Source organism: Trachurus japonicus, chromosome 16 (assembly GCF_045865225.1).
Source record: "Trachurus japonicus isolate A0001 chromosome 16, Traja_1.0".
NCBI classification, from domain to species: domain Eukaryota; kingdom Metazoa; phylum Chordata; class Actinopteri; order Carangiformes; family Carangidae; genus Trachurus; species Trachurus japonicus.
Genome location: NC_140922.1, coordinates 8,575,410 through 8,647,498, shown reverse-complemented (window position 1 = coordinate 8,647,498; position 72,089 = coordinate 8,575,410). Strand labels below are relative to the sequence as shown.

The following is a 72,089-nucleotide window of genomic DNA, read 5'->3' as shown; positions in this document are numbered from 1 at the left end:
CGGGTCTAGCTGGACAATTAGGCTCATTGAGACAATTCTGTAAGTCTGTCTGCTGTTTTGAGCACATCAGATGAGACACGACAAGTGTGGCTACAAACCGGTGAGGAAATCATGTGTCTAGAGTTTAATTTGTGGCCGTGCTGGCAATTTATCCAGAAAAAATCCAGGATGTTTTTTCGATCCCTCTCACTCTAACGATGATGTCACTCACTCTAAGCCCTGCTCGTTAAGCGCAATACACAACCATTATAAAGTTGGATTTTGTCGAAAATTTTAATGATTTTAAAACGGCCACATATCAGAAACTGTTGAAGATATTAATAAGCTGAGTAATATGTGAATAGATTAAAAGTTTGTCTACAATTTAAAAGACAAATGGAGTCTGTGGGAGAAAGTATGCTGAAGTTTTAGAGGTTCAAAGTAGTAAGAAGATTTTAAAAGTTTGAAGACATTTTCAATGCATTCCTATGGGAAAAAATTTGCAGAAAAAGTTAAATATTTTAAAAAGTATAAATAGTTAAAAAGAGAAAAGTAATGCCGATAAAGTTCAAAAAAAGCTGCACGTTTTGATATATGAATTGTTGAAATCGCACAAAGTATGAAGGACTAGTTAAAGACCGTAAAAAGGAGGAAAGTAGTAAGAATAAAAAAAGAGAATAAAGATTTGAATAACAATAAAGAAAATGGCCGAACAGAATAACAATAGTGTGAATGCTTCCAGCATTCACACTAACTAGAAAAAACATTTCCAAGAATGGAAATGGTGTGAATGCTGAAAGCAATGCTGAATGAGCTGAAGAAATTGTTGAAAGAAAGAAAGAAAGATTGAAACAAGAGAGAAAAAAAGAAAAGGACAGAAAGAAAGAAAGAGAGAAAGAAAGAAAGAAAGAATCAAACAAACAAAGAAGTAAAAAGACAGAAATGGAGTGAAAGAAAGAAAGAAAGAAAGAAAGAAAGAAAGAAAGAAATGGAGTAAAAACAAAGGAAAAGAAAAGGAGTAGAAAGAAAGAAAGAATCAAACAAAGAAGTAAAAAGACAGAAATGGAGTGAAAGAAAGAAAGAAAGAAAGAAAGAAAGAAAGAAAGAAAGAAAGAAATTGAGTAAAAACAAAGGAAGAGAAAAGGAATAGAAAGAAAGAAACAAACAAACAAACAAACAAAGAAGTAAAAAGACAGAAATGGAGTGAAAGAAAGAAAGAAAGAAAGAAAGAAAGAAAGAAAGAAAGAAAGAAAGAAAGAAGAAAAAGAGAGAGGGGGATGATAGATAGAAAGAGGTAGATGGATGGATGGATGGATGGATGGATGGATAGAGAGGGAAGGATAGAAAAAGTTACGTAAAATACAAATGAAGGAGTAGAAGAAAGAAAGAAAGAAAGAAAGAAAGAAAGAAAGAAAGAAAGAAAGAAAGGAGACAGAGGTTAAAAAATAGGGAGGCGTATAGAAAGAAAGAAAGAAAGAAAGAAAGAAAGAAAGAAAGAAAGAAAGAAAGAAAGAAAGAAAGAAAGAAAGAAAGGAGACAGAGGGGTTAAAAAATAGGGAGGGGGATAGATAGATAGATAGATAGATAGATAGATAGATAGATAGATAGATAGATAGATAGATAGATAGATAGATAGATAGATAGATAGATATCAATCAATCAATCAATCAATCAATCAATCAATTTATTATTTAAAGTGCAAAATCACCATGGTACATGGTCTCAATACACAACAGATAAATAAAAAACCATTCGAAAAAACACCAGAGGAAATAGTTAAAAGTTTGTTTACAATAATGACAGTCAATAAAACAATTGTAAAACCAGAGAAAAATGCTAAAATAAGTTAGTTAATCAAAGTATTGGGTAAAAAGGTACGTTTTAAGACGAGATTTAAAAATTGCGATTGGATGTGGCGTTTCTAATATCTTGTGGGAGGCCGTTCCATAAAAAAGGAGCGCTGTAGGAGAAGGCCCTGCCACCAGCTGTTTTTTTATTGATGGATGGAATGACCAGGAGGTTTGAACCAAGGGAACGAAGAGGACGTGACGGAGTGTAGGGAGTGAGCAGTTGAGACAGGTACAGAGGTGCAAGACCATTCAAGGCTTTATAAGTTAAAAGAAGAACTTTAAAATCCGCTCTAGCCTGAATGGGCAGCCAATGTAGTGATGCTAAAACCGGTGTTATGTGATAAAATTTACTTGTTTTCATAGATAGATAGATAGATTTGACACATGTTAAAAGCTGCGTCCTATATCCTAGGCTCCACCTGTAATTACACTACTATTTATAGAGGTGGAAAGGTTAAATGTCTGAACTGAAATTCATGAGAAAAAAATAAATTGTTGGAAATGTTTACATCAAAAGTATAAAATCATTGAGAGGCTGATGAATTTGAGCTGAAAACCTATGTGTGAGTGTGTGTGTGTCTGGGTGTGTGAGTCTGACGGTCTCTCTGTCTGTGTGTACATGTGCAGAAAGTAAAACTGTTGATAAGTGCCACAGAACTCCTCCCTCCCTAATGATCTGATTGATTACACCTGCGTGGCAGCCTGCCCTCAGAAGTTACCATGGTGACTACCATGCTTACATTTTACTGTGTGGAACAGTGTTGTGTTTGTGTGTTGTGTCTGTTTGTGTATGTGTGCATGTGTGACTGTGTGTGAGTGTCTGTGTGTGTCTGTCTGTGTGAGTGTGATGCCTGTGTTTGTGCGTGGACATCCTCTGTCAGTCTGGTTTATCATGTGTGTGTGTGGGGCTGTGTTTAAAAACATCTTAACGAGCGGCCAGGCTGCACCTGCACTGTTCTAGACTTTGATAACGAGCTGGCCACTACAGCTGGCCACTGCACTACACAGAGCAGAGCAGAGCAGAGCAGAGAGATTTGAGGTCTGTGCAGCTTCCTAAAACAGCCCAGTAAAAGAGAGAACCGTACCTCTTATCAGAATGTGGCCATGACTACTGGGGCAAGGAGACCTTCCTGAGCACATTGATGTGCATTAAATGTTTGTAGGGCAAAAACTTTTCTTGCCGTCGCAGGGTAGAAAAGGGGGGCATTTCTGTTTTTCTAAAAAAACAGCTCCTACTTTTATATTGAAGTGGATGAGCCACTGGAGCGGGTCTAGCTGCACAATTAGGCTCATTGAGACAATTCTGTAAGTCTGTCTGCTGTTTTGAGCACATTAAACGAGACACGACAAGTGTGGCTACAAACCGGTGAGGAAATCATGTGTCTAGAGTTTAATTTGTGGCCGTGCTGGCAATTTATCCAGAAAAAATCCAGGATGTTTTTTCGATACCTCTCACTCTAACGATGATGTCACTCACTCTAAGCCCTGCTCGTTAAGCGCAATACACAACCATTATAAAGTTGGATTTTGTCGAAAATTTTAATGATTTTAAAACGGCCACATATCAGAAACTGTTGAAGATATTAATAAGCTGAGTAATATGTGAATAGATTAAAAGTTTGTCTACAGTTTAAAAGACAAATGGAGTCTGTGGGAGAAAGTATGCTGAAGTTTTAGAGGTTCAAAGTAGTAAGAAGATTTTAAAAGTTTGAAGACGTTTTCAATGCATTCCTATGGGAAAAAATTTGCAGAAAAAGTTAAATATTTTAAAAAGTATAAATGGTTAAAAAGAGAAAAGTAATGCCGATAAAGTTCAAAAAAAGCTGCACGTTTTGATATATGAATTGTTGAAATCGCACAAAGTATGAAGGACTAGTTTAAAACCGTAGAAAGGCGGAAAGTAGTAAGAACTAGAAAAAGCATTTCCAAGAATGGAAATGGTGTGACTGCTGATAGCAACTGAACGCTGTTGCAGAATTAGCAAATAGTGCAAGCTGTGATCACCATACAAATGTTTGACCAAGGTCAGAATCGAACCCACATCCTCATGGTCATTAGACTTCCACTCTGCCTCTAGGCCACAGTGCACACACAGTTGCAGAGACTGTTGTCTGTTAATGATCTGCACACTGTCAACATCAAGAAAGCTTGAGAGTCAAGCTTGAATGACTTAGAATGAAAATGTCTGTGAATTTCAGGCTGAGCACTAACCATATGGCCACAGAGAACCTGAGTTACAATGAGCTTTATACTATGAGGAATCAAAGACTGTCCAATGACAGCTGAATAATTGGAATCAAAAGTCAAGCAATGAAGTGAAAAGACTGAGGCAGGAATCGAACCCATGACCATATGATCACTAAACCTTTACTCTGCCACTCGGCTACAGAGGGCACACTGCTTTCAAAACTGTTGTCATTCATTGTAATGTGATGATGTGCTGCAAACTGGTATGAGTAATCAAGGAGATAACAAACACCTGTAACCAATTGAAGGCGGGGGAGGAGAGCAGAATTCAACATAACATAACAAGAGTTCTTCCCTTGGATTCGAACCAGTGACCTTAGGGTTGGCAAACATCCACCCTAACCCCTACACTACAGTGGAGTTGTGAAGAAGAGAGGTTGAGACTTTGATGAATGTGAGATTTTTTGTGAAAAAGTTAAATATTTGAAAAAGTATAAATAGTTAAAAAGAGAAAAGTAATGCCGATAAAGTTCAAAAAAAGCTGCACGTTTTGATATATGAATTGTTGAAATAGCACAAAGTATGAAGGACTAGAAGAAGACCGTAAAAAGGCGGAAGAAAATGGCCAAACAGAAGAACAATAGTGTGACTGCTTCAGCAGTCACACTAACTAGAAGAAGACCGTAAAAAGGCGGAAGAAAATGGCCGAACAGAAGAACAATAAAGTCACACTAATTAGATTAAACTTATCATAGTCTCAATAATACACTAGAAAAAGCATTTCCAAGAATGGAAATGGTGTGACTGCTGAAAGCAGCTGAACGCTGTTGCAGAATTAGCAAATAGTGCAAGCAGTGATCACCATACAAATGTTTGACCAAGGTCGGAATCGAACTCACAACCTCATGGTCAGTAGATTTCCACTCTGCCTCTAGGCCACAGTGCACACACAGTTGCAGAGACTGTTGTCTGTTAATGATCTGCACACTGTCAACATCAAGAAAGCTTGAGAGTCAAGCTTGAATGACTTAGAATGAAAATTTCTGTGAATTTCAGGCTGAGAGCAGCAGTTTCAACATGAAGCAAGTTATCAGAAGTCAACAGAGGACGACTGGGAAAATAATTCACTATAATTGTTGTTGAGGCAAGATTTGAACCAGCAACCTTCAGGTCTCCAGACCAGCAAGCTAACCACTAGGCTACAGACAGAGACAGTATTTGAAGGGCAAAGAAAACCTTTGATAAGAGGATCACTGGCTTCTGCTTAAAAAAAAAAGTAAGGAAAGTGCAGAAATTAACCACAACAAGTAAGTAGAGGACAATTTTGTGAAAATATTGCAAGCAGTGATGACCATACAAATGGTTGACCAAGGTAGGAATTGAACCGACAATCTCATGGTCAGAAGACTTTGACTTTGCCTCTAGGCCACAGTGTACACACTGTTGCAAAGACTGTTGTGTGTTGATGAGCTGCACTCTGTCTCACTCTGAAGTTAACGAGCTGCACCTATTTGAAACACACTGTGTCAACACTAAGAAAGCTTGAGAGTCAAGCTTGAATGACTTAGAATGAAAATGTCTGTGAATTTCAGGCTGAGAGCAGCAGTTTCAACATGAAGCAAGTTATCAGAAGTCAACAGAGGACGACTGGGAAAATAATTCACTATAATTGTTATTGAGGCAAGATTTGAACCAGTAACCTTCAGGTCTCCAGCTCAGCAAGCTAACCACTAGGCTACAGGCGGAGACAGTATGTGAGGGGCAAAGAAAACCTTTAATAAGAGGATCACTGGCTCCTGCTTAAAAAAAAGGTAAGGAAAGTGCAGAAATTAGCCACACCAAGAAAGAAGAGGACTTTTTTGTGACCTGTGACTATTTTTTGGTGAATTAAAATGATTTAAAAAGCACTTAACAGCAAGTTACAAACTGTGGCACTAGCAATTAATGCGTCTCTTAACGACCACCTGTAACCAATTGAGGGTGATGGAGGGGAGCAGAATTCATAACAAGAGTGCTCAACCTGGATTTGAACCAGTGACCTTGGGGTTGGCAAGCAGCAACCCTAACCACTACACTAGAGTCGAGTTGGGGAGATGAGAGGTTGAGACTTTGATGAATGTGAGATTTTTCAATGATGCTTAAAATAAAAAGAAATTAGTATAAATTAGCCACACCAAGTAAGAAGAGGACTTTTTTGTGACCTGTGACTATTTTTTGGTGAATTCAAATGAATTAAAAAGCACTTAACAGCAAGTTACAAAGTTGAGCTCCTTCTCCTGCTGCTGTATAAAAATGCATTGGGCTGAATGAGAGCAGAGAGCTCCCTGGCTGCATTTAAAAAATATTTTAAATTATTATCTAAGTCTCTTTGCATTTTTGACCAGAATTTTAGCCAGAAGACAAGTGTGGCTACAAAACTGGAGAAAATAATTTGTCTAGAGTTTAATTTGTGGCCGTGCTGACAGTTTAGCCAGAAAAACTCTAGAATGTTTTTTTGCCTCTATCCACTCTAGCACCACTCTAGCTCTGCTCGTTAGACGCAATACACACCCATTATAAAGCTGAAAAAAAATCAGAAAAAGTTAAATATTTGAAAAAGTATAAATAGTTAAAAAGAGAAAAGTAATGCCGATAAAGTTCAAAAAAAGCTGCACGTTTTGATATATGAATTGTTGAAATAGCACAAAGTATGAAGGACTAGAAGAAGACCGTAAAAAGGCGGAAGAAAATGGCCAAACAGAAGAACAATAGTGTGAGTCACACTAACTAGAAAAGGCATTTCCAAGAATGGAAATGGTGTGACTGCTGACAGCAGCTGAACGCTGTTGCAGAATTAGCAAATAGTGATCACCATACAAATGTTTGACCAAGGTAGGAATCGAACCCATAACCTCATGGTCAGTAGACTTCCACTCTGCCTCTAGGCCACAGTGCGCATACAGTTGCAGAGACTGTTGTCTGTTGATGAGCTGCACTCTGTCTCACTCTGACATCAAGAAAGCTTGAGAGTCAAGCTTGAATGACTTAGAATGAAAATTTCTGTGAATAATTGTTATTGAGGCAAGATTTGAACCAGTAACCTTCAGGTCTCCAGCTCAGCAAGCTAACCACTAGGCTACAGGTAGAGACAGTATGTGAGTGGCAAAGAAAACCTTTAATAAGAGGATCACTGGCTCCTGCTTAAAAAAAAGGTAAGGAAAGTGCAGAAATTAGCCACACCAAGTAAGACTTAGAATGAAAATTTCTGTGAATTTCAGGCTGAGAGCAGCAGTTTCAACATGAAGCAAGTTATCAGAAGTCAACAGAGGACGACTGGGAAAATAATTCACTATAATTGTTATTGAGGCAAGATTTGAACCAGTAACCTTCAGGTCTCCAGCTCAGCAAGCTAACCACTAGGCTACAGGCAGAGACAGTATGTGAATGGCAAAGAAAACCTTTAATAAGAGGATCACCGGCTCCTGCTTAAAAAAAAAAGGTAAGGAAAGTGCAGAAATTAGCCACACTAAGTAAGACTTAGAATGAAAATGTCTGTGAATTTCAGGCTGAGAGCAGCAGTTTCAACATGAAGCAAGTTATCAGAAGTCAACAGAGGACGACTGGGAAAATAATTCACTATAATTGTTGATGAGGCAAAATTTGAACCAGTAATCGAACCCACAACCTCATGATCACTAAACCTTTACTCTGCCACTTCGCCACAGAGAGCACAGACATACGCACGTTGCCATTGTAATGTGATGATGTGCAGAGAGCTCCCTGGCTGCATTTAAAAAATATTTAAAATTATTATCTAAGTCTCTTTGCATTTTTGACCAGAATTTTAGCCAGAAGACAAGTGTGGCTACAAAACTGGAGAAAATAATTTGTCTAGAGTTTAATTTGCAGAAAAAGTTAAATATTTTAAAAAGTATAAATAGTTAAAAAGAGAAAAGTAATGCCGATAAAGTTCAAAAAAAGCTGCACGTTTTGATATATGAATTGTTGAAATAGCACAACACCTAACACACTAACCATATGGCCACAGAGAACCTGAGTTACAATGAGCTTTATACTATGAGGAATCAAAGACTGTCCAACGACAGCTGAATAATTGGAATCAAAAGTCAAGCAATGATGTGAAATGACTGAGGCAGGAATCGAACCCATGACCATATGATCACTAAACCTTTACTCTGCCACTCGGCTACAGAGAGCACACTGCTTTCAAGACTGTTGTCATTCATTGTAATGTGATGATGTGCTGCAAACTGGTATGAGTAATCAAGGAGATAACAAACACCTGTAACCAATTGAAGGCGGTGGAGGAGAGCAGAATTCAACATAACATAACAAGAGTTCTTCCCTTGGATTCGAACCAGTGACCTTAGGGTTGGCAAGCAGCCACCCTAACCCCTACACTTCAGTGGAGTTGTGAAGAAGAGAGGTTGAGACTTCGATGAATGTGAGATTTTTCAATGATGCTTAAAATAAAAAGAAATGAGTATAGATTAGACAGAGACAGTATGTGAGGGGCAGAGAAAACCTTTAATAAGAGGATCACTGGCTTCTGCTTTAAAAAAAAAAGTAAGGAAAGTTACTACAGAGAGCACACACATAAGCATGTTGTCATTGATTGTAATGTGATGATGTGCTGCAAACTGTGGCACTAGCAATTAATGCGTCTCTTAACGACCACCTGTAACCAATTGAGGGTGATGTAGGGGAGCAGAATTCAACATCACATAACAAGAGTGCTCAACCTGGATTTGAACCAGTGACCTTGGGGTTGGCAAGCAGGTACCTTAACCTCCACACTAGAGTAGAGTTGTGGAAAAAAGAGGTTGAGACTTTCATGAATGTGAGATTTTTCAATGATGCTTAAAATAAAAAGAAATTAGTATAAATTAGCCACACCAAGTAAGAAGAGGACTTTTCTGTGACCTGTGACTATTTTTTGGTGAATTAAAATGAATTAAAAAGCACTTAACAGCAAGTTACAAAGTTGAGCTCCTTCTCCTGCTGCTCCAAAAAAAATGCATTGGGCTGAATGAGAGCAAAGAGCTCCCTGGCTGTTAATGATCTGCTGATTTTAAAAAGTATAAATAGTTAAAAAGAGAAAAGTAATGCCGATAAAGTTAAAAAAAAGCTGCACGTTTTGATATATGAATTGTTGAAATAGCACAACACCTAACACACTAACCATATGGATTTTTCAATGATGCTTAACATAAAAAGAAATGAGTATAGATTAGCCACACCAAGTAAGGAGAGGACTTTTTTGTGACCTGTGACTATTTTTTGGTGAATTAAAATGAATTAAAAAGCACTTAACAGCAAGTTACAAAGTTGAGCTCCTTCTCCTGCTGATGTGAAAAAAATGCATTGGGCTGAATGAGAGCAGAGAGCTCCCTGGCTGCATTTAAAAAATATTTTAAATTATTATCTAAGTCTCTTTGCATTTTTGACCAGAATTTTAGCCAGAAGACAAGTGTGGCTACAAAACTGGAGAAAATAATTTGTCTAGAGTTTAATTTGTGGCCGTGCTGACAGTTTAGCCAGAAAAACTCTAGAATGTTTTTTTGCCTCTATCCACTCTGACACCACTCTAGCTCTGCTCGTTAGACGCAATACACACCCATTATAAAGCTGAAAAAAATCAGAAAAAGTTAAATATTTGAAAAAGTATAAATAGTTAAAAAGAGAAAAGTAATGCCGATAAAGTTCAAAAAAAGCTGCACGTTTTGATATATGAATTGTTGAAATAGCACAAAGTATGAAGGACTAGAAGAAGACCGTAAAAAGGCGGAAGAAAATGGCCAAACAGAAGAACAATAGAACAATAGAACTAACTAGAAAAAGCATTTCCAAAAATGGAAATGGTGTGAATGCTGAAAGCCATTGCTGAACCATGCTGAATTAGCTGAATAAATTGACAAAGACATGCGGAATGGCATACAAGAAACATGTCCAAGGAAGGAAATGAACCCACAACCTTCAGTACATCAGCCCACTGATCTAACCACTTCACCATAGTTACATTCAAGAGAAGAGTAAAAGAAATCCCTGTATAAGAGGCTCACTGACTTCTGAAGAGAGGTTGAGACTTTGATGACTGTGAGATTTTTCAATGATGCTTTAAAAAAAGAAAGAAAAGACTATAAATGAGCCATTAGAAGTTTGTCTACAGATCAGAATTTGAATGAAGTCTCTAGCAGAAAGTATGACACGCTGAGTTTTTCTGCCTTCAAATTGCTGTGAACCAATGGCAGACGCAAACTGGCAGTTTCAGGGAGACTGGAGCTGGACTGGAGGAAGGAATCGAACCCATGACCTCATGATCAATAAACCTTTACTCTGCCACTTCGCCACAGAGAGCACACACATAAGCATGTTGTCATTGATCGTAATGTGATGATGTGCTGCAAACACTAGGAATGAATGAGTCTCTTAACGAACACCTCACACCCCGGTTGCTGACAGCGACCTTGTGGTTGGATGTCAGGAACCTTATCCACTGGGCTATTCCAATACTCACGGTGAAGTAGAGGTTGAGACTTTGATGAATGTGAGATTTTTCAATGATGCTTTAAAAAAAGAGAAATGAGCCACAACAAGTAAGTAGAGGACTTTTTTGTGAAAATAGCGCAAGCAGTGATCACCATACAAATGTTTGACCAAGGTAGGAATCGAACCCACAATCTCATGGTCACTAGACTTTGACTTTGCCTCTAGGCCAGTGTACACACAGTTGCAAAGACTGTTGTCTGTTGATGAGCTGCACTCTGTCTCACTCTGAAGTTAACGAGCCCACAGCTGCACCTGTTGGATACACACTATGTCAACACCAAGAAAGCTTGAGAGTCAAGCTTGAATGACTTACAATTAAAATTTCTGTGAATTTCAGGCTGAGAGCAGCAGTTTCAACATGAAGCAAGTTATCAGAAGTCAACAGACGACGACTGGGAAAATAATTAGGGCCACGGGCAATCGCACCGGGCACTGATCCCTACAGCTATGAAAATACTACTGTTATTGTGTGGATTTTTTCCTAGTTATTTTTCCACTTCCGGCCAACTTTCGGTTCGCTACTAGTCCTGCAACTCGAAGAGTTGCAGGACTAGTAGCGACTAGTGCGACAAATTATATATCAAAATGTGCGTCCTGATCGGGATCGGTGTGCTATTACTTTTCTCAACAGTGTACGAATTATTCGCGACGTAAGTCGCGATTTACTGCGCAAAATTTTTGCATGTAAGTCAATGGGACGGGCGGGAAAAAAAGAGCGAAAAAGACCAATCATTGGAGTTTAACAAAAGTCTACTGCTCAGGCATACTTTCACCTAGAGACTCCATTTAAACTTTAAACAGTAGACACAAGTCTTGTGTATTGTCGTATTACTCCACGTTTTGATAGGTCATATAGTTTTTGATCAATCCCTGATCAATGACCATGATCATTTTTGGAGAAATTATGAGTTTATAATGGGTGTGTATTGCATAGAATGTTCGTGTCAGAGTGCGTGACATCATCAGTTAGAGTGGGAGAGAGTGAAGAAACATTCTGTATTTTTTCTGGATAAACTGTGAGCACGGCCACAATTTACACTCTACAGACATAATTTTTTCAGAATTTGTAAGACAAACTTGTTATCTCTCATGTCATGTGCTCAAAATATCAGAGAGACTTACAGAACTTACAGAATCAGCCTCTGAGTGCGGCCACGTCTGTCCCTGCTCCTCATTGAGTCCAATACAAATATTTTCTGAGAGGAGCAGAACGGCCTAATGTTTTAAAACTGCCAGCGTCGCCAAAATATTTACTGTAGAAACACCAAATCGTACCGAAATTTTCAGTAAGTCCTTAGAGCAACGTTGATCTGTGTTTTGTTCTGATAGGAGTTACCGTTTTGTCATGCTGAGCCTAATTGTGAGACCGGTTTAGAGGCAGAAAATGGCTCTTTTTCTCCACGTTTCTGTCTGCCTCAGCCTGCGGGGGCCCCTATCGCCGTGGTAACCTCTTTGATCCTCAGGCCAGAGCTCGTTAACTTCATAAACAATCCACCTGGCGCTCGTTTAAATGTTTATAAACACAGACACAGCTAAATCAGACTGACACAGGATGCAGCTACTAACTAACTACAACACACACACAGACTCTAGAGCCAGCTTCATGTTATTACAGTTACACACACACACACACACACACACACACACACACACACACACACACACAGTTAACCTAATGTGGTTACAGCTCCTCCATATCAGTGCTTATAGAAAGATGATCATGTCTGTCTGATCAGCTCTGTCTTGACCTTAAGATCGTGGGTTTGATTCCCATGTTGACAGAGATGGCACAACCCGCAGTAGCTCCCGTGGCCCATTCAAAATTTCCCGAGAGGAAATTTTCTAGTTCACTATAATTGTTGTTGAGGCAAGATTTGAACCAGCAACCTTCAGGTCTCCAGACGCAACACACACCCATTATAAAGCTGAAAAAAAATCAGAAAAAGTTAAATATTTTAAAAAGTATAAATAGTTAAAAAGAGAAAAGTAATGCCGATAAAGTTCAAAAAAAGCTGCACGTTTTGATATATGAATTGTTGAAATAGCACAAAGTATGAAGGACTAGAAGAAGACCGTAAAAAGGCGGAAGAAAATGGCCGAACCGAATAACAATAGTGTGAATGCTTCCAGCATTCACACTAATAAAGAAAATGGCCGAACAGAATAACAATAGTGTGAATGCTTCCAGCATTCACACTGAATATAAAGAAAATGGCCGAACAGAATAACAATAGTGTGAATGCCTTCAGCATTCACACTAATAACTAGGAAAAAATCCACACAATAACAGTAGTGCCCGGGCTGAAAGAAAGAAAGAAATGGGGTAGGCTTTGCCCGGGCACTGGTCCCTGCTGCTATTTCATAGCTGTTGGGACCAGTGCCCGGTGCGATTGCCCGTGGCCCTAACTAGAAAAAACATTTCCAAGAATGGAAATGGTGTGAATGCTGAAAGCAATGCTGAATGAGCTGAAGAAATTATTGAAACAATGCTGAATGAGCTGAAGAAAGAAAAGGACAGAAGGAAAGAAAGAAAATCCGAAGGGTAGATGGAGAAAGAAAGAAAGAAAGAACAAAAGAACAGAAAGAAAGAAAAAGACACAGAGAGAAGGGTAGATAGAGAAAGAAAAAGGTAAGAAAAACAGAATAATAGAAGATAAAGAGAATAGAGAATGAATGAAAGAGACAGAGGGGTAGTACGAAAGAAGGAAAGAAATTGGGGTGGATAAATGAAAGAGAGATATACAGAGAGCGGTAGAAAGAAAGAAAGAAAGAAAGAAAGAAAGAAAGAAAGAAAGAAAGAAAGAAAGAAAGAAAGAAAGAAAGAAAGAAATGGGGTAGAAACAAAGAAAGCGAAAAGGAGTTGAAAGAAAGACAGAAAGAAAGAAAGAAAGAAAGAAAGAAAGAAAGAAAGAAAGAAAGAAAGAAAGAAAGAAAGAAAGAAAGAAAGAAAGAAAGAAGTAAAAAGAAATGGGGTAGAAGAAAGAAAAGAAAGAAAGAAAGAAAGATTGGAACAAGAGAGAAAAAAGAAAAGGACAGAAGAAAAGAAAGAAAATGGGAAGGGTAGATGGAGAAAGAAAGAAAGAAAGAAAGAAAGAAAGAACAAAAGGACAGAAATAAAGAAAAAGACACAGAGAGAAGGGTAGACAGAGAAAGAAAAAGGTAAGAAAAACAGAAAGATAGAAGATAAAGAGAATAGAGAAAAGCCAGAGGGGTAGTAAGAAAGAAGGAAAGAAATTGGGGTGGATAAATGAAAGAGAGAGATATACAGAGAGCGGTAGAAAGAAAGAAAGAAATGGGGTAGAAACAAATAAAGAGAAAAGGAGTAGAAAGAAAGACAGAAAGAAGCAAAGAAGTAGAAAGAAAGAAAGAAGAAAAAGAGAGAGGGGGATGATAGATAGAACGAAGTAGATGGATGGATGGATAGAGAGGGAAAGATAGAAAGAAGTTATGTAAAATACAAATGGAGTAAAAGAAAGAAAGAAAGAAAGAAAGAAAGAAAGAAAGAAAAAGAGAAAAAAAAAGACAAAGGGTTTGAAAAAAGTAATTGATAGATAGATAGATAGATAGATAGATAGATAGATAGATAGATAGATAGATAGATAGATAGATAGATAGATAGATAGATAGATAGATAGATAGATAGATTTGACACATGTTAAAAGCTGCGTCCTATGTCCTAGGCTCCACCTGTAATTGTACTACTATTTATAGAGGTGGAAAGATTAAATGTCTGAACTTAAATTCATGAGAAATGAATTTAAGAAATTCAAAAAAAAGAATTCTTGGAGATGTTTACATCAAAAGTATAAAATCATTGAGAGGCTGATGAATGTGAGCTGAAAACCTGTGTGTGTGTCTGGGTGTGTGAGTCTGACGGTCTCTCTGCCTGCGTGTACATGTGCAGAAAGTAAAACTGTTAAGCGCCACAGAACTCCTCTCTCCCTAATGATCTGATTGATTACACCTGCGTGGCAGCCTGCCCTCAGAAGTTACCATGGCGACTCAACTAACTGCTTACATTTTACTGTGTGGAACAGTGTTGTGTTTTTGTGTTTGTTTGTGTATGCGTGCATGTGTGACTGTGTGTGAGTGTCTGTGTGTGTCTGTCTGTGTGAGTGTGATGCCTGTGTTTGTGCGTGGACATCCTCTGTCAGTCTGGTTTATCATGTGTGTGTGTGGGGCTGTTTTTAAAAACATCTTAACGAGTGGCCAGGCTGCACCTGCACTGTTCTATTTATAGACTTTGACAATGAGCTGGCCCCAACAGCTGGCCAACTGCACACAGAGCAGAGCAGAGCAGAGCAGAGAGATTTGAGCTCTGTGCAGCTTCCGAAAACAGCCCATAAAAAGAGAACCGTACCTCTTATCAGAATGTGGTCCTGACCATCTGGGCAAGGAGACCTTCCTGAGCACATTGATGTGCATTAAATGTTTGTAGGGCAAAAACTTTTCTCAGGGTCGCAAGGTAGAAAAAAATCAGCTCCTACTTTTATATTGAAGTGGATGAGCCACTGGAGCGGGTCTAGCTGCACAATTAGGCTCATTGAGACAATTCTGTAAGTCTGTCTGCTGTTTTGAGCACATCAAATGAGACACGACTAGTGTGGCTACAAACCGGTGAGGAAATCATGTGTCTAGAGTTTAATTTGTGGCCGTGCTGGCAATTTATCCAGAAAAAATCCTGAATGTTTTTTCGATCCCTCTCACTCTAACGATGATGTCACTCACTCTGACCCAACCCTATACACACTCATTGAAAAGTGTGAAATTTGTCAGAAATCCTCATGTGCTTTTAAAGGATTTATCTCAAAAACAGTACAAGCTATGAAAAAGTTGTACATACAGGATGAATACATTAGAAGTTTGTCTACAGCTCAGAATTTGAATGAAGTCTCTAGCTGAAAGTATGTGGACGCTTTAAAGGCTGAAAGAAGTAAGAAGATTTGAAGAGTTTCAAGACTGTTCCAATGCATTCTCTATGGGGAAAAAAAAATCAGAAATAGTTGAATATTGCAAAAAGTATGAATAGTTGAAAAGAGAAAAGACATAGCACACCTGTCCCGAAAAGGCTGAACATTTTGATGTGAGAATTGTTGAAATAGCACAAAGTATGAAGGACTAGTTAAGTGTCAAAAGTATAAAGAAAATGGCAGAACAGAAAAACAATAGTAGATACTAGAAAAATGATTTCCAAGAATGGAAATGGTGTGAATGCTGAAAGCAGCTGAACGCTGTTGCAGAATTAGCAAACAGTGCAAACCATACAAATGTTTGACCGAGGTAGGAATCGAACCCACAACCTCATGGTCAGTAGACTTCCACTCTGCCTCAAAGCCACAGTATACACACAGTTACAGAGACTGTTGTCTGTTGATGAGCTGCACTCTGTCTCACTCTGAAGTTAACGAGCCCAAAGCTGCACCTGTTGGAAACACACTGTGTCAACACCAAGAAAGCTTGAGAGTCAAGCTTGAATGACTTAGAATGAACATTTCTGTGAATTTCAGGCTGAGAGCAGCAGTTTCAACATGAAGCAAGTTATCAGAAGTCAACAGAGGACGACTGGGAAAATAATTCACTATAATTGTTGTTGAGGCAAGATTTGAACCAGGAATCGAACCCACAACCTCATGACCACTAAACCTTTATTCTGCCGCTTTGTCACAGAGAGCACAGACATAAGCACGTTGCCATTGTAATGTGATGATGTGCTGCAAATGGTGGCAGTAGCAATTAATGTGTCTCTTAATGAACACCTGTAACCAATTGAGGGTGGGGGAGGGGAGCAGAATTCAACATAACATAACAAGAGTGCTCCCCTTGGATTCGAACCAGTGACCTTGAGGTTGGCAAGCAGCCACCTCAACCACTTCACTACAATGGAGTTGTAGATAAGAGAGGTTGAGACTTTCATGAATGTGAGATTTTTCAATGATGCTTAAAAAAATAGGAAAAGAGTATAAATGAGCCACAACAAGTAAGTAGAGGACTTTTTTGTGACTTGTGACTATTTTTTGATGAAATCAAACAAAGTATAATGCCCATTCCAGCGAATTAAAAAGTTGAGCTCCTGCTACTCTGCTGTGAAGAAAATTGCATTGGGCTGAATGGCAGAGAGAGAGCACCCAGGCTGCATTTAAAAAATATTTTAAATTATTCTCTGAGTCTCTGTGCATTTTGAGGGCATTGTGAGAAAGAAGACAAGCGTGGCTACAAACTGTTTCCAAAATCATGAGTGTAGAGTGTCATTTGTAGCTTTGCTGGCAGTTTCAGAAGAAAAGTTCCAGTCGCTTTTTTGGATCTCCTGCACTCTACGATGACATCACCCACTCTGACCCAACCCCATACACACTCATTGAAAAGTGTGAAATTTGTCAGAAATCCTCATGTGCTTTTAAAGGATTTATCTCAAAAACGGTACAAGCTATGAAAAAGTTGTACATACAGGATGAATACAGTAGAAGTTTGTCTACAGCTCAGAATTTGAATGAAGTCTCTAGCTGAAAGTATGTGGACGCTTTAAAGGCTGAAAGAAGTAAGAAGATTTGAAGAGTTTCAAGACTGTTCCAATGCATTCTCTATGGGGAAAAAAAAAATCAGAAATAGTTGAATATTGCAAAAAGTATGAATAGTTGAAAAGAGAAAAGTCATAGCACACCTGTCCCGAAAAGGCTGAACATTTTGATGTGAGAATTGTTGAAATAGCACAAAGTATGAAGGACTAGTTAAGTGTCAAAAGTATAAAGAAAATGGCCGAACAGAAGAACAATAGTGTGAATGCTTCCAGCATAGCTGTTGGGACCAGTGCCCGGTGCGATTGCCCGTGGCCCTAATTACAGAAATAAATGTGTGCAGTTTCTCTCCGAAATAGAAGCTGCTGTTGTCTTCCTTGTCATCAGGCAGCGTTGTTAGTTTGATGTCAGTCAACAACAGAGGCAACGCAGCAATAGCAAGGATCATTGCATCACAAACACATCACCAAATCAAGACAACAGAGAGGAATCAGCCGAAGGTTTCAGGTGCAGAGCCAAAGGGTTGCTGTATTCAGCGACGCAGAGTGTGTGTGTTAGGTGTCTCGGGTCCAGGTGCTGTCCCCGGTGTAACCTGATCCGCTCTTTATCAATAAATAATGCACCTGGACCAGTCAGCTCATCAGTTAGCTCACGAGATAGGCAGCTCCGGCTTGTTCTGCCATTTGCCCTCCAGAGAACAGATAGAGACAGGCACAACAGAACGGGACACAACATCACAGAGCTGGAGATATTCTGACAGTTTTCAGCTTCAGGATTCTATTTCAGCGAGTTTTCATTTTGTTGTGTGACCTGCAGCGGCCTGACTTATCATGAATCCTGAATAGTAAGTGTTGTTTCCTTACGGCCGGCTGCGTGTCCCTGTGTTTCTGAGGTGTACACATCCTGTCAGACATGTGCAGTGTAACAGTGATAGCCTACATGGAAAGTCTCTATGTTGATGCAATTCTGTACGTGTGTGGAAGACATTAAGACCAACTCATAGTTAGGGCCGCGGGCAAAGCCCGGGCACTACTGTTATTGTGTGGATTTTTTCTTATTATTATTATTAGGGCCACGGGCAATCGCACTGGGCACTGGTCCCAACAGCTATGAAATAGCTGCAGGGACCAGTGCCCGGGCGAAGCCCGGGCACTACTGTTATTGTGTGGATTTTTTCCTAGTTTTTATTATTTTTCATCTTCCGGACGATTTTCGATTCGCTACTAGTCAAATTATATATCAAAACGTGCGGTTTGATCGGGATCGGGGTGCTATTACTTTTCTCAACAGTTTACGAATTTTTCGCGACGTAGTCGAGAAAAACTGCGCAAAAAATTTGCATGTAAGTCAATGGGACGGGCGAAAAAAAAAGAGCGAAAAAGACCAATCATTGGAGTTTAACAAACGTCTACTGCTCAGGCATACTTTCACCTAGAGACTCCATTTAAACTTTAAACAGTAGACACAAGTCTTGTGTATTGTCGTATTACTCCACGTTTTGATAGGTCATATAGTTTTTGATCAATCCCTGATCAATGACCATGATCATTTTTGGAGAAATTATGAGTTTATAATGGGTGTGTATTGCATGGAATGTTCGTGTCAGAGTGCGTGACATCATCGGTTAGAGTGGGAGAGAGTGAAGAAACATTCTGTTTTTTTTCTGGATAAATTGCCACCACGGCCACAATTTACACTCTACAGACATAATTTTTTCAGAATTTGTAAGACAAACTTGTTATCTCTCATGTCATGTGCTCAAAATATCAGAGAGACTTACAGAACTTACAGAATCAGCCTCTGAGTGCGGCCACGTCTGTCCCTGCTCCTCATTGAGTCCAATACAAATATTTTCTGAGAGGAGCAGAACGGCCTGATGTTTTAAAACTGCCAGCGTCGCCAAAATATTTACTGTAGAAACACCAAATCGTACCGAAATTTTCAGTAAGTCCTTAGAGCAACGTTGATCTGTGTTTTGTTCTGATAGGAGTTACCGTTTTGTCATGCTAAGCCTAATTGTGAGGCCGGTTTAGAGGCAGAAAATGGCTGTTTTTCTCCACGTTTCTGTCTGTCTCAGCCTGCGGGGGCCCCTATCGCCGTGGTAACCTCTTTGATCCTCAGGCCAGGGCTCGTTAACTTCATAAACAATCCACCTGGCGCTCGTTTAAATGTTTATAAACACAGACACAGCTAAATCAGACTGACACAGGATGCAGCTACTAACTAACTATGTGTCAAGTCAGTCACACACACACACACAGACTCTAGAGCCAGCTTCATGTGATTACAGTCACACACACACACACACACACACACACACACACACACACACACACACACACACACACACACACACACACACACACACACACACACACACACAGGTAACCTAATGTGGTTACAGCTCCTCCATATCAGTGCTTATAGAAAGATGATCATGTGTCTGTCTGATCAGCTCTGTCTTGACCTTAAGATCGTGGGTTTGATTCCCATGTTGACAGAGATGGCACAACCCGCAGTAGCTCCCGTGGCCCATTCAAAATTTCCCGAGAGGAAATTTTCTAGTTCTCCTTCATCTTCCGGACGATTTTCGATTTGCTACTAGTCCTGCAACTCTTCGAGTTGCAGGACAAATTATATATCAAAACGTGCGGTTTGATCGGGATCGGGGTGCTATTACTTGTCTCAACAGTTTACGAATTTTTCGCGACATAGTCGCGAAAAACTGCGCAAAAAATTTGCATGTAAGTCAATGGGACGGGCGAAAAAAAAAGAGCGAAAAAGACCAATCATTGGAGTTTAACAAACGTCTACTGCTCAGGCATACTTTCACCTAGAGACTCCATTTAAACTTTAAACAGTAGACACAAGTCTTGTGTATTGTCGTATTACTCCACGTTTTGATAGGTCATATAGTTTTTGATCAATCCCTGATCAATGACCATGATCATTTTTGGAGAAATTATGAGTTTATAATGGGTGTGTATTGCATGGAATGTTCGTGTCAGAGTGCGTGACATCATCGGTTAGAGTGGGAGAGAGTGAAGAAACATTCTGTATTTTTTCTGGATAAACTGTCAGCACGGCCACAATTTACACTCTACACACATAATTTTTTCAGAATTTGTAAGACAAACTTGTTATCTCTCATGTCATGTGCTCAAAATATCAGAGAGACTTACAGAATTGACAGAATCAGCCTCTGAGTGCGGCCACGTCTGTCCCTGCTCCTCATTGAGTCCAATACAAATATTTTCTGAGAGAAGCAGAACGGCCTGATGTTTTAAAACTGCCAGCGTCGCCAAAATATTTACTGTAGAAACACCAAATCGTACCGAAATTTTCATTAAGTCCTTAGAGCAACGTTGATCTGTGTTTTGTTCTGATAGGAGTTACCGTTTTGTCATGCTAAGCCTAAATGTGAGACCGGTTTAGAGGCAGAAAATGGCTCTTTTTCTCCACGTTTCTGTCTGTCTCAGCCTGCGGGGGCCCCTATCGCGGTGGTAACCTCTTTGATCCTCAGGCCAGAGCTCGTTAACTTCATAAACAATCCACCTGGCGCTCGTTTAAATGTTTATAAACAGAGACACAGCTAAATCAGACTGACACAGGATGCAGCTACTAACTAACTATGTGTCAAGTCAGTCACACACACACACACAGACTCTAGAGCCAGCTTCATGTGATTACAGTTACACACACACACACACACCTACACACACACACACACACACACACACACACACACACACACACACACACACACACACACACACAGTTAACCTAATGTGGTTACAGCTCCTCCATATCAGTGCTTATAGAAAGATGATCATGTGTCTGTCTGATCAGCTCTGTCTTGACCTTAAGATCGTGGGTTTGATTCCCATGTTGACAGAGATGGCACAACCCGCAGTAGCTCCCGTGGCCCATTCAAAATTTCCCGAGAGGAAATTTTCTAGTTAGGGCCGCGGGCAATCGCACCGGGCACTACTGTTATTGTGTGGATTTTTTCTTATTAGGGCCGCGGGCAATCGCACCGGGCACTGGTCCCAACAGCTATGAAATAGCTGCAGGGACAAAAAATTTGCATGTAAGTCAATGGGACGGGCGAAAAAAAAAGAGCGAAAAAGACCAATCATTGGAGTTTAACAAACGTCTACTGCTCAGGCATACTTTGACCTAGAGACTTCATTTAAACTTTAAACAGTAGACACAAGTCTTGTGTATTGTCGTATTACTCCACGTTTTGATAGGTCATATAGTTTTTGATCAATCCCTGATCAATGACCATGATCATTTTTGGAGAAATTATGAGTTTTTAATGGGTGTGTATTGCATGGAATGTTCGTGTCAGAGTGCGTGACATCATCGGTTAGAGTGGGAGAGAGTGAAGAAACATTCTGTATTTTTTCTGGATAAACTGTCAGCACGGCCACAATTTACACTCCAGAGACATAATTTTTTCAGAATTTGTAAGACAAACTTGTTATCTCTCATGTCATGTGCTCAAAATATCAGAGAGACTTACAGAACTTACAGAATCAGCCTCTGAGTGCGGCCACGTCTGTCCCTGCTCCTCATTGAGTCCAATACAAATATTTTCTGAGAGGAGCAGAACGGCCTGATGTTTTAAAACTGCCAGCGTCGCCAAAATATTTACTGTAGAAACACCAAATCGTACCGAAATTTTCATTAAGTCCTTAGAGCAACGTTGATCTGTGTTTTGTTCTGATAGGAGTTACTGTTTTCTCATGCTAGGCCTAATTGTGAGACCGGTGCAGAGGCAGAAAATGGCTCTTTTTCTCCACATTTCTGTCTGTCTCAGCCTGCCGGGGGCCCCTATCGCCGTGGTAACCTCTTTGATCCTCAGGCCAGAGCTCGTTAACTTCATAAACAATCCACCTGGCGCTCGTTTAAATGTTTATAAACACAGACACAGCTAAATCAGACTGACACAGGATGCAGCTACTAACTAACTATGTGTCAAGTCAGTCACACACACACACACACAGACTCTAGAGCCAGCTTCATGTGATTACAGTCACACACACACACACACACACACACACACACACACACACACACACACACACACACACACACACACACACACACACACACACACACACACACACACACACACACACACACAGTTAACCTAATGTGGTTACAGCTCCTCCATATCAGTGCTTATAGAAAGATGATCATGTGTCTGTCTGATCAGCTCTGTCTTGACCTTAAGATCGTGGGTTTGATTCCCATGTTGACAGAGATGGCACAACCCGCAGTAGCTCCCGTGGCCCATTCAAAATTCCCCGAGAGGAAATTTTCTAGTTATTAGGGCCGCGGGCAATCGCACCGGGCACTGGTCCCGGGCACTGGTCCACTGGATTTTTTCTTATTATTATTAGTGTGACTGCTGAAGCAGTCACACTACTGTTCTTCTGTTTGGCCATTTTCTTCCGCCTTTTTACGGTCTTCTTCTAGTCCTTCATACTTTGTGCTATTTCAACAATTCATATATCAAAACGTGCAGCTTTTTTTGAACTTTATCGGCATTACTTTTCTCTTTTTAACTATTTATACTTTTTAAAATATTTAACTTTTTCACAAAAAATCTCACATTCATCAAAGTCTCAACCTCTGTTTTTCACAACTCCACTGTAGTGTAGGGGTTAGGGTGGATGCTTGCCAACCCTAAGGTCACTGGTTCGAATCCAAGGGAAGAACTCTTGTTATGTTATGTTGAATTCTGCTCTCCTCCCCCGCCTTCAATTGGTTACAGGTGTTTGTTATCTCCTTGATTACTCATACCAGTTTGCAGCACATCATCACATTACAATGAATGACAACAGTTTTGAAAGCAGTGTGCTCTCTGTAGCTGAGTGGCAGAGTAAAGGTTTAGTGATCATATGGTCATGGGTTCGATTCCTGCCTCAGTCTTTTCACTTCATTGCTTGACTTTTGATTCCAATTATTCAGCTGTCATTGGACAGTCTTTGATTCCTCATAGTATAAAGCTCATTGTAACTCAGGTTCTCTGTGGCCATATGGTTAGTGCTCAGCCTGAAATTCACAGACATTTTCATTCTAAGTCATTCAAGCTTGACTCTCAAGCTTTCTTGATGTTGACAGTGTGCAGATCATTAACAGACAACAGTCTCTGCAACTGTGTGTGCACTGTGGCCTAGAGGCAGAGTGGAAGTCTAATGACCATGAGGATGTGGGTTCGATTCTGACCTTGGTCAAACATTTGTATGGTGATCACAGCTTGCACTATTTGCTAATTCTGCAACAGCGTTCAGTTGCTATCAGCAGTCACACCATTTCCATTCTTGGAAATGCTTTTTCTAGTTAGTGTGAATGCTGGAAGCATTCACACTATTGTTATTCAAATCTTTATACTTATTATTATTCTTACTTCTTTCACCCTTTTTCAGCAGTTTTCTGCTCCTTCATACTTTGTGCTATTTCAACAATTCATATATCAAAACGTGCAGCTTTTTCAGGACAATATTGCTATTATTTTTCTCTTTCATACTATTTATACTTTTTAAAATATTTAACTTTTTGTGCAATTTTTCTCTCATAGGAAATACATTGAAACAGTCTTCAAACTCTTCAAATCTTCTGCTTCATTCAGCCTCTAATAGCTTCAGCATACTTTCAGCTACAGACTTCATTCAACTTTTAAACTGTTCACAAACCTTTCAACTATTCAGCTATATCTCAGCTTATTGATATCTTCAACAGTTTCAGATATATGTATAGTTTTAAAATCATTAAAATTTCTGACAAAATTCAGATTTAACATGAAAGTCAATGGGACGGAATGTTCGGACGTTGGCAGTTGGCAGAGTGACAGAGGGTCTAAAAATCCTCTCACATTTTTCTCTCTATCCTGTCAGCACGGCCACAGATTACACTCTACACACATAATTTCGGGCATGCTTGTAGACAAGCTCATCCTTGATCTCTTCATGTGCTCAAAAAACCAGAGAGACGAACACAATTTGAACTGGGAGCCTCTGAGTGTGGCCACTTCCCTCCCTTCCTCTCATTGACTCCCATTCAAAAGTAGGCGCTGATTTTCTAAACGTCCCAAAGTTTCCAACCTGCGACACAATCAACAATTTTTACTCTAGAAACACCAAAGTGACACGGACGCGTTCAGCAAGGTCTTATGGTTCGGAAAATGTAAACCTTTTGCTCGTACTAAGTACAGATTTGTCGTACATTAGATCTGTTTGAGGGTGTCACAGAGCAGTTAAAGCCTATGGTTAAAGCTGCCACCATGCCTTAAAGCCACCAGCCAACAGTTACATGGTAACCTCAACATGGCAACCTCACCATGGTAACCTCACCATGGCAACGTCACCATGGCAACGCACACACATTCTCTCTGTCTGACTGTCTGTCGGTCATACACACACACACACACACACAAATGGACACACACTAACTACCACACACACACACACATCCAACACACACACACACACACACACACACACACAAATGGACACACACACACACACACACACACACACAAATGGACACACACACACACACACACACACACACACACACACAAATGGACACACACTCACCATACACACACATCCAACACACACACAAATGGACACACACTAACTACTACTACACACACACACACACACACACACACACCATACACACACACGCACACACACAAATGGACACACACACACAAATGGACACACACTCACCATGCATACACATCCAACACACACACACACAAATGGACACACACTAACTACTACTACACACACACACACACACACACACACACACACACACCATACACACACACGCACACACACAAATGGACACACACACACACAAATGGACACACACTCACCATACACACACATCCAACACACACACACACACACACACAAATGGACACACACTAACTACCACACACACACAAACACACACACACACACACACACACACACACACACACACACACACACACACACACACAACAAACATACAACCACTTACCAAACACATACACAATTTACACAATTACACACAAACAGACAAACATGCACACACAACAAACACACACACAAATGGACACACACTAACCATACACAAACAGACACACACGTCCAACACACACACATTTCATACAGTTGTCAGGTCAGAACTTTATGTATATCTTCCTCACACACACACACACACACACACACACACACACACACACACACACACACACACACACACACCACACACACACACACACACACACACACACACACACACTTTTCCTACAGTTGTCTGACTGTTTTGTGTACCTCTCTATCTTCCTGTTGTAGTTAATGGACTCGTTGCTGTTAATTTTGTTCTTTAGCTATTTAAACTGAAAATACACATTTCCCCATTTTGGTCATGTTGAACACATTGTTTTACACGTATCCTAAACTACTGAGGCTCTTCTCAACCATTTCACACCATTAAACCCGCTGTTTACATGTTCTACTTCTCAGCTAATGCTAATGATCTATATTCTTCAACAATGTTCTTCTGCTGTCAGTTTACAATGTATTTCAGTAGGCATTAACTTTTTTCCAAATTCAGGAATTTTTCAAACTCTTCTTTGACAATTCAAGTAATTTCCAGCCATTTCATACAAAGTCTCACATCTTCTACTTTTAAATATATTCTCAGCCATTGCTTCGGCTATGTTAGTGCTGGTTCATCAGTTGTCCTTCCTGTTAGGTTAGCTGCAGATTTCAACTATTTAACCATTACATTTAAACATGCAGAATTTCAATGTTTTCTTCTCCCTTTAGCATTTCTACTGCTTTTTACCTTTAAAAAGGCATTCATCTCACACTACAAGTTATATGTTTCAGCTTTTTCCCTCCTAGGGATGAATAAAGTATTCCTCTACTCTCTACTCTACTCTACTCTAGCATTAGTCTTTTCAACATTGCTTTAGCAGTTTCGTCAACTAATTTAGCATTGATTCAACAATTTCTTCAGCTCATTCAGCATTGCTTCAGCAACAGCGTTCAGCTGCTTTCAGCATTCACACGCATTTTCTGCAGGAAATGCTATCTTTTTCTAGTTATTATTCTCCTTCATCTTCCGGACGAATTTCGATTCGCAACTAGTCCTGCAACTCGAAGAGTTGCAGGACATATTATATATCAAAACGTGCGGCTTGATCGGGATCACTGTGCTATTACTTGTCTCAACAGTTTACGAATTTTTCGCGACGTAAGTCGCGATTTACTGCGCAAAATTTTGCATGTAAGTCAATGGGACGGGCGGAAAAAAAAGAGCGAAAAAGACCAATCATTGGAGTTAAACAAACGTCTACTGCTCAGGCATACTTTCACCTAGAGACTCCATTTAAACTTTAAACAGTAGACACAAGTCTTGTGTATTGTCGTATTACTCCACGTTTTGATAGGTCATATAGTTTTTGATCAATCCCTGATCAATGACCATGATCATTTTTGGAGAAATTATGAGATTATAATGGGTGTGTATTGGACAGAATGTTCGTGTCAGAGTGCGTGACATCATCGGTTAGAGTGGGAGAGAGTGAAGAAACATTCTGTATTTTTTCTGGATAAACTGTCAGCACGGCCACAATTTACACTCTACAGACATAATTTTTTCAGAATTTGTAAGACAAACTTGTTATCTCTCATGTCATGTGCTCAAAATATCAGAGAGACTTACAGAATTGACAGAATCAGCCTCTGAGTGCGGCCACGTCTGTCTCTGCTCCTCATTGAGTCCAATACAAATATTTTCTGAGAGAAGCAGAACGGCCTGATGTTTTAAAACTGCCAGCGTCGCCAAAATATTTACTGTAGAAACACCAAATCGTACCGAAATTTTCATTAAGTCCTTAGAGCAACGTTGATCTGTGTTTTGTTCTGATAGGAGTTACCGTTTTGTCATGCTAAGCCTAAATGTGAGACCGGTTTAGAGGCAGAAAATGGCTCTTTTTCTCCACGTTTCTGTCTGTCTCAGCCTGCAGGGGCCCCTATCGCCGTGGTAACCTCTTTGATCCTCAGGCCAGAGCTCGTTAACTTCATAAACAATCCACCTGGCGCTCGTTTAAATGTTTATAAACACAGACACAGCTAAATCAGACTGACACAGGATGCAGCTACTAACTAACTATGTGTCAAGTCAGTCACACACACACACACAGACTCTAGAGCCAGCTTCATGTGATTACAGTTACACACACACACACACACACACACACACACACACACACACACACACACACACACACACAGTTAACCTAATGTGGTTACAGCTCCTCCATATCAGTGCTTATAGAAAGATGATCATGTGTCTGTCTGATCAGCTCTGTCTTGACCTTAAGATCGTGGGTTTGATTCCCATGTTGACAGAGATGGCACAACCCGCAGTAGCTCCCGTGGCCCATTCAAAATTTCCCGAGAGGAAATTTTCTAGTTAGGGCCGCGGGCAATCGCACCGGGCACTACTGTTATTGTGTGGATTTTTTCTTATTAGGGCCGCGGGCAATCGCACCGGGCACTGGTCCCAACAGCTATGAAATAGCTGCAGGGACAAAAAATTTGCATGTAAGTCAATGGGACGGGCGAAAAAAAAAGAGTGAAAAAGACCAATCATTGGAGTTTAACAAACGTCTACTGCTCAGGCATACTTTCACCTAGAGACTCCATTTAAACTTTAAACAGTAGACACAAGTCTTGTGTATTGTCGTATTACTCCACGTTTTGATAGGTCATATAGTTTTTGATCAATCCCTGATCAATGACCATGATCATTTTTGGAGAAATTATGAGTTTATAATGGGTGTGTATTGGACAGAATGTTCGTGTCAGAGTGCGTGACATCATCGGTTAGAGTGGGAGAGAGTGAAGAAACATTCTGTATTTTTTCTGGATAAACTGTCAGCACGGCCACAATTTACACTCTACAGACATAATTTTTTCAGAATTTGTAAGACAAACTTGTTATCTCTCATGTCATGTGCTCAAAATATCAGAGAGACTTACAGAATTGACAGAATCAGCCTCTGAGTGCGGCCACGTCTGTCTCTGCTCCTCATTGAGTCCAATACAAATATTTTCTGAGAGGAGCAGAACGGCCTGATGTTTTAAAACTGCCAGCGTCGCCAAAATATTTACTGTAGAAACACCAAATCGTACCGAAATTTTCATTAAGTCCTTAGAGCAACGTTGATCTGTGTTTTGTTCTGATAGGAGTTACCGTTTTGTCATGCTACGCCTAAATGTGAGACCGGTTTAGAGGCAGAAAATGGCTCTTTTTCTCCACGTTTCTGTCTGTCTCAGCCTGCGGGGGCCCCTATCGCCGTGGTAACCTCTTTGATCCTCAGGCCAGAGCTCGTTAACTTCATAAACAATCCACCTGGCGCTCGTTTAAATGTTTATAAACACAGACACAGCTAAATCAGACTGACACAGGATGCAGCTACTAACTAACTATGTGTCAAGTCAGTCACACACACACACACACACACACACACACACAGACTCTAGAGCCAGCTTCATGTGATTACAGTCACACACACACACACAAACACACACACACCTTCATGTGATTAAAACACAGTTAACGTGCAACAGAATTTAAACTTAAACCATGATTTAATCTGGTTTTAAAGTTAAACCTTGTTGGTGTCACACACACACACACACACACACACACACACACACACACACACACACACACACACAGGTAACCTAATGTGGTTACAGCTCCTCCATATCAGTGCTTATAGAAAGATGATCATGTGTCTGTCTGATCAGCTCTGTCTTGCGCTTAAGATCGTGGGTTTGATTCCCATGTTGACAGAGATGGCAAAATCGGCAGTAGCCCCGCGGCCCATTCAAAATTTCCCGAGAGGAAATTTTCTAGTTTTTATTATTTTTCATCTTCCGGACGCTTTTTCGACATATTATATATCAAAACGTGCGTCTTGATCGGGATCGGTATGCTATTACTTTTTTCAACAGTTTACGAATTTTTCGCGACGTAAGTCGCGAAAAACTGCGCAAAATTTTTGCATGTAAGTCAATGGGACGGGCGGAAAAAAAAGACAGAAAAAGACCAATCATTGGAGTTTAACAAACGTCTACTGCTCAGGCATACTTTCACCTAGAGACTCCATTTAAACTTTAAACAGTAGACACAAGTCTTGTGTATTGTCGTATTACTCCATGTTTTGATAGGTCATATAGTTTTTGATCAATCCATGATCAATGACCATGATCATTTTTGGAGAAATTATGAGATTATAATGGGTGTGTATTGGACGGAATGTTCGTGTCAGAGCACGTGACATTATCGGTTACAGTGGGAGAGATGCCAGAAAAACTCCAGAATTTTTCTCTATCCAAACTCCAAACGGCCACAATTTACACTCTAGACACATAATTTCGGCCACGGTTGTAGACGAGCTCATCCTTGATCTCTTAATCTGCTCAAAATATCAGAGAGACTTACAGAATTTAAACTCTGAGCCTCTAAGTGCGGCCACGTCTGTCTCTGCTCCTCATTGAGTCCAATACAAATATTTTCTGAGAGAAGCAGAACGGCCTGATGTTTTAAAACTGCCAGCGTCGCCAAAACATTTACTGTAGAAACACCAAATCGTACCAAAATTTTCAGGAAGTCCTTAGAGCAATGTGATCTGTGTTTTGTTCTGATAGGAGTTACCGTTTTCTCACCCTAAGCCTAAATGTGAGACCGGTGCAGAGGCAGAAAATGGCTCTTTTTCTCCACGTTTCTGTCTGTCTCAGCCTGCAGGGGCTCGTTAACATCTAAAACAATCCACCTGGCGCTCGTTTAAATGTTTATAAACACAGACACAGCTAAATCAGACTGACACAGGATGCAGCTCATAGTCACACACAAGCCCATCGACAGGGGGGGGCAACCGGGTATGCTGTCCCCGGGCCTCAGGACCATAGGGGCCCCTGGATGACCCTTAATTTATTTTACTTTACATTCACATATTTTTTTTAATTAAATCATTGCCTGATGAATTAAATATTATATTCTACTCAACATATACTTAAAAACTTTAACATATTAAATATTTCAAATATATATGTTTTCCTTTTTTTGCACAACCCCCCCCCCCCCCCCCGTCTTAGCAGAGAATGGTTTGACCCGCTCTGGCGCACGCTATGTAGCGGGAAATTTAAATCTGTATTATGTATAAACTCTAAACATGGCGAGTCCGTATAAATCGGGTTCGCAGAAAAGAAAAGAAAAAAGAAAAAGAGAGGAAGACCTTAGAGGTGAACGAGAAAAAATGATGAAGTTTTTAAAAGGGGGACAAGAAGCCAGAGAATCAGGGCTAGAGTTGGCTGTGGACGGTGATGTCGGTAAGTGAACAACACTGAAAGTTTACATTTGCGATCACCCGATTCGAGTCTGTCACCGGCCGCTTGTAGCCTCTTGAGCCGCGGTATGACAAGACATGCTGCCGCGTTGAGCAGAGGAGAGAGAATGTGATGGGAGATCAGGGAGGTAATGTTAGTCTGTGGGGAGCAGGTGCGCGAGCCGCGAGGTGAACAGACTCGGGTCCGGCGGCTGGATTTATCTTGGGTTTACAACCCACTGTGTATTATAGCAAATGCTAATACGAATTAATCACTGAAACAGCACAAACGAGCAGCAGTGGAACAGCAGAGGAGTCTGTCAGGGAGAGACAGGGAGCTGTCAGGCAGCAGTCCTCAGTCAGAGCTGAGGAGGGGGCGTGTCCCGGGTCCCACTCAGCGCAGCAGCCGCAGATCGGTAGGGAACGTGTGTCAGTCAGAGTCTGCATTCATCATGAATGTTGTTGTTGTTGTATTAGTAGTAATGAAGGCCTATCTTTTACAGAGAATGATCAGAATGATGTAAGGCTATGTATGGAGCCAGAGGGAAAGCCGGCTATGGAGAGAGAGGAGTCCAGGGAAAATGAAGAAAGGGAAAGGACTGATGAGGGAGCTGGCATGTCTCCAGACTTTAGGGACCCTGGCCTATGGCCTACTGTCATGACTGACTCAGACAGGACACGTGTAGTACGTGCTTTATCAGATAGACCACCTTTTTCAAAGGAGGCTATGCCCACAGATGTAGATGGAAAGAATTTCCCAAATTATTTATGTTATGCTTTGTCCCATAATGGCAGAGAGAAAATTGAAAGGGACTGGCTAATATACAGTCACTCCAAACAGGCTCTGTTTTGTCTTCCATGCATATTATTTTCATTTGAACAAGATCAGGGCAAACGCTCAACAAGTGCTCTAAATTCTACTGAGGGGATGAAAATATGCAACATAAGATACAAAAAACTTTATGAAAGGTTTCCAGAACATGAGAGGAACAGTGCGCACAAATATTGTTACTGGAAATGGAAGAACCTGCAGCACAGTGTCTTGAAAGTCTCAGGGATTGACAACAAACAACAGCAAAAAATGGAAGATGAGATACAAAAAAACAAAGCATTACTAAAGAGACTGCTAGATGTAACACTTCATTTGGCTTCCAGAAATCTGCCATTTAGAGGTGAAACAGCAGTATTGGATAAACCAGACAATGGGCATTTTCTTGGACTGATTGAACTGTTGTCAAAATATGACAATATCCTACAGTGGGTACTAGTTTCATTTGGACGTTTCCCTCACGTAACGCGTGATTCACGCGTTGCGTGAAATTGTAGGTCACACTGTAGCCACTAGGTGGAAGCATCGTACTGAGATGCAGCTCAAAAGATTTTGGGGTAATTCCACGTTTGACCACAACGTAGCTGCAATGGAGAGTGGCGCTGTTCATAGGTCATAGGTACTTCATTTGCAGCTGTGGTCGAGAGAGCTAGAGAGTGAATGGAGAGAGGGACCGCTACGCCAGTCAATCAGATCAATGTTGTTGTTTTTATTGTTTCACAGTGGTTACAGTAGCCTACGTTCAACAGGATCAGTGGTTCTCAGCCTTTTGGGGGTCCCCTGCATATATTTGATCTCTCCTGTAGCCTGGCTGGGTGGCTCCATGTTTGAGTAGTTTGAGTTCTGCAAGTTCTGGTGAATGTAACAATCCACTCAGCCCACGATCGCTACGTCCGTGCCAGCAGCCTGGACCCGATGCTGCTGGACCCACGAGCGGAGCAATAATGCACATCTGTCAGCAGCTGCTCTTGAAGGGACAGATTAGATGCTGATTTTGTTAACAGTGACTTTGTTGCATCCAAACATTTAGCATATCTGTCGGGTGCTGTCTCTTATCCGGTACAAAGTGGGAGATGACAAAACTACTTTAATCGAGGGAAAGCTACATTGTTGCGAGTCGACTCCGGCCGGCGTGTGCACATGCACTAAGCCTGTGAATATTCTCGTTTGTCCCGGACTCCCGGTCATAGCCTAGTTATCTCAAGGAAATTTAAATCGAATGCAACTGGACTTGGTTATTTGTCTAGGAAGACGTTTCACCTCTTATCCTCTTGGATTACAAGTTACAGTTGCATTCGATTTAAATTTCCTTGAGATAAGTGCACACTGTTTCTGCTGTCAATTCGGTCATAGTTCATTTGTAACGTGTTTTCTTCATTCTTCATTAGGCTAATGTTAACACTAGAACCACCCAGATGGTCTCACACAGACGTTTGTGTTTTTCTTACATAAATGACTTTGTTTACATTAAAACTACAGGTCTCTCAGTCCGTGACTTTTCCATGTGTGATGGTTTCTGAAGCTTACAACTTACACAAATGAAACATTCGATTTCTGGGCATTTATACCTCGGGCCGACAATAGCTTATTTTTTCTTCAATTATTGTTTTCATCTACAGTTATATTTATCATAATATGCCCAATTCGGGAGGGAGACAGGGGGGAGAGAGTGCCGCGGTCACGTTACATAATGTAACAGTTTCCAGAAAAATACAAAACAGGATATTTATTCAAGTTACCCTCTGTTTAGGTAGATAAAGGTCTCAGTCACATTTGAATAAAAATAATGCAATTAGGCTAAATATCATAGGATCTTTTTTTTTAAAAGATAGGCCTATTTTATTCTTAGTTCCATAATTCAGAGATGATTTTCACTTAACGAAATGAAACGAAACAATGAAGCCTACAGTTTTGTCCTCCGGCTTATGAAAAGTGTGAGGAGAGGTAGCTACTGTAAGAACCGGTTTTTCTAAGCTGACTGAACAGCTGTGTGAAGTTCTGTGGGGGGCAGGGCTGAAGTATCCACAAGCACACCTATTGATCAGAGATAAATGAAGGTGCTAATGTGTCGCTGATGTGTCTATTAAGCTGGTCCTACAGACCGCTGCATATAAACCCCACTGTAGCATTTTCACCTAGCCTCGCTTTCAATAAAACACACACTAGCATTCTATAGCCTAATTGCAATCAGTGAAATATATGAAATCAATATAAAACACAATTTAAATATGAGAGTTGCTGTTGCTCTAGTTTAATAGCGCTGCAGCTGCATTTGCCGTGCGCCCCTGTCTGTATGTGAACCTGTGTCTGTCTATGTGCGGGCAGAGATCAGAGATGGTGTTTTAAATAACCATGCGTTTCACCAGCTCTCATCTCCGCCAGTCAGCCTCTCAACCTGCCGCCTCTCTCGCGTGCGGGCGCACCGCACGTAAACACACGTGAGACGTGGACACATTTATTTATTTATGTATTTTTTCTGTGGGAAACACTGATCAAGCTGTGCATACGCACAACTCTCCGCAATATTCCATTGATAAATCCGGACCCAAGAATGGTGCGGACATGAACACACCTCGTACTCCACCCCCAGAATGCATCAGCACAACCATATATGGTCAGCACGTGCATAATTAAGTAGCCATGTGCTCTGTGGAGCGGCAACAAACCGGAATGATGCTTCAGCGGGCCTGCCCTCGCTTTTGAGGTCGGTTGTGAGAAAAATGCCTGCTGTCCAGACAACTGTGTTTTTTTTTTAAAGCACCCCTGCATTACACAAACACACACATACGATATAGCCGCACATATAGGCTATAGCCTATCAGTGATCATAATAATGATGATAAGAGAAAATGCATTGTTCACTAAAACTGCACGTTGGCATCCCAGACTGAAATAAAATCTTTGCTTACAGTGAGAGCTGCTCTACTAAGTGAACTATACCTTTCTTGCGTTACTAATGTTATTGTGTCTCGAGTGTTTCAGAGTCGGCCGGCTGTAGCCTAAACCAGCTGACCCCGACTGACTTTTTTTTTTTGCGGTCACATCAGCACGGCTGCATCTTCGGTCGCGGCTGCTGTGGCATTAGCCCACATTGCCCTATGGCCAGTCCGTCCCTGTCACTGGTTGTTTGTGTTGTCTGTCAAAACATGGATGAATGAAACCTATATCCACACATCTTGTAGCCTATTTCTATCGAGGGAAAATTATTTCAGGATATCCTGTTTTATCGCCCAGCCAGAAAATGACATAGGCTATTGCCCGTTCATTCATGAGAAATCATCCAGCTACACTCTCAGTCAAACAAGGTGGGGAATGAACACTACTGTACAGTAGTTGGCTCATTTTAAAAACACACCGGCAGCATCGCCCACTGAGTTAACTGCTGTGTGGAAAACCACGCTGTGGTCCATAATCACGGTGCAGATGGGTGTGTTTGGAGCTGACAAGAGGATCGATAAAAGAGAGTGAGACGTATAGCTGCCGTCGTTACATTTTTCTCATTGAAAAACTATACTGTATTATTATTATATTGCATTCCCCATTCGTGTTCACTGCTCCGTGCTGCTGTCTTATAGAGGCGATCTGCTGCTCACAGATGCCACCTGGCGGTTGTTTGGGCACATTGCAGCTTCTGGTGAAAACACAATTACTCCTCCACAAAAAATCCGCGTGAGCCTCCCGTGACTCACGCGTGAATCTCGCGTGAAACCGTCCAAATGAAACTAGTACCCACTGTACATGAGCATCTACAAAAGATTAGAGAACAGCGAGAACAGGGAAAGCGATTGCAAGCACACTACCTTTCACCAGAAAGTCAAAATGAATTTATTGAGCTCTGCAGTAAACGTGTTCTAAATACCATTTTAAAAGAAAGGCAGGATTCAGCCTATTTCTCTATAATATGTGATGCCACGCCAGATGTCTCTAATTTGGAGCAAAATGTGTTGTTACTTAGATATGTACATCAGAGTCCAACTGAGGGGTGGAAAATAAAGGAAAGATTCCTCAAATTTAGAGACTTTAACAACAAGACAGGAGAAGAGATAGCATCAATGATTGAAGAAACACTGCATGAACACAACATAGATCTAGGCGACTGCCGAGGTCAGTGTTATGACAACGGAGCCAATATGGCTGGTAAAGTAAAGGGGGTACAAGCACACATCAAACAAAAGAATCCGACAGCCACATTTTCCCCATGTGCATCACACACATTAAACCTTGTTGGAGTTCATGCAGCCCAGGCCAGTCCAGAAATAAATATATTTTTTGGATATGTTAATGAACTGTATAAACTCTTTAGTGGCAGTCCTCAGCGATGGGAAGTTTTGATGAAAGTTTTACACTGCTCTTTGCACAAGTTGTCAGATACACGCTGGAGTGCACGCACAGAGGCAGTGCGCCCCCTGGCAAAGCATTTACCAGATGTCCTCAAAGCTTTGGAAATGCTCATTACACAGGGTAACCTAACAAGTGAAGCAAAAGCTCAGGCCCATGGTTTAAAAACCTACTTTGAGTCTTTTGATGCAGTGGTGCTACTAACATTTTGGGTTAAAGTGTTAGGCTGTATTGAAGACAGGAATCTTGCAAGCCAGTCTTCTTCTTTGTCCCTTGAAGTTCAAGTTGCTAACATAAAATAACTTGAAAATGAGATGGCATATATGCGTGCTTCCTGGGACCATTTGTTGACAGAGGCTACTGCTGTTGCTTCTGCTATAGGCATCACACCAACATTTAAAAGGAAACAGAGAAAGAGGAAGCCCTTTTTTGATGAGACTGTAGATGGAGGAATATCTGAGGAGACGCCAGAGACACACTTCAGAGATAAAGTGTTTTATTGTGTATTAGACACTATTGTATCTCAGCTAAGTATGAGATTTACATCAATCAAGATGATTTGTGAGGAATTTTCCGTACTCTGGAGATTCCAGAAAATGACCACTGAAAGCATCAAATCAGCATGCACAAAATTGTCAGAAAAATACAAAAAAGACTTTTCAGAGTCACTTGAAGACCAGGTTTGTCACCTGAAAAAAATATATGCTGCAACATTTGAGGAGGACCTGGGACCACTAGACCTGCTTAATGCCATCTATGGCATGGGTCTACAAAGTATTTATGTTGATCTCTGCACACTGCTACGCATTTTCTTGTCTTTGCCAGTGACTGTAGCTGGAGGAGAGCGAGCCTTCAGCAAAATGAAAATCATAAAAAACTACCTACGCTCCACCATGTCACAGGGCAGGCTTAACAACCTAGCCATGCTCTCCATTGAGCGGGAGCTTGCTCAAAAACTGGATTTCACTGATGTTATAAATGACTTTGCTGTCAAAAAATCTAGGCGCATCACTGTTTGGGGGCTTGATAACCCCAGGGATGTGGACAATCCCTTACGAAAGAAAAATATATTGCAATATATTAGAAAATATCATGTGATATATTAGGCAATATATTCCCATATATGGGATTTAATTTTTATATTTTCCAATATATTGCAATATATGCATGGATCATATATGTGTATATATTGAGAAATATATTGAAATAAAGACCAAAAAGGCACTATATTTTTAAATATTTTATATATTTATATATATATGCATGGATCATATATGTGTATATATTGAAAAATATATTGAAATCAAGGCCAAAAAGGCACTATATTTTTTAAATGTTTTATATATTTTCATATATATGCATGGATCATATATGTGTATATATTGAAAAATATATTGAGATCAAGGCCAAAAAGGCACTATATTTTTAAATGTTTATATTTTATACAACATACACACACACACACACACACACACACACACACACACACACACAGATATATATATATATATATATATATATATATATGTGTGTGTGTAAAACATTTAAAATATATAGTATATAGTATAGTATATGTGTATATTTATAACCCCCCCCCCCCCCTGTAACAAGTTAAGTAATTTATCTAACATCACAATTAGTCCGAAGCTGAAGGTAAAAATTCAATTAAAGTAAATATCCTGCATAGTTCTCCTCCTCTGTGTCCTCTGATCAGAGCGGTGACCCTAGCAACGGTGTGTTTTACTTAGCAATGGTCTGTGAACCGATTGCAGGTCAGGAATTATTTTTTTTATTAGATATAAAAATAAAAAATAAAATGTTACCACAATGAAACAAAATCCATTGGCTGTCTCATCGTGAGCATTTGAACATGATTGGTTGATCTGACTGACATAATGGCTCTTGGCCAATGACAGCTGTGCGCGCCTTTCCGGCGCCAAATTTGAAAATAACCGTTACTGCTGCTGTGAAACGGGAACCGCCGCGATGCACTTCAGTCGTTCAAGAATGACCAGTCATGTGGATTATTTTTACGATACGGATAAATGGACAAACAGTCGGCTGGAACCTGGTCCTAGCGAGAGCTTGAGTGAATTTAAATCCTGCAAAAAATACCAGGTAAGATATTTCTCTGTTATTATTGTGGCGTTGTTGGTGTCAGGGATTCAAACGAGGCAGGCTCTGGTGAGAGGGAGGGGGGCTGTGTAACGTTAACGGATGTGAAGTCCTGGACATGTCTCGACATGTCACCATGGAGGGTTTTTTTTTCTTATTCTCCTTGTTCTAACCAACGGTGAGGAGGATGTTTCAGCCGGTACATGGCTTCATTAACGTGTTACAGAGAAAAGGGTTAGAAAGAAAAGAGAGAAAAGCTAATCGCCATTAGCACATGAGCTATCCGGCTTTCAACCCCGTAGTAGCATTCTAGCGAGCGGCTAACTGGTAGCGTTAGCGGCTAACTGGTAGCATTAGCCACCGGTGTAGGCACCAAATGTGGAGGCTCCGGGCTGCCAAAACCGCCCTGACTAATCTGATGTTTGTTAAATCTACAAAACGAATTACCGAACAAACACCACCACTTCTGTGTGCACGCCTCTGCAACTAGTCATGGCTATCGTAGCCGTTAGCTTAGCTGCTGCTGACAGCTAACAGCAGCAGCTAAGCTAACACCAGGACGTCAGCTGTTAAAACCCTCCCGTTGTCGGACACAACATGAAACTACTCCAATTAGCTCAGTCATGTTGTAACAAAGATATCTGCTGGAAAAAATATTTTTTTCATGGGCTGTTTATTGAGTTATTTAAGACACTGTTTTGAACACTGTGTAAACATAAGTGAAAGTTCCTTTAGAACAGTGGTTCCCAAACGGGGGGGGGGGGGGGGGGGGCGGTAAACCGACTTCGGAATGTGTTTTATTTTGAAAATTAACCGGATTCTTCCGCTGTTTCTTTGTGCGACTTCCTGCCCGGCTTGACAGGCTCGCTCGCTGCTGCTGTGAACCGGAGCGACGTGGCTCCGGTGTGACACAGTCGTTAACATCAAAGGGCTCCGCTTCTCGCTGCTTCGCGGCTACTCGCGGCGCGCGCGTGTGTGTGTGTGAGAACCACTGCTTTAGAAAACGCACTCTGCTGCAGAAGAAAACAACATGAACTCTGCTAGTAACAGAAACTACTGGAGATGAGACACTACACTGACTGTGGCCTCTTAGCATGGTTACTAATACTCACTCCTGTTAATAAAAGTAAAGTATCACTGATATTAGTGTATACTCGGTTGATGAAGTATTAGTCATCCAGCTGAAAATGATATAGCCTGCAAATAAGCCATCATTAGTGAATCCAGTTTATACACACAGGTGTAATAAGTTCAATTCACCCTTCATAGGTTGGACAAAATAATAGAAACTTTAAAGTCAAAGATATGTGGCAGTAATTTTCATTAGGATATTAGTTCTAAATATAGTGTTATTTGAGTAATAATAATCAGGATCAGCCGCAAAATAAAAAAAATAAAAAAATCATTCTATCCTTAATACTGTGACACAGCTAAAGATATTTTTGTCCTTGATTAATTAATGTTTTACTCTGTTTCTAATTGACTGAATACTCTTTGTTATGTCAATCTGTATTTTACACAGCCAAGGACCCACAGCAGTGCTCTACCCATGAGATCATCGTGCTGGAGAACCCGAAGTGACAATAGAGCAAAAGATGATGGGGTACAGACTTCAACATGCAAACAGGTAGGCAAACAGACCAAGAATTATGGCAAATGCATTTTGCTTCTTAAATTTTTTCATTAAACCTAGTTCAGATTAATTTCAGTTCAAGTTTTTAAAGTGATAGTTCACCCAAAATTGAAATTGCACTCATTATCTACTCACCCTCATGTGGACTAAGGGCTGGGAGGAGTTTCAGAGTCCTCAGTGGCTTCTCTCTTACAGGGGGTCTCGACGTAGCAGTGCATGTCCATATAACGGTTGCAAATGGATACCAACTGTCTTCATAACAAAAAGACACACCAAAAAACATCCAAATACCTCCATGCTGCTCGTATGTAATGTTCGTCTTGTATTGAAGCCCCAAAATGCGAAATTGTCCCAAAAACAATGAAATAAGTCAATTTTTCGAGCTTCTCGAAGCTCTTCTTCCCGGTTCGTCATATTTGGACGAACCAGGGTCTGTTCTCTTCCCAGTTCGTCCAAATATGACGAACCGGGAAGAGGAGCTTTGAGAAGCTTCCGCTACAAAACAAGCTTGAAAAATTGACTTATTCAATTTTTTCCGGGACAATTTCGCATTTCGGGGCTTCAATACAAGACGGACATTACATACGAGCAGCATGGAGGTATTTGGATGTTTTTTGGTGTGTCTTTTTGTTACCAAGACAGTTGGTATCCATTTGCAACCGTTATATTGACATGCACTGCTACGTCGAGACCCCCTGTAACTCAGAGAAGCCACGGAGGACTCTGAAACTTCTCCCAGCCCTTAGTCCACATGAGGGGGAGGAGATAAGGAGTGAAATTTCAATCTTGGGTGAACTATCGCTTTAAATGTATAGCACCATCCCATACAGAAGTAATTGAAATTTCCACAGGACTGATGCTGGCTAGCCTCGCATCACCAGGCTCTTCAGACAAGCGAAGAGCCTGGTGTCAGTTACCTCCCAATTAGTCTGCATTCTGGTTCCTGTCTGTAGCTGATACCGAAATCACCAAATTCACCAAAATAAAAGTATTCACCAACATAAAACTTATAAAATAACAGGGTACCCGCGGGGTCTTAAAAACTTGAAAAAGTCTTAAATTTGATAACTATAAATTAAGGCCTTGAAAAGGTCTTAAATTTAGTTTACAAGTCTTAAATTTCATTCTCAAAGGTCTAGGGGTGTAACGGTACATGTATTTGTATTGAACCGATTCGGTACGGGGCGTTCGGTTCAGCACAGCGCTGTGAACGAGTGAGTTTCGGTACAGAAGTTGTGTGTGTTTACAGTCCGCCTGCAGCTACACGTGCAGCCCGTTTACGTCGTGGCTATCGCTAATGCTACTGCTAATGCTACCGCTAGCGAGAAAACAGAGGCTTGAAGACCCTCCTGCTTTTGGGAGGAATGGAGGTGGAGGTGGAGGTGGGGGGGGCTGTGGCTCCTATCTCCTCTCTGTCTGTCTGCCTGTCCGTCCGTCTGTCTGTCTGTCTCTCTCTCTGTGTCTGTGTTGCGCACAAGCTCCAGTACATGTGGATCTGCTGCAGATGCGCCCAGAGCAGGCGCACGTCGCTGCTGTGTTGACACTACGCACTGTGCCTCGTGATGACCCGCGTTATTCATTCATTTATTTATTTATTTGCGGCTGAACGGTTGCATCGTCAGGCAGCCGTTGTGGCATTTGCCCACATTGCCCTATGGTCAGTCCGTCACTGGCTCGAACTGTTAGTGCTGCACTTTACATGTAAAAAAAAAAAAAAAAAAAAAATCATTGTAAGGCTGTATGTTTTGTTATTTTGAGAATAATTTATTGAACTTATTAGGCAGCACTTTACAAAAGTAGCCTTTTATATTTTTTTCATATTTTGTATAATGGCTTGGTTTAGTTTAATAAGTTTATTTGTATCAGGGACAGAATGTACCTACAACATAGCATTAGTGGGTGAGTAAAATAATTACATTTGACTAAAACATGTAAATTTGGTTTAGAAAAATTCCTAATAAACAACAAGCAAATTTATGTTTTGCATTTTGTTCTCTTACCGAAAATGAACCGAACCGAGACCTCAAAACCGAGGTGCGTACCGAACCGTGATTTATGTGTATCGTTACACCCCTACAAAGGTCTTATTTTTTATCTATCTGCATGATACATCGCAACAACATAACTGTATCTACTTGCAAAAAATCATGGAATGCTGCGTTGGCAAACGTAAAATGACTGTTGCGAGGTTGGTCTTAAATTTCATTAGATGTGGTCTTAAAAAGGTCTTAAAAAGTCTTAAATTTGAGTTGCAAAATTCTGGGGGTACCCTGAATAAACATTAACTTGTAATACAATAAAAGCAAAATGTCAATTTAATGGCTCGGGGACTTTCTTGTAAATTATATTCCTTAAATTAAAGAGTTTTACCGCATTTTATTAGCTTGGTGCTTTTATTTTGAAGGAAAGGTCTGTCTCTCTCGCCCTGGATCCGTTTCCTACCAAAACAGCGGGTCAACGGCCCCAGACTAGATGCTGGCTGACTGAGTGATAGAGTTGAGGGAAATCATTGACTATTCATTAGATTCACATGACGTCACTGTGTTTCTGCGCCGCCATATTTGTGTCCGAATCAGGGCAATCTGGGCACAGATCACAGCGTCACGTTACCAGAACAAGTGGAGTAGTAGGAGGAAATCAGCAAGAGACCGAAAATTTACGTTATTTGAAAGATGCCAGGATTATATTGTGCTGTTGACTGTGATAGCAGTCGCCAAAAAAACCCCGGACTGCAGTTTTATTCCATCCCAAAAGACGTAAAGTTATAGGCGGAATAAATAGTTGACTGCAGGCAGTCTGTCAGTGGCAGCATGGGCTGTGACAAGTCTCACAAAAAGAGGGGATTCACTTTTTTTTTTATAAAATGGATATATTGAATTCTGCATTTTGATTACTTTCTTATTAATTACTCACTGATTCTGCATTTAGGGTCTTTTATTTCTGTATAACAGACCGTTGCTAAGTAAAACGGGCCGTTGCTAGGGACGCCGCTCTGATCAGCGGAGCAGGGCAGAAGGACTACCAAGGATTTTTACCTTGTGTTTCATTTTTACCAACTTCAGACTCATTGTGATGTTAGAAAAATGACTTGTAGCTTGTTAGAGGGAGAGTGGAGGCTCTCTGCCTCCCTCACCGCTGCTGGAAACCAAACCTGCGATCAGAGCGGACAGAGCGGACGGGCCAGCGCAGTGTCACAGCTGTGACCAGCTGTGTCTGTGCCACCGCGAGTCCTTGACACAAACGTGTCCCGGATCGTAACCTCTTATGACAGACAGGACTACATAAATGTCCACATCGTAACATTTACATGATAATTCATCAATCTACTGATTGATTATCAAAAGCTCGTTGAAAACAACTGCACACGAGTCGACCGAGAGGAGGGTGAGGAGCAAACAGCGGAAAAGTGACCGGACTAAGGACTTTGATCAACATTACGTCTCAAATTAATTAATTAATTCATAAACTGTGTAATAAGTGGGATAATATAGAGTTAGTCTGTTGTTATAGAGATATAAACCCAGACAGGATGTATGAAACCCTGTCATTTTGTCAAGAAACGGTCATTTCCATCCTGCGGTTTGCATGCTGTCATATGAGGAGACCTGTCAAATCGGACACAAATATGGCGGCGGTCCCTTCGACGTGACGTCACTGCAACCTATGAATACAGCTGAATACCGACTGAATACTAACATTAAACTAGTGGTCTATTATCTTGTTTTTACTGGTGTGGAGTCTGGACTCCAGTAGGGATAGGCATTTCAAGCGAAAGTATTTGATAATTGCGGAGTACTAATCGATTGACTCTTTGACACCCCCCTCCAAACCCCCTGTGAATGATCTGATGTTTGATGTTAGGTTGAACATTAGAATGAAGCAAAGGACGTCAGAGCATTTTATACAGATAATTTAAATAATATTTAAAAAATCTCTTTTTTTTCCTCTCTTTTTCCCTAGATGCACCAAGGAGCCAGCTGATTACTACCAATTGGAGGGTGGACATCTCTTCATCTGCTACATACATACATCTGCTTTATCTGCTACATCAATTTTCTTTTGGCTATTTATTTCTTTTCCACAGTTCCAAAAGTATATGTATTGTCTGTTCAATGGCATTCTTTAAAAATGTTGCACTGTTCAGAAATGTAGAGTCAGTCACATTTCCTTTGTCTGACCATATGCCAGGCCTGTTGGCAGGGTTCTTACGGATCCTTAAAAAGTCTTAAAAGGCATTGAATTCATTAATCTAAAAACAAGGCCTTAATTGGCATTAAAATGTCTTAAATCAATTTTTCAAAAGTCTTAAAAATGTTAACACTTGGTAAGTGGTATTTTATGGTGGCCGTCAACGCTAAATTTATCACAGCCACCAGATTCCGAGTCAGTGGTGTTTTTTTTTTTTTTTCGGACTTTTTATGCATTTATTTTGAAAGGACAGCTGGAAAGAGACACAATCCAATGTTCATGTAGCAGTCACTTTACCTTGGATCACATAGGAAAGTGGGTCAAATTGTCCCTAACCCTATGTAATTGATGTGAGGTGTTTCTTTTTTTTCTGCATTTGTGTTTATTATGAAGTTGGTCTTAAATTTAATTTCAAGTGGTTTTAAAAAAAGTCTTAAATTTAACTTGGCTTAAGCTGTAGGAACCCTGGTTGGGGTTTTAATAGGCCTGTATAGCTCCCTACCTCAAACTGGGTTCAGTATCTGTGCCTGATTAAAAGAAAATAAAGGTTGCTTTTGATAAATTACCCAGTCTGTGTTAATATGTGGTATAAAGGTTTGTGCACATATTGCAGTTTGCATATTTAAGTATTCATCCACAATATATTGAACACATATGTCATGTTTTTGTTTCCATATAATTTTCCATATATTAAATATATTCCACAATATATTGAACACATAGCCATACATATATTTCATGTATAATTTTACATATATTTAAAATATATTCTACCATATATTGAACATACATGTGACACTATATCTTTTCATATATTATCAATACATTTTATCATATAAATCTGAATACATTATGGTGGATATTTATAAATATAAAATTGCATATATTTTGGGATATATAAACCCATATATTATATATTCAGGTTTAATATATTTCAATATATTGAAAGGGGCAGTTTTTTGTATATTTTGCAATATATTGCAATATATTACAATATATTACATCAATATATAATATGTTGTATAATATATGTGTCATCAATATATTTTTCCATATATTTACAATATATAATATATTGGAAAATGTAATGGAAGAATAATATATTACAATATATTACAATATATTGCAAGTAATATATTGGTAAATATATTTTTCTTTCGTAAGGGATAGATGGAAATGGTTTTTGTGTCACATCTGTTTACATTGTGTTATCTGTTAACTTGAACTGTTCAGCTCAAATTAAATAATTTAAAAATTGACACTGTCATTGCTTGCAAAGCGTTAAAAGTACTGTGTATGTTGTCGTGACAAGCCGGTGGTGGGGGGGGGGGGGGGGGGGCCCTATGATGGTGTCTTGTCCCTGGGCCCCAGCAAGTCTGTTGACAGCCATGGTCACACACACACACAGACTCTAGAACCAGCTTCATGTGATTACAGTTACACACACACACACACACACACACACACACACACACACACACACACACACACACACACACAGGTAACTTCATGTGATTACACACACACACACACACACACACACACACAAACACACACACACACACAGGTAACTTCATGTGATTAGCCTAAATGTGAGACCGGTGCAGAGGCAGAAAATGGCTGTTTTTCTCCACGTTTCTGTCTGTCTCAGCCTGCGGGGGCCCCTATCGCCGTGGTAACCTCTTTGATCCTCAGGCCAGAGCTCGTTAACTTCATAAACAATCCACCTGGCGCTCGTTTAAATGTTTATAAACACAGACACAGCTAAATCAGACTGACACAGGATGCAGCTACTAACTAACTATGTGTCAAGTCAGTCACACACACACACACACACACACACACAGACTCTAGAGCCAGCTTCATGTGATTACAGTCACACACACACACACACAAACACACACACACACCTTCATGTGATTAAAACACAGTTAACGTGCAACAGAATTTAAACTTAAACCATGATTTAATCTGGTTTTAAAGTTAAACCTTGTTGGTGTCAAATGCGTCAAATGCCTCTCGTGGGAGCAGCTGATAGAGTCCCCCCCAGCTGAAAGCAGCCCACCCCACCAGCCAGAGGGTCCAGGACCATAGGGACTGCAGTGGAGGAAGGCTGCCTTAACACCCTGCACAATGGCACCCAGTACACAGAAGTTAGACAGGACCAGTCAGCCCATCACCTGGTCCGTTCAACAAATCAGTTTATGCTACTGTGATTTATGTAGCCTAGTTAAATACTACAGTAATCATCATAGTGTATTGGCAGGAAAGACCATTTAAATCTGTATCAAATATCGATTAATGAATTAATCGATAATTTGCATGTTGGTCTTGGTTAAGTACCACCTTGAAAAAAAAAACAATGTTTTGTTGCTTAAGCTATTCAGTCATTCAATGGTATACTAAAATCCATGTGAAAAAAATGCTTCTCACTGTTCTCAGGTCAAATATTTATATGCGATTAAAATGCAATTAATTGCGATTCATTAATTACAAAGCCTCTAATTAATTAGATTAATTGTTTTAATTGAGTCCTGACCCTATTACACAAGACACACACACACACACACACACACACACACACACACAGGTAACCTAATGTGGTTACAGCTCCTCCATATCAGTGCTTATAGAAAGATGATCATGTGTCTGTCTGATCAGCTCTGTCTTGACCTTAAGATCGTGGGTTTGATTCCCATGTTGACAGAGATGGCACAACCGGCAGTAGCCCCGTGGCCCATTCAAAATTTCCCGAGAGGAAATTTTCTAGTTGTTATAGTTGTACTTCAGAGGTTGGTGTCACTGACAGAGTTGTGTAACGCAGGTTCAAAGGAAACAAAGTCTACTTTATTTCCTAGGTAACTATGAGTTGGGTGACTATAGGCTGCTGAGGATTATGGGTATTGGAGGCTTTAGAGCCAGCTCTGTTGTGACACCAAACTAACTGTGTAAGTGTGACTTCTCCCTCCCTCTCTGTTGTGCTACTTTCATAAAAAGCACACTGGAGTATTTTTGTATTATAGGTAATTTCACACAGTCACATTCTCTTATATATTTGCAAAGTCCTCATCAATATGCAATACAGCTAAGGAGGCTCATTGCATCCTACTAACTAATGTGTATTGAGGAACTTCTGAGCATTCAAAGGATGGATGAAAGCTAACCAACTGCTGATCGGCGGGCGCTAACCCTGGGCCGGAGGGATACGTGAGTTGGTTAGGTCCAAATAAAAACTGCGTTTTTCCTGCACTTTGAAGGGCTGAAAAAAATTATATTATAGCGAACAATGGAACTGTGGTTTTTTTTTTCAGGTAAAACCTCTTTTAGGCCGTGAAAATAGGCCATTTCTTTGGGTCCATTCACAACAATGTATGTTGTAAATCTCTGGGCAGGGCTATGGGCTGGCGTTGCTAACGGGAGGAGTGCAGAGAGTCTTCTACTGCAATTAAAGTACTTAGGGGCTATTTGTAGATCATACAACCCCACTTTAAAAAAATGCTACTATCCCTTTAATGTGTCTTTTGACTGAAAAACATCTCTTGTTCATGACAGATTAAACTACACAGATGTACACGTCGTAACATCATATATGATATATAACGTTATGTAGCGCTCTATTGATTGCCTCCTCGCCAGCTTTGTTGTAAACAAATGCACATTGTCAACAATAAAGGTCAGACCCACGTGTCAATCACGGGCTACAGAGGTTCAGTGAAATGTGTGGCATGGGAATTAATATTATTATTGATGATCCAATCTGTCTGTTTCGACTGGAGAAGTATTGGCAGATATCCGATTTATATCTGATTTATTTCCACTTATAACGGGGCCTGAATCTGATCTGACAGCATCCAATTCCATGCGTTTACACGTTCATGTTACAGATCTGATCTGAGCCACTTCAGAGGAAAAAATCGGAATTGGGCTACTTGAACCATGTGGTGTAAAGACAGCCAGGGAGTCACTGGCCAGGCAGCTGTTGTCAAGGCAGATTTCAAAAAATGGTCAAAATGTCAGAAATACTGTTATCTAAACAAAAACCTGATAATACATGAATTGCATCTAGACAGCATGGAAATGTTGATGATTTGTTTTTAATGATAAGTGTTTTGCTTCATAAGAGAAAATCTGATGTTTAAAAATGCCACTCTTACATTGACTGCAGTTGTTCCCATGAGAGCAGAATTCAAAATGTTCTCAAAAATTCAGTTTTTGAGATAAAATTCTGATATTTGCCAAATTTCATCAACTTCTTCATTTTTTCATAAAGATTGAAAATGTATTTAGCAAGAATTGCACATGTTTACAATATTGTTCACGGTCAAACGTTTTCATGCACAGTAGGCTCAATTTTTGAAAAATCAAAAATCTGTGTGGATCGTTTGTGGAGGACAGTCTGAAGATGCTCTCTAGCAAGTTTGGTGTCAATTGAGCAAAAATTATGGGATGAGATTTATTAAGTTTTACAGTTTTTGAAAAAAAGTGATGGACTTCATAATTTGTAATGAGTTTAAGTGGACAAAAGTTTCAGCATTATTGGGGCGACATTTTGGTGAAAGTTTCAAAACTGTAGCATCTACCGTTGGTTTGGTAGGTAGGAATTTCTTTATTTTTTAAAAATGCCCTAGTAGGAAAGACACTGACAAGTACATGTGTTTGTTTGTGAATGTGCATCTATAATGTGTGTGTTTCTGTCTCCTTAATGCTTCAGTGACTACCTGTTCAAACTTCTTCTGATTGGAGACTCAGGGGTGGGGAAGTCATGTCTGCTGCTACGCTTCGCGGTAGGACACACACACACACACCAAACTTTTCTTTGAAAACTTTTAAAGGGATAGTTCAACATTTTGGCAAATTGGCCCATTGCCATAATCCCTATAGTCATAGCAGTAGGTTCGTTACCTTTATTTGTCGGTGCAAGCTGTTTTTAGAACGGCGGAGCAGAGCCGCGAGCTGCTCAGAGCTACGCTACGGAGGCTCGTGGGATTTCTTGGTTTCCCTCATCAAACTCATCAAATACACAATCAAACAACTCCACAACGCTCTGGTGGACAAGTTGTGACCTGCACATTCACATTCACATCAGCAGTTTTGCATGAATTTGCCTCTAAAACAACTCTGTCTGGTAACGTTGTGTTATTATCTCATAGCGTGGTGAATGTGCAGCTCACAACTTGTCCACCAGAGCGTTTTGGAGTTGTTGGATTGTGTATTTGATGAGTTTGACGAGGGAAACCAAGGACTTCCATTATCCTCCGTAGCTTAGCTCTGAGCAGCTCACGGCTCTGCTCCGCCGTTCTAAAAATAGCTTGCACCGACAATTAAAGGTAACGAACCTACTGCTATGACTATAGGGATTATGGCAATGGGCCAATTTGCCAAAATGTTGAACTATCCCTTTAAGACTTGATGTTGATCCCCACTCAGGATGACACCTACACTGAAAGCTACATCTCCACCATCGGAGTCGACTTCAAGATCAGGACCATCGACATGGAAGGAAAGACAGTGAAGCTGCAGATTGTTAGTTTGTTAATCAGACAAAGTCATTACATATTTATTTATTTATTTTACATTTTTCATGTGCAACATATCAAAAGTGCTGAGTCCATCTGCCTTTGTCTCTCTCTGTCTGTGTGCATAGTGGGACACAGCAGGTCAGGAGAGGTTTCGTACCATCACCTCCAGCTACTACAGAGGAGCACATGGCATCATCATCGTCTATGACGTCACAGAGCAGGTTATAGTCCAGTCATTTTATGAGAAAAGGTTAAACAAATTGCAACAGAAGCAAACTCAACTGATTTTGTATCCTCAACATGTCCTGAGTGAGGGAAAAAAAGCCCCGAAGAATCCCATTAGGGGAAAGTTTCGAAAAACGCCCAAACACATCCCATTTATACGCATATAAAAAAAAATTTTCACGTGTGTAGGGTAAAATTTTTAACCTTTAGATATCTCCATGAAAATTACTGAGTTGATTACTGACATTAAGACAAACAAAAAATGTATTACAAGTTTTTTGAAATTCTTTGTTAACATGAGCAAATTTGCATAAATGTGTATAAATTTGCATAAATTCCACCGTTTTGACGGCACATGTATATATGAAGTTGCTGTGGTGGTACCGGCATGAAAATTGGAATGAGTTGACTCCATCGGTCAACCGACAAGTTGACCACTTTAAATTTCAAGATGACTGCAATTTTTCAAGACAGCCACTGCAAATTAGCCATACGTAATTGGATTATGCACTGTTGGCTCATGTCATACCTGCTCTACTAAGGATGTGGCTGTCTTGAAAAATTGCAGTCATCTTGAAATTTAAAGTGGTCAACTTGTCGGTTGACCGATGGAGTCAACTCATTCCAATTTTCATGCCGGTACCACCACAGCAACTTCATATATACATGTGCCGTCAAAACGGTGGAATTTATGCAAATTTATACACATTTATGCAAATTTTCTCATGTTAACAAAGAATTTCAAAAAACTTGTAATACATTTTTTGTTTGTCTTAATGTCAGTAATCAACTCAGTAATGTTCATGGAGATATCTAAAGGTTAAAAATTTTACCCTATACACGTGAAAACAATTTTTTATATGCATATAAATGGGATATGTTTGGGTGCTTTTCGAAACTTTCCCCTAATGGGATTCTTCGGGGCTTTTTTTCCCTCACTCAGGACATGTTGAGGATACAAAATCAGTTGAGTTTGCTTCTGTTGCAATTTGTTTAACGTTGACCCCTTTTTTGGCCTAAAATTACTGGACTATTAGGGTCAGGAACAATAATGGATTTGAACATTAAAGGACAATTCTGGGCAAATTCAACTGGGCTGTATTTTCCTAACATTTTAGGTCTAAAAGAAGGAATCTGAAGATTTTCAGTTTAATTGCTCCTGTTTTGCGTTAGTTGTGTCTGTCCCCGCATCGCCACGGCAGCAATGAATGGGAGCGGATGCAAGTTCCGCTGCTTAGGCTGTTTCCATCCCTCAAAGCCACAGACAGCGTCAGATGGCGACTCAAACATGCACCCAGAAGTTTATTTACTTCAAGCAAGCTGACATGTTTGTAAAACTAGATCTAATTCAAAGTCTTGCGCGAGACCCAAGTTGACGCTCGGTGTGTTCAGGTGCAGTGGGAAAGATTAAGATTAAGATTAAGATGCTTTTATTGTCATTGTATGTCATACAACAATGACAATAAAAGCATCTTAACTCATTGGCTGCCAGCCATTTTCAGAAAAGAGACGCCCATACTGCCAGCCGTTTTAGAGCATTTTGAACAATCTTATAAGACCCACAGAATATTGTGTTCTATGACTATATAAACACCGAAACTACCAAGAGAAAGAGTAGACTCTCTTTGTTCAATAGGAAAAAAAAGTTTGTTTCTTTTAGTATTTTTACTCTTTACACCTCTGATTTTAAACCACTTTTTAAAGCTTTGTTACACACTATTTATTACCTTTTAATCACTATTTATTAACTTGACACAAGATGAATCATGAATTAAAATAAATGAATTATTTATTCACACAATCAAAATATTGATGTAAAGGTCGAATAAAGCTAATTGGTAAACACAAATGTTACTCCCTTGCTTTCAGAGTGTCAATAACCCAATTTAAAGTATTTCAGGAAAATCAAATAGTTGACCTTTAATCTCAGCAGTTTAAATAAAACGAAAAACCAGGCAAGTGCCCTTTAAAATTCACCAAGGCAATAGTATCACTGTTAATTGCACAAAATCTCTCAACCCTTCTTGTAAACTTGTAAACCTCGTTCAAAAGGAAAATATCAATCAGTTACTCAAACCTGAATCTCTGAAACACGGAATATTACGTTTCAAAATTAGTGTGGGCCCACAGAAAAATAATAATACAACAGCCGGCAAAGAAAATAACAAACCCCCCGTTGCAGGCCTGTTTGTGGATGAGTTGTGAGGTGTTGTGGAACGTTGGCCACACGGTGTCCGATACCGTGTTCACTCACCCACGCTGAACCAGTCTCTAGTCTCTGTACCTGCAGCCGCTGATACAGGAAAAGTCCCGGCCTCGTCCGAGACTCACTGAAGCCGCTTGTTGACCTTCTCGTTGCCGCGACGACGTTGGAGGAAAGACACAGCAGGTCTTCCTCAACCACCACAGCTCACCCGAGTTGGTCCGATCCCACGGCGCACTGTCCTTGACTCTGTCCGAGAGTCACAGTCTGTCCATGAAGCACTAGCACAACATTAGCATGTGTGCTATCACGTAGCAGTCTGGAGAGTGGCTCGTTAACTCCGTAGCTCCGTAACTCAGTCTTTCAACACAGTGTACATCAATTAACCCTGTACTTAACGTAAGAGTAAGATTACACTCATTACATACACTCTACATTAGCGAACTTAGCTGCAGACTAATCGCTATGGCGAGGAAGAAAAACACACAGCGGCCATGCTTCGGCGCACACCTCAATTCTCCTCCTCTCTTTTCCTTTTTTCTCCCAAACTCTCTGGTCCCGCCCCTTGGCCAATCCCCACAGAGAAAACCTGACGTCTCTACTCACTGACCAATAGTAGCAGGGCAAATACCAAAACACCAAAACAAACAAGTTAGTCTGATTTACCTCATGTTGAGGGAACTACTTTTCACACAATCTATAACCTGGTTTCAGTTTTAAAGGAACATTGTAACTATTTTAATGTTGGGATTTATTCCCTGGCTACACCCTCCCCCTTTTAAAGGTCTGGATGTCCTCATCAGACTTACTCTTTAACAGCTTTGGGATCTAAGGGTTGCCATATCAGACTTTTTAGCTAGTTCCTTACTCATGCTCTCGTCACACTGGACCTTGAGTCTGTAGGAAGGCATGGGTGTGATGCATATCCTCATCCCTCTATGCAGAATGACAAGTGGCTTGTTCGTGGGCTCTCCTGGTTCATCATAACTCAAGCGGATGACTGGCTTAACTGCTCTTTTTACAACTGGGTCACTGCAAGGTGCTGGTCCATCTTCAGACTCACTAGTAATTGGGACGTCTCCCAGTTCCAGTCCTGTGTCCGCCACAGGGTCCTCAGATGACAACTCAATGCTGTCAGTTTCCTCTTCTACCATAGGTGCAGTGTCAGTCTCTTCTTCGTTTAGAGGTGTACCAGGGCCACCACTACTCTCCAACCAATCTGCCTTGATCTCATCTTGTGGACAGTTCAGGGGATGCAATGAAGTAGGCAAACTTGGCCAGTCAGAGTTTGTGATCTCTCTCCAAGTGTAGTGAGAATCCTCCTCTTCAGACTCAGAACCACCATGCTCGGATTCACCAGTCACTAGCACCCCATCACCTGTTGCCCTTGCTCTGGTGGTGGGTTTCTGGTATTGGGATTTCTCTTCCTGGACTCCAGGCATCCTCACCAGGAACCCTATCGGAAGCAGATGATCTCTGTGAAGTGTTTTTACAATACTTCTTCCTTCTTCAGACTTGACCCGATAAACAGGTAAGTTGGGAAGCTTTCCAACCACCACATATGGCTGCAAGTTCTTGATTTCTTGATCCCCAGCATACCCAAGAGCTCCTTTATCAACCGACTCTCAAAGTCTCGCCCTTGGTCTGAGTGTATACGTGTGGGCAGGCCGTAATGGACGAAGAACTTCTCCAACAGCACTTTGGCTACTGTTGCTGCTGTCTGATTACTCGTGGGGAAGGCTTGAGCATAGCGAGTAAAATGGTCGGTGACCACTAAGACATTAGCTACTCCTCGGGCGTCTGGTTCAATCGACAGAAAATCAATGCAAACCAAATCCATCGGACCTCGACTGGTGATTTGGTTCAGTGGAGTAGCCCTGTGCGGCAAGGTCTTCTGAGCCACGCACCTCCCACAGGTCTTGATATACTGGTCGATGTCAACAGCCATTTTGGGCCAGTAAAATCTATCACGTACTAGCTCAGTAGTCTTATCAATCCCAAGATGGCCAAAATCATCGTGCAAGGACTTCAGCACGAGGCGCCTGTGTTGTTCTGGAAGCACTAACTGAAATATTGCTTTCCCGGTCGGCTTTACCACCTTCCGGTACAGGAGCCCATTTTGCAGGTGCAATTTTCCACCTTCTCGCTGGAACAGGACAGCGTCCTTATGGGTGCTCTGGATGGGACAAGGCCAGTGGTTTGCTCTTATCTCCTGTTTCACCCTTCCAATGACTTCATCAGTGTCCTGATCTTTCTGCATGTCCACGAGGCCTACTGGGTCCACAGGGCCTCCATCAAACCTAACTGGGTAGGCGTACAGGTCTGGGATAGCAGAGGGCGATGCACCTAGCTGATCCACGCATCGGTTCGGGGGACTTGGGGACTCGACGACATTGAGCCTCTTACAGAGGGCTTTTACCCCTGATGGAGGTATCCATCCTTCATCCCCTTCACTTGGGTTTCTGGACAGCAGGTCTGCATCCACGTTCTCTCTTCCTGGCCTATATTGTATGGCAAAATCGTATGTAGACAGGGCTGCCAGCCACCGATGTCCTGTGGCATTGAGCTTGGCAGTCGTGAGAACATAGGTCAGTGGGTTATTATCTGTTCTGACGGTGAATTTGGCCCCATATAGGTAATCATGAAATTTGTCAACCACTGCCCATTTTAGTGCGAGAAACTCGAGCTGATGAACAGGGTAATTTCTTTCAGAGTTCCGCAGTTTCCTACTAGCAAAAGCTACAGGGCGCAAACCATCTGAGTACTCCTGGTTGAGGACCGCACCTAACCCTTCGAAGCTGGCGTCCACATGGAGTATATAGGGCTTGGCCGGGTCTGCGTAGGCCAGGACAGGAGCGTGAGTGAGACAGTGGATTATTTTTTGAAACGCCGCTGTACATTCAGGGGTCCACCTCTCACCAAATGGCTCAGGCCTCTTGAAGTAGCTAGCCGTCTGGGTAGTTGCTTTCTTGTTGCGCTGAGTGGGAAGGTAGCCTTTGGTAAGGTCTGTCAACGGTTTTACAATCGCTGAATAGTTGGCAATGAAGCGTCTATAATAGCCGCAGAAACCTAGAAAAGATTGCAGGGTTTTAAGGTCAGTTGGCTGTTCCCAGCGGGTGACTGCGATGATCTTTTCGGGGTCGGTAGCTATCCCTTCAGCTGACACAATATGGCCGACGTATTTAACCTGCGGCTGACAAAATTGACATTTGTCGATGGATACTTTCAGCCCATACTCTTGAAGACGATCTAGCACTTTCAAGAGGCGTTCCTCATGTTCTTCTAATGTCTTTCCGAAAACAATGAGATCGTCCAGATATACAAGGCACTGGAGCAAGTTCATATCCCCTACCACCCTCTCCATGAGGCGCTGGAAGGTTGACGGCGCTCCAGTGATGCCTTGGGGCATACGTTCAAATTGAAAGAATCCCAATGGACAAATGAAGGCTGTTTTCTCTTTATCTTCTTCAGACATTGGGATTTGGTAGTAGCCATTTCTTAAGTCCAACACAGTAAACCAACGACTGCCAGTCATACAGTCGAGGGCATCATCGATCCTGGGGACTGTGTACTCATCCGGAATAGTACGAGCATTCAGAGTACGGTAATCAATACACATTCGGACTGAACCATTTTTTTTCCTTGCCACGACAATAGGCGACGCATATGGGCTTCGGGATTCCTTTATTATCCCAGTAGCTAGAAGCTTCTGTAGGTGTCGCCGGACATCATCTATATCCGCAGGCGCCAGTCGTCTTGACCGCTCTCTGAAAGGTCGGGGATCGCTAATGCGGATGTTGTGTTCAACGCCTTTAGCCAGTCCCACATCCCATTCCACCAGTGAAAACACTCCCGCTCTCTCAGATAGCTTCTTCGCTAGTCTCTCCTTCCAAGCAGTGGGGATGGGGGACTCTCCAAAATCAAACAATCCAGGATCCAGTGTTGAAGGGGATCCATTATCCTTCTGGAGTTCCATCACAACTTCAACTTTGTGGACATGGGCTACGACTGTACCTTTGGGAATGGACTTAGTTTTTAGCGACTCGTTCTTGAGCAGCACAGAAAAATTGTTCACATCCATATCGGAGGGAAGAAGGACGCAGGGTGGTACCACGACTCCAGCAGGAAGAAATGATTGGACAGGTGCTTCCACCACCAGTACGTCTTGCTTCAGTGTTTCATCTGCAGTCACTTTACAGGCAGCAAAAACTGCGCCACCTGGAGGGATTTTAAGAGGTCCGGGGCCTGCCCATCTTACGTGTCCTATCTTGTCCCTCTCAAGGCTTTTGGAAGAGTTTTGTTCGCTTGAGGTCTGTGCACAAACCCGCCATGCTTGGGCCTGCCCATTACTCCCTGTATCGTCTGTCATCCGGGGCCCATGGCAAAACCTCCTTGCGTTGGTCCCGAAAAGTACAGGTGGCTGATCTGGACCACTAGGATCTGGGCAGACAAGGGCCAACACCGTCTTTGGTGCAGGGTTGGGTCCGTCGTCCACAAACCAAACATTCATTGCAACATAGCCCTTGTAAGGATAACAGGACTCACTGAGACCCCAAAGGGCCAAGCTGGAAATGGGATGGAGTGGCAAATGAGACAGATGTTCTTGGAACCAACTCTCAAAAACTATGGAGACGGTGGAGCCTCCATCCATCAGTGCTGTTAGCGAGTGCCCTTCGATGATGACTTGGCTCAAGGAAGTCTCTCCAACAAGTCCCTCGGGAAGGCTACCAGGCTTTTTGTGGTCTACGGCACTCCGTTTAATAGAACAATGAGTGTGTTCAGTCTCTTTATGTGGGTTTGTTTGCTCTCTGTTGTTGTGTTCTTTGTGCCTTCTCAGGGTACGAACCAGTTTTTGTATTACTTTGGCGGAGTCTTCAGGGGCGGTACAACGTGTGGCTACATGACCATCTTCTCCGCATCGATAGCAGAAAAAATCATCTCTATCATTTCTGTCCCTGGATTGGCCTTTGTAACTCTGTCTGTTGGGGGCATTATAGCTTCCTTTATTCTCTCTGGGGTCAGCTCTCCAACCAGACCCTCTTGTTGGTCTGGTTTCTGTGTGTGTTACTGTCATAACCCCAATCTGATTCTGTAGACTCTCCACTTGTTTCTTTAATGCTTGAACCTCACTGTTTGATTTTGCTTTGGATTGTTTCTCTGTCTGTATCTCTTTAGGGGGTTTAGTGGTAGCCTTTAACGGCCCAACTGTCAACTCAGATACTCGGGACTGCAAAAACTCAATCTGGGCTTTGAGATCTTGAACCTCTTTGTCTGTTAGCTTAGCTTCATCATCGACTCTCACTTGTCTAACCATAGGCTTGGCTGGGTTGGGAGCCGATTTTTTTCGTACTATCTGTTGGTCCTCTTCTTGTCGAATTTCATTCAACAGTTCCAGGAAAGAGGGTGGGTTATTCTTCCTCTCTCTCAAGCGTAACTGCAGGAGCAGTAGATCTGACTCGATGGCGCCCCTGAGGAGTTGTTCCACACGTGCACTGTCTCTTTGGCTAGTGCGTAGCCCACCTCTCTCCACCACCTTGGTTAGCAAGCGCTCCACCCTTCTCAAAAAATCAGACAGTCTCTCACCTGAACTTTGGCGAAGGGCTCTGAATGAGAAATACAGATCTTCAGGGGTTTCAGAGGTTCCAAATGCTCTCTCCAGGGCCTCAATATATTCCTGAGGTGAAGCATCAGGGTCATTGGCTCTCACAGCTTGTGCTATCTCTAAAGCCGGTCCTTTCAAACTCTCCACAATCCTCTTTCGTTTTTCCCGACTGGAACAGTCACATTCGTCCACCATCAATCGAGCCTGCTCCGTCCAAGTGTCCAAATTCTCCTCTCCAGCAGGTGTAGGTGTTAGTCCAGAATATGCTCTCAAGCGTCGGAAAACATTGCTCTCTTGGGGCTTCATTGTTTTGAGAAGGAGATCACCTACCGCGCGTATAATGGACTCAGCAGAGTTACCTTGTGTAGTGCCAGGAGGTGCCATCTCGGATTCAGTTGTTCCACCTGTGGACGGGAAACTGTCTTTGGGGCCCAGAGGCACATCTCCTCCTTCGTCACCAGCAGTGGCCTCTTCTCCATCTGTTGGTCCATGCAACGTCCACAGCTCCCCTCCACCAACAGGGGGGACATCAAGGGGAATAGTCTTCAGGTCGACTCTTTCACTGCATTCACAAAGCACCATTAGTGACTGGGATTGGGGGTCATGCATTCGTCCTATGGCCCTCACTCTTCCCAGGGCTTTGATTGTAGTTATTGTCTCTTCAATGTTGTCTCTTGTGGCATCTACGGGGACTTTCTTCAGTATGAGAGCATGAGCTTGGTCTACTCCCTCCCCTTTACACCAATTCTCTAGTGTTGACATGTCTATAACATTGTGGATTTTCTTTTACTAATTATTTAGTTGTTGGTTTACAAAATACTATCCTAGCAGGTTGGCTGTGATAAACTCAGAAATGAATCAAGAAAATGTAACTGAATAATTACTGGAGAGAAAACTAGGATAGTTAAATCACAGAGGTAAACAGGGGTTTACTTTAAAGTAGGTGTTACAGGCTAAAATACTTCAATTAGTTAATAGCATCCCAGCGGTGCCTCCATTTATGTAGCGCTTTCTAAGTATCCTGGCTTTAAGATACAGCACTAAGGGTTCTTTTACTTTGTTATGTCTGATGCTATTAACTATAAGGTGGCTTTATTTATTATGACCTGTAACCCAGCTTACCTGCCAAACTCCTCAGATAACATGAACTGAAAATGACGCAGGAGTTTAGTATTTTTACTCTTTACACCTCTGATTTTAAACCACTTTTTAAAGCTTTGTTACACACTATTTATTACCTTTTAATCACTATTTATTAACTTGACACAAGATGAATCATGAATTAAAATAAATGAATTATTTATTCACACAATCAAAATATTGATGTAAAGGTCGAATAAAGCTAATTGGTAAACACAAATGTTACTCCCTTGCTTTCAGAGTGTCAATAACCCAATTTAAAGTATTTCAGGAAAATCAAATAGTTGACCTTTAATCTCAGCAGTTTAAATAAAACGAAAAACCAGGCAAGTGCCCTTTAAAATTCACCAAGGCAATAGTATCACTGTTAATTGCACAAAATCTCTCAACCCTTCTTGTAAACTTGTAAACCTCGTTCAAAAGGAAAATATCAATCAGTTACTCAAACCTGAATCTCTGAAACACGGAATATTACGTTTCAAAATTAGTGTGGGCCCACAGAAAAATAATAATACAACAGCCGGCAAAGAAAATAACAAACCCCCCGTTGCAGGCCTGTTTGTGGATGAGTTGTGAGGTGTTGTGGAACGTTGGCCACACGGTGTCCGATACCGTGTTCACTCACCCACGCTGAACCAGTCTCTAGTCTCTGTACCTGCAGCCGCTGATACAGGAAAAGTCCCGGCCTCGTCCGAGACTCACTGAAGCCGCTTGTTGACCTTCTCGTTGCCGCGACGACGTTGGAGGAAAGACACGGCAGGTCTTCCTCAACCACCACAGCTCACCCGAGTTGGTCCGATCCCACGGCGCACTGTCCTTGACTCTGTCCGAGAGTCACAGTCTGTCCATGAAGCACTAGCACAACATTAGCATGTGTGCTATCACGTAGCAGTCTGGAGAGTGGCTCGTTAACTCCGTAGCTCCGTAACTCAGTCTTTCAACACAGTGTACATCAATTAACCCTGTACTTAACGTAAGAGTAAGATTACACTCATTACATACACTCTACATTAGCGAACTTAGCTGCAGACTAATCGCTATGGCGAGGAAGAAAAACACACAGCGGCCATGCTTCGGCGCACACCTCAATTCTCCTCCTCTCTTTTCCTTTTTTCTCCCAAACTCTCTGGTCCCGCCCCTTGGCCAATCCCCACAGAGAAAACCTGACGTCTCTACTCACTGACCAATAGTAGCAGGGCAAATACCAAAACACCAAAACAAACAAGTTAGTCTGATTTACCTCATGTTGAGGGAACTACTTTTCACACAATCTATAACCTGGTTTCAGTTTTAAAGGAACATTGTAACTATTTTAATGTTGGGATTTATTCCCTGGCTACATACCTTTTTCCGTTCTTTTGTAAACAGCAGTAGAACGTAGGCTGGTTTCGCCAAAAACAGCAGTTTTTGACCAAAACACTGAGAAAACAAGCTTTTTGTGGAAAGAAACATGTCAAGCAGAACAGTGACTTTGACGTTGATATTTTTTGCTTTAGTGACACCTCTCACATCTGAACAGTGTTCCCCTTCTATAAAACAACAAAAACAACACTGAGAAAGGACTTTTGATGGCAAAATAATAATTTATTTACAAATATCAGTAAAATTGCATTAACTTTTTTGTACGTTTGTAGCTGTCACATGACCTCTGCCCCATGGTCGACCACTGCTCGATCCACCACCTGTAAATTATAGAAATATATAGAATTACCATAAAAATACATCTCTTATAGATGTAGTCAAGTGTGATGTGGAGTTTTTTTTTTTTAACATTTCCGATCAAAGCGATCCGCCCTTCTCTAAGCAGTAAAAGTTAGCTCGCTAGCAAGTTAGTTTATTTTATTATTTTTACCATTGATGTATTATATTATTACCTTCATGTCTTTCTGGAGCGTGGGGACGAGTCTCTGCTGCTCCTGGTTGATCCGGACGGGATCGCTCGGGTCACGTCCACCGAGCCGTCAGTTGATCTGGGCTCTGGTCTGTGGTGACGCACCGTCAGCTGCTGATTCTCACCACTCGGCCCGGCTTGATCGCCGGTGTCCAGCGTCGGTGTCTTTTTCAATGATCTCCGTCATTTTCTCACGATCGCGACCCTCTTCCTCTCCGAACTACCGCGACACACACGGTACATAATGTGCCGACGTGCGGAACACATAGGCTCCGTGCATAAGTTTCTTTAGCATATCTCTTGTCATCTCGCTTCTTCTTCTCATAATCAATGCTGATCTCTCATCCAAAGAGGGCACTGCTGCCCCCTACAGGGCCTACAGGGCAACTACACGTCATTACACTAGTTTACAAGCCTGATATTGATGGACAAGCTCCGCCAGACCGTCCTCCAGCCCTTCCCGTTGAAAAACGCAATTGACGTCTATCGACGTCAATGGCAGTGAACGGTTGTAATTAGATTGACGTCTATAGACGTCAATGGCAGCCAATGAGTTAATCTTAATCCCATTTGTGTCATAAACATAGGAATATCAACTCTTGACTTGCTTGAAGTGTAATTTTTTTTCCACAGACAGCGTCAGGTGGCTACTCAAACATGCGCCGAGAAGGTTTTTTTTACTTGAAGCAAGTCAAGAGTTGATATTCCTGTGTTTATGACACAAACAGGAGCTTCCCATTGCACCTGAACACACCGAGCGTCAACTTGGGTCTCGTGCTCCGAGACTCCGGGAGACTTTGAATTAGATCTAGTTTTACAAATATGTCGGCTTGCTTGAAGTAAATAAACTTCTGGGTGCATGTTTGAGTCTGACGCTGTCTGTGGCTTTGAGGGATGGAAACAGCCTAAGCAGCAGAACTTCCATCCGCTCCCATTCATCGCTGCCGTGGCGATGCGGGGACAGACACAACTTCCGCAAAATAGGAGCAATTGAAAATCTTCAGATTCCTTCTTTTAGACCTAAAATGTTAGGAAAATACAGCCCAGAGTTGAATTTGCCCTGAATTGTCCTTTAACTTCTCCACCTTGACCCTTCTCTCTCTGTCTCTCTCTGCTCCTCAGGAGTCTTTTAACAATGTGAAGCAGTGGCTGGATGAGATAGATCGTTATGCCTGTGAAAACGTCTCCAGGCTGCTGGTGGGAAACAAGTCTGACCTCATCAGCAAGAAAGTAGTGGATGCTGCCACTGCTCAGGTAACAGGCTTCACAACTCTGCTTAATTGTGCTACTTCCGAATACTGCTCAACAACCGCAGCCACCTCTCCACCAGCTGTGAGCATAAAATGTACCCCAGATTGGCCCCCAGAACTCAACACAGCACTATTATTACAACACATAGTTGTGTTATGAGTAGCCTACAACATAGGCATAAGCAAAATCGTGAACAAAATATAAAACAAAACACCCGGTTAATTTTCAAAATAAACTGTATTTACGATCATATTTCCCGCACTACACCTTGAAAACGTTATAATGGGCTGAGGTCGGCAAGCATGTGGGAGCCTCCTTTTATATTTATATTTTATATTTTATATAAATAATAAATAAACTGAAGTCAGGCACGGAATCTGCAAATGTTGAGTCAAAATATCTATATGACTCCTGGTTTTACTGTGGTAAAAGTGAGAGGTGCATCTCTGACAAGGGCTAAAAATGCCTTCAGTTTTGTAAGAAACTAAAATTTCATTTCATTTTATTTGACTGTCGGCCCCCAAGGTTTCTATTGAGAAAAATTCTGGCCAGACAAATATAGTTGGTGACCTCTGCATTACAGCTTTAAAAATCATGGTAGTTTTCCACTTATGGAAAATTTGTGCCACTTAAAGGGACATTGTGTAACTTCTCCTATTATCTATTCACGAAAATCGATTATTTGGTTCAAAAGTCTGTTTTTCATTCATCAGTAATTCCCCCTGTTAAAACCAAAAACGTAATAACTGCCAATAACGTAATAACTGCCAATAATGTAATAATTTTGACCATTTCAAATGTAATAAAGCCAATAGTGTAATAATGTGCCAATAATGTAATAAAACTTTTGAGCCAATAACGTAATAACTTTTTGCCGATAATGTAATAAGGCATTACATTATTGGCTGGTTATTACGTTATTGGCCTGGTATTAAAAAAAACCTTTCAAAATGTAATAATTGGTGCCGATAATGTAATAATACATAAAAACTAGAAAATTTCCTCTCGGGAAATTTTGAATGGGCCACGGCTACTGCCGATTTTGCCATCTCTGTCAACATGGGAATCAAACCCACGATCTTAAGGTCAAGACAGAGCTGATCAGTCAGACACATGATCATCTTTCTATAAGCACTGATATGGAGGAGCTGTAATCACATTAGGTTAACTGTGTGTGTGTGTGTGTGTGTGTGTGTGTGTGTGTGTGTGTGTGTGTGTGTGTGTGTGTGTGTGTGTGTGTTTATCTTGTGTAATAGGGCCAGGACTCAATTAAAACAATTAATCTAATTAATTAGAGGCTTTGTAATTAATTAATCGCAATTAATTGCATTTTAATCGCATAGAAATATTTGACCTGAGAACAGTGAGAAGCATTTTTTTTCACATGGATTTTAGTATACCATTGAATGACTGAATAGCTTAAGCAACAAAACATTGTTTTTTTTTCAAGGTGGTACTTTTAACCTAGACCAACATGCAAATTATCGATTAATTCATTAATCGATATTTGATACAGATTTAAATGGTCTTTCCTGCCAATACACTATGATGATTACTGTAGTATTTAACTAGGCTACATAAATCACAGTAGCATAAACTGATTTGTTGAACGGACCAGGTGATGGGCTGACTGGTCCTGTCTAACTTCTGTGTACTGGGTGCCATTGTGCAGGGTGTTAAGGCAGCCTTCCTCCACTGCAGTCCCTATGGTCCTGGACCCTCTGGCTGGTGGGGTGGGCTGCTTTCAGCTGGGGGGGACTCTATCAGCTGCTCCCACGAGAGGCATTTGACACCAACAAGGTTTAACTTTAAAACCAGATTAAATCATGGTTTAAGTTTAAATTCTGTTGCACGTTAACTGTGTTTTAATCACATGAAGGTGTGTGTGTGTGTGTGTGTTTGTGTGTGTGTGTGTGTGTGACTGTAATCACATGAAGCTGGCTCTAGAGTCTGTGTGTGTGTGTGTGTGACTGACTTGACACATAGTTAGTTAGTAGCTGCATCCTGTGTCAGTCTGATTTAGCTGTGTCTCTGTTTATAAACATTTAAACGAGCGCCAGGTGGATTGTTTATGAAGTTAACGAGCTCTGGCCTGAGGATCAAAGAGGTTACCACGGCGATAGGGGCCCCCGCAGGCTGAGACAGACAGAAACATGGAGAAAAAGAGCCATTTTCTGCCTCTGCACCGGTCTCACATTTAGGCTTAGGGTGAGAAAACAGTAACTCCTATCAGAACAAAACACAGATCAACGTTGCTCTAAGGACTTACTGAAAATTTTGGTACGATTTGGTGTTTCTACAGTAAATATTTTGGCGACGCTGGCAGTTTTAAAACATCAGGCCGTTCTGCTTCTCTCAGAAAATATTTGTATTGGAGTCAATGAGGAGCAGAGACAGACGTGGCCGCACTTAGAGGCTCCAAGTTTAAATTCTGTAAGTCTCTCTGATATTTTGAGCAGATGATGAGTGACAGGACAAGTTTGTCTTACAAATTCTGAAAAAATTATGTGTGTAGAGTGTAAATTGTGGCCGGGCCGAGTTTGGAAAGAGAAAAAGTTTTTCTGGCATCTCTCCCACTGTAACCGATGATGTCACGCACTCTGACACGAACATTCCGTGCAATACACACCCATTATAATCTAATAATTTCTCCAAAAATGATCATGGTCATTGAACAGGGATTGATCAAAAACTATATGACCTATCAAAACGTGGAGTAATACAACAATACACAAGACTTGTGTCTACTGTTTAAAGTTTAAATGAAGTCTCTAGGTGAAAGTATGCCTGAGCAGTAGACGTTTGTTAAACTCCAATGATTGGTCTTTTTCGCTCTTTTTTTCCCGTCCGTCCCATGGACTTCAATGCAAAATTTTGCGCAGTTTTGCCCGGGCACTGGTCCCTGCAGCTATTTCATAGCTGTTGGGACCAGTGCCCGGTGCGATTGCCCGTGGCCCTAACAAGAAGAAGAGGGAGGAAGCCTCAGGACGCTTGTAACACACCTCTGTTGCTGCAACTGTTAACCAATCAACAAATAGATTACTACTGAAACCAGCTGTTGGAGATCTAAAATTAAATCTCTGCAGGGTTCATATGTCTAACTTTGTTTTTCATGTTTGAAAATTAAAAACTACATCAACACATTGAGCATACAGGCCCCATGTTGGATAAGTGACGTTTCAAAGTTGTTGTTGTTTTTTTGTTTTTTTTACAGTAATGATAAAGCAGCTTTAGGTTCTATATACTGTGAAAGTCTAAAGGTAGATGTTTGTATTGCTCCATATTTTTTTTTACATTTGTGAATGAGTGAAAGCTACTTTTCATTTGAGAAGGAACAGTTTTAATTTAATTTTGATTGTTCATTTTCTATCCTGTGTATTGTACACTGCAGTTCAGATTTTGGGATTAGAAATAAAGGCCCTGTCCCAATTCTCCCCCTTAAATCTTCCACTTGGTTTTGAGTGCCCTCAACCGTAAATTCCCCTTGTTGAGGGAAAGTGGCAGAAAATCTTTCCCTATGGAAATGGGACACCACTAGTGTAGTGAACGTAGTGAACGTGATAACATACGTCACATGTTTACATTTATACCGGTGGAGCGTGCTACTATTTTCATTCAGGAATAATGCCGGCGGTTCCGCTGTTGTGTTGCCTGTTGCGTTGGCTGTTTGTTTATCTCAGTCTAAACAATTTTGGTAATTTCATGGTTATCAGAGATTAGCGGGGCTAACGGTTAGCTACCTGTTTAACTTTAATAACTCAGTGACTCAATAAACGGTCCGTGAAAAAATATTTTCTCCAGCAGATATCTGAGTTACAACATGACTGAGCTAACAGTAGTAGTTTCATGTCGTGTCCGACAACGGGAGGGTTTTAACAGCTGACGTCCTGCTGCTACCACCGTTAGCTTAGCTACCACCGTTAGCTTTGCTGCCGCCGTTAGCTTAGCTACCGCCGTCAGCTGTCCCTGTCAGCTGCAGCCACTGACGCGACACCGTGATTCCCCCAATAAATACCACACATAGTGACACAAAACACACACAGAGAGAAATAGTAATGTTTCTTCAAGCATTTCAGATTTGTCTAAACGGCGATCGAGCGTGACAACGGGTAATTTCATTTTCCACTTCGTTTTAAGCCCGCATCGGACCTCACTACATTTTGAGGGCTGATTTTAAGGGCAAAATCGCACTTCCCCTTGCTTACTAGAGTAATGGGACACCCTACCCCTACACGTGAACGCGCAAAATGTAGGGTTAGGGCAAATATTTAGGGTTAGGGGGAGAATTGGGACAGGGCCAAATAATAATGCTAGTCCAGGAAAATATATGGTGAATTCATTTGACACCTCAACACCCTCAACGAGATACTGATTTTATGGTATATGCATGGTACACATGAAAAATTGCCTGTTTAGACTATGAATATCTATTTGGCTAAAGAGGGGAAAGACCACACAATTATGAGAGAGAGAGAGAGAGAGAGAGAGAGAGAGAGAGAGAGCATATCTTGGATGAATAAGTATGACAACTATATGTCATCCACTAACTGCCCAAAAACTGCAAAAAAAAAACCTTTATTTCCAAGAGCTGCTGTCATTTTTATGTATTATTACATTATCGGCACCAGTTATTACATTTTGAAAGGTTTTTTTTAAATACCAGGCCAATAACGTAATAACCAGCCAATAATGTAATGCCTTATTACATTATCGGCAAAAAGTTATTACGTTATTGGCTCAAAAGTTTTATTACATTATTGGCACATTATTACACTATTGGCTTTATTACATTTGAAATGGCCAAAATTATTACATTATTGGCAGTTATTACGTTATTGGCAGTTATTACGTTTTTGGTTGTAACACCCCCCATCAACAAACTGAAGTGTTCCTTTCAGCTCTGAATTAGCCGTTCATATCATTCATATCTACATGGAGCGGGTAAGCTCGGTGCTGGCTGCCATGTGGTGTCTCCATGTTTTTACCTTCAGTGGCAGCGTGACGGTAGGAAACCACGGAAACTCAGCGGAGACACCGGAGCTGTCGGCTCAGGTCGAGGTGGCGTCGGTGAAAAGTCACCGCGGTAACGCAGTGAGGAGGAATGGAGCGTTACACTGATGCTGCATTCATCTGCAGTCGGGCAGACGGCCGTCGGTAACAAACCAGATGTCATTTTAGTCACAGAAGTCCAGAGAAAGCCGGTAAAACGTGGGTCAGGTCAACAATACCACATCGCCATGACAACATATTGTTGTCATGGCCTCTTGTTTACATAGAGGCTTGTTTATGCCGTTACGTGCAGCGGTTGTCGTCCGTCTGCCATCTGCCCAATTTCACGTGAATGCAGCATGAAAAATACCATTGAGTTGCTTGTGAAATACAACCACAACGCTAGATGGGAGGAATTCCTACACAATGTACCTTAAAGGTTTATGTTTAACTACATAGGATTGATAAAAGATGTATGTATGTTGCATATATGTTTGTATGTTTTTTAAGAATCTATTTAGAGTCATCATGCAAACTCCTAGGTTGTGATGCTTTGGTGCCGTCTGTTCCACCACTTTCTCTCTCCAGGAACTGGCCTCATCACTTCAAGTTCCCTTTCTGGAGACCAGCGCTAAGAACTCTGATAATGTAGAGAGGGCTTTCCTCACCATGGCCTCTGAGATCCACAAGCGCCTGGCAAGTGAGGGAGGGGGGATGCAGGGTGAGTCGACGGAGGCCCAGGCCCAGAGCGCTAAGATCAACAGCGCCCCTCTGTGGCTGGGAGGGGACAAACAGACGCAAGAGGCCAGCAACTGTTGCTGAGCAGCAGAAACTAACTGCTGACCTGTCTGGGATCTGTTTAAAAGAGACAGATGTGTCTTTTTAAACACACCACCAATGACATACAGTATCTAATTGTATTTTGTATTTACCAGTTTTTGTTGGATTTTGTTTGCTGTTTGTTAATGTCAATTAAAAGTATCTCAGGATTCAACACGTTGGGATGTGAACCACAATGTCTGCTGGTGGAGACATTCTGTACTCAAGAGGGACAATGTTAATGTTAAAACGTTTAATTCTAAGGGTTTCAAATGTAATGCAAACAGATGATGTACTGATACAGTTAAGTTGTGCTGCACCATTAAAACATGGAAATACAGACAGGCAGTGGTTTATGTTGCAGTCATTTCAACAAAACACTGACATATTTGAACAGGCAATACTTTATATACCACTGGATAATTAATAACCCCAAGGTAGGTAAATATGAGACAATCAAAAGACACATACAGTATATCCTACAAACAATTAAAACTAGGTGCTGGACCACAATGAGGAGTCAATCAAAAATAGGCCCAGGCCCTTCATCATGATGACTGATCACTTGTGGTGATATTCATATTAAATATTGGGGAGCATATTCTAGTGTGTGGACTCTATTTTTCTATTTGTGTTCAACCAATTTCAACAAAAAAACATTATGTTAAACAGCTGTTCAGGCTGCCCACATTATTCAACCTTTCCCGATTTAATTCATTCCCAGGAGATTTTAGCCTAGCAAATGTCACTTGGGAATCTCATTACGACCTGAAGAGTAGTTTTATTAGGGCCATTTTTATTTTTACACAAATCACAGCTACAATAGCTGTGGCCAGCTAAGAGTTTCACTGCATTTACACATAAAATGGACATCAGGGCCTGTAATTCTCAAGCATACAGTAATCCTCATAGTAATCACATGGAAGCTAAATTAGAACAATAACACTACGGCACTATAACTGAGGGAAACAAGATTTGAAATGAGGCTTCATGTACTTACTCTCAGCTCCTAAGAGACAATGTAATCTTCAAATTATGATCACATTATTGTATGAATTATGAATGTGTTGACAATGTGGAGCATTAAACAAGGGAAAAGGTCCAACTGCAGAATACATGGCCACTGAAAATATAGTTCCATTTACCATACTACATTTGTCTGTAGTATTTGGTAAATGTCAGTATAAAATAATCCTGTTGGTGAGTTGTAATTTACAATGTCACAAACTACACAAACACACACACAACCCTGCTGAAGCTCTTTACAGCTATTGTGTTATACACTTTATGTTATAAAGTCTGTGCTTTTAGTACAGGCAAGACAGCACAGTGTCAGACTAAAGAAACAACTTCAATATTTAATCATTTTATCAACTTTTATTCCTTCACTATAAACCAATACAATGATTTTTGTAAAATGCTACACACTCTTCATTGTAAACTGACTAAAACAACAACAACAACAACAACAACAACAACAACAACAGAAAATACCAGAAAATTAGATCTTAAACTCTCCAGTCCTGAGATTTGTTGACACAAATGAAAAAATTAACCCAAGCAGAAAAAAGCTGATTTATACAATACTGTCCCCTAGTGGCCATGTTCTTGTGCAACAATAAAAAACAAAAAAACAAAAAAAACAGTGACTCAGTCAATCTATAAATAGTCTGTTATAGATTGTGTAAAAAATGTAGGCCTGAAAAGTGAAACAATTGTGGAGGTGCTTTAATGCATTTTATCAACTATCATAAGGTTAGGCTTAGGCCTTTGGTTGCAGAGAATAGGAAAACGATCCCTCCCTCACTTGGTATCTTACCTCACAAAATGTTTTCCAATGTGATTACGGTCTTAATCACTCATAAGCTTCATCAGCTCATGAGTATCCCTTTGCCTGCCCAGTGCCTCACTTTCTGTGCAAACTAGAGTCCAACCTCCCAAATTAGAGGTATAGACACTGAATTTTAAGAAAAGCGATCCCTCCTTTGTCTCTCCCTTGGCTAATACGACATGGGTCTTTTCCCCTGCCAGCAAAGAAATAGGTCTCCCCACCAGATGGGGCGAGACACACCCAGTCACTCATCACATACATACTATTGGGAAAAAACAAAATAATCAACATAAACTCATATTGGCTCCTACATGCAGGCCCCTAATTGTTCTTGTAGAGGCAAAACAATTACTTAAATCAAAAGGTAAGGAGCCATTTAAATATACAAGTTAACATAATTAAATCATTTGATTCTTCTATCAAATCTTAAAGTACACTTACAATTTCTTGAAGTGTCTTTTACGGCACTCTTCAGGGGCCATTTGTTCGAAAGTAGAATAAAGATATCCAAAATAAGTGGAAAAGCCAGGTTAGACAAAGGCTACATTTACACGTGTCCGGCTAATTTCATAAACTGACATTTCACCCTCTCCGTTTACAAAAATAACTGCGTGCACACCAGTCTGTCTTCAGAAAACGTTTCGTTTACACTAACCCATGTATATATGCCGTCAAGAGCATGCCAAACCTGTAGGTGGCAGTGTAGTGAGAAACTCAAGCCCACATTAGCCAATCAGAAACCCGCATAGCAACAACAACAACAACAACGTCACTTGCCCTCCTTGTGTGTAAAGTTTAAATTTTTTTTTCATGCAAGAAAAACTGTTTAGATCCCAAATACACGGCAAGTTTATCCAAATGACAGCTGTTTAGAAGTCTGCTCCGATGTTTTTCGGAGAAGTGAAGCTCCATCAGTGTGAGCAACGACCGGGACATCACAGAGACAGCAGCCGGTCTGCAGAGCTGCTCGGCCGGCCAACCTTCGTCATCATCCCGGGGGAGAAAACGATTGCTAATTAACTTACCCGCAGGTTTTTAGAGGTTTACCACTGGCTAGTTAAATCATTTTTAGGAGATAAATGTTGGTCTCATTGATGAAATCTAACAATTGTAGCAGTAGCATTAGTTTGTTTGAATGAAAAGTGAAGCTTCATGTGTGTATTGGACCGAAGAGCAGCGCTGCCTCGGGGCTCTGTATGTACAGAAATCACCACATTTACATCAATAAATAAATGTTTTACAATGAACACATAAGTTTGCATTAAATTGTATTATTATTAGGGCCACGGGCCATCGCACCGGGCACTGATCCCTGCAGCTATGAAATAGCTGCAGGGACCAGTGTCCAGTGACCAGTGTCACACTATTGTTATTCAAATCTTTATTAGTGTGACTGCTGAAGCAGTAATAGTGTGACTGCTGAAGCAGTCACACTATTGTTCTTCTGTTTGGCCATTTTCTTCCGCCTTTTTACGGTCTTCTTCTAGTCCTTCATACTTTGTGCTATTTCAACAATTCATATATCAAAACGTGCAGCTTTTTTTGAACTTTATCGGCATTACTTTTCTCTTTTTAACTATTTATACTTTTTCAAATATTTAACTTTTTCTGATTTTTTTCAGCTTTATAATGGGTGTGTATTGCGTCTAACGAGCAGAGCTAGAGTGGTGTCAGAGTGGATAGAGGCAAAAAAACATTCTAGAGTTTTTCTGGCTAAACTGTCAGCACGGCCACAAATTAAACTCTAGACAAATAATTTTCTCCAGTTTTGTAGCCACACTTGTCTTCTGGCTAAAATTCTGGTCAAAAATGCAAAGAGACTTAGATAATAATTTAAAATATTTTTTAAATGCAGCCAGGGAGCTCTCTGCTCTCATTCAGCCCAATGCATTTTTTTCACATCAGCAGGAGAAGGAGCTCAACTTTGTAACTTGCTGTTAAGTGCTTTTTAATTCATTTTAATTCACCAAAAAATAGTCACAGGTCACAAAAAAGTCCTCTCCTTACTTGGTGTGGCTAATCTATACTCATTTCTTTTTATTTTAAGCATCATTGAAAAATCTCACATTCATCAAAGTCTCAACCTCTCTTCTTCACAACTCCACTGTAGTGTAGGGGTTAGGGTGACTGCTTGCCAACCCTAAGGTCACTGGTTCGAATCCAAGGGAAGAACTCTTGTTATGTTATGTTGAGTTCTGCTCTCCTCCCCCGCCTTCAATTGGTTACAGGTGTTTGTTATCTCCTTGATTACTCATACCAGTTTGCAGCACATCATTACAATGAATGACAACAGTCTTCAAAGCAGTGTGCTCTCTGTAGCGGAGTGGCAGAGTAAAGGCTTAATGATCATAAGGTCATGGGCTCGATTTAGTAGGAGCCCCAGGAGGGGTCCACGTGCACCCCCCTTATTTTTTTTTCTAGTCTGGATTTTTTGCATCCTTGGAACCTCTAAAATAGAGATTTGGGTGATCCCCGGAACAAAACCTGTCCAAAATGTGTTTTTTGCAATGTTTTAGTACCCCTATGATACCTGTGGAATTGTTGCCAGGAATGCCAGTCAGACTGGCCCTCATTTATCAAACTTGCGCAGGATCGGGTGTAGATTCTGGTGTAAATATCAGTGTACGCCAAGTGTCACGTGTGATTTACTAAAAGTGTGTACGCTGCTGATTTCGGCGTAGAACCGGCGTGGTGGTGATAAATCCGGCGGCTGAAAACGAGCGTAATTTAAATGTCACGCCCCGATATATTCCTGCTTTAGAGGCGTCGCCCTGCCCCTTTTACGACAGGAAGACACGAAAGACGGCCAAGAAGAGGGATTTTACCGACATTACCGCGTTGAACAGGGAGATGGCGGCAACATTAAATATCTGGACATTGATAGACTGACAGTTTTTGTGATTGATAAGCGTCATCCCGGTGGATGGAGGCTGCAGACGCACGTGTCACCGACCACGTCAGGAAAACCAGCGACCTCATGAAATGCTGCTGCAGTTTACTAAACACAAGTGATTGAGGA

General features: G+C 41.0%; 1 protein-coding gene and 1 long non-coding RNA gene across 2 annotated transcripts; both read left to right on the top strand.

The window, feature by feature from the left end:
• The first annotated feature begins 17,782 nt into the window (after positions 1 to 17,782).
• On the top strand, positions 17,783 to 67,264 carry LOC146971670 (ras-related protein Rab-1B-like). The gene is made up of 6 exons (XM_085801089.1): positions 17,783 to 17,921; positions 48,312 to 48,384; positions 49,028 to 49,123; positions 49,245 to 49,340; positions 61,303 to 61,434; positions 67,009 to 67,264. Exons 1-6 carry the CDS (start codon positions 17,908 to 17,910, stop codon positions 67,240 to 67,242), a joined length of 645 nt encoding a protein of 214 aa, XP_085657215.1. The 5' UTR covers positions 17,783 to 17,907; the 3' UTR covers positions 67,243 to 67,264.
• Positions 37,844 to 43,719, top strand: LOC146971671 (uncharacterized). The gene is made up of 3 exons (XR_015037820.1): positions 37,844 to 37,957; positions 39,302 to 39,406; positions 43,373 to 43,719. It is a non-coding gene; the product is annotated as an uncharacterized LOC146971671 (long non-coding RNA).
• Positions 67,265 to 72,089: the final 4,825 nt, after the last annotated feature.

What these genes read in the sequence shown, in the direction of transcription:
- LOC146971670 (XM_085801089.1), top strand. An exon ending in GTCTGCTGCTACGCTTCGCG is followed by an intron (nt 48,385 to 49,027) that starts GTAGGACACACA and finishes ATCCCCACTCAG; the next exon opens with GATGACACCTACACTGAAAG. An exon ending in TCTATGACGTCACAGAGCAG is followed by an intron (nt 49,341 to 61,302) that starts GTTATAGTCCAG and finishes TCTGCTCCTCAG; the next exon opens with GAGTCTTTTAACAATGTGAA.